This window comes from Myotis yumanensis, unplaced genomic scaffold, assembly GCF_028538775.1.
Source record: "Myotis yumanensis isolate MYYU_CA2020_CCGP unplaced genomic scaffold, mMyoYum1.0.hap1 SCAF_7, whole genome shotgun sequence".
Taxonomy (NCBI): Eukaryota; Metazoa; Chordata; class Mammalia; order Chiroptera; family Vespertilionidae; genus Myotis; species Myotis yumanensis.
This window is the reverse complement of record NW_027223758.1, coordinates 48412671-48484759: the sequence shown is the minus strand read 5'-3', so window position 1 is coordinate 48484759 and position 72089 is coordinate 48412671.

Below are 72089 nucleotides of genomic sequence, written 5' to 3'. Positions count from 1 at the left end.
TTCCGGTTGCTTGGCATCTATGACATCCTTTGGCTTATGGAAGTGTACCTCCAATCTTCACATGGCATTCTCCCTGTTGTGTCTATGTGCAAATTTCCCTCTTTCCTAAGGATACCAGTCATATTGGATTAGGACCCCTCTGAACTCCAGAATGACCTCATCCTAACCTAATTAGTCACATATGCAACTACCCTATTTACCAATAAGGACACATTCTAAAATACTTGGATTGAACTTCAACATATGAATTTGGAGGACACAATTCAATGCATAACAATCTTTAACACATCCACCTTTATTTGAAGCCAGCTTATGCTTGGACTTATCTGTGGTTCTCAAATTTGACAATTGTGAGAAACAGAAAGTCTGCTGCAACAAAATTTTATTGTCAGTTTAACCAAGGGAAGAATTAATAGGAAGTAGTTTAGGATGAGAAGCAATTACTGTGTCAGATCAAAAGTTGGAAGCTGTAGACTTTTTAAGTATGCCTTTCATCGATGGAATAACAGGAAAATAATAAAGTCTCTCTTTGCCAAGGAGGCTGACTATGAAGGATCTTGAATTTTAGATTTTTAAAATACTTTTTTAGAATTTTGTTTTTAGTAAGAACATTTTTACTTTAAAAGTTATTCTTTGTACACCATCATTTAGAAGTCACACTGTCTCTCTTGTTCAACACAGACCTCGTGCTAGAGATATATGAGGTACATGCTATTCTTCTGGGTTCAAAGGGTATTCACAGCTTTTCGATGTTGGTATAATACTGTGAGCAGCACAACAAAAAATGGCATTGATTTAATTTAAAAGGAAAGCATAAGAGATTCATTTAAGAATACTTCTATTATGTACTCTTCAGAATTCTAAGAAAATGGAAAGAATGTTGTATGAGAAGGAAATTCTATTCTTGAGTAAAAATTATGCCAAAAGTATTTTGAATTTTACCATATATCTCTTGCTTTCTAATGCATGTATTATTTACTAGAAAGAAAAGAGATGCCTTTTATATAAAAGTTTTCTACCTCCTTGCATACCAGATTTTTTAAATATAATTTCATAAAATTATATTGGCATAATTTCATTTTTTCTTTTCTGTTGTAGTGTTGATCAGCAAAAAACAAATGAGAACAATAAAACTGCAAAAAACATATTTTGGATAGCTAAAATGAAACCAAATTCATGTTTACATAATTAATGCAAACAAGATTTATTGAGCTCTTACATGCACAAGTCATTGTGTTGGAGTCTGTGACCATGCCATGAATCGTGGGTTACAGTTGAGAAGGGTGTCTGAAAAATTCATAAGCAAGAAATTATACCGCATGGCTGCATTTCAAAGGACAAGGAGAATATTAAAAATTTCCATGCATTTAGAAATACCAATAATTATTTCATCTAAGGAGATCAGAAAAAATCCTTATGGCCATTGTCCATGTTGGATGTATAGATTAGGTACAATTTTAATAAGTGATGGAGAGAAAACATTTTGAAGGATTAAACCGCATTAACCAAAGTCTAGGAACCCAAGCTAAAAGTGAGAAGAGAATAAATAGCAAGGAGTATAATTTTCACTGAAGGTCAGAAAAAGGGTGTTGGGAGCAGAAGCTAGAAGGCTAGGAAGGCCAGGCCAGTTTGTTTAAGTGATATCTATTGGAAAACAGTATGACCAAATATTTGTAATAGTGGGGTGATAGATTACCAGCAGTTGTAAAATGATTGTGTTTGCACTGCACAGGGCACATTTTATTGGAGGGATGATCGACAAAGAGAGACTTAATATTCTTACCAGCCCTGAGAGAGGACATAAGACCCTTATTGATGGAAGCAAAAAAAACAAAAAGAGGGACAGTGGGTCCTTCTTTTGTATATATGGTCTTTAGCTTGATCATTAAATTACTTATTTATTTATTCAATTACAGTGTATAGACTTTGCTAGATAGCATATCATATGTGTTAGTGGGACCAGTATTACTGAGCTCTGGAACTCAAAGAATTCATGAAAATTTATTATCCAGAACATTTCTAACTTGTTTATGTTCCTGGCTTGGAGAGCAGGAGAATGTGCCTCACAAGCCTCTGACTACAAGGAGCATAATTGGTCCAGGGCCTCAGCTGCTGTGCTTCCATCTGTGCTCACATTTGTGACATGGGTGTGCTTCCTATGAGCTGCCTCCCGCCGTGACTGCACGCTGCAGGTATACAGAAGGCAGATCTGTGGCTCGTGGGCCTGGGCGTCCTCTGAGGATCAGCCTGGGCTTAAGGATTCCCCAACAGTTTTGGTGAAGCTTCCTTAGACCCAGAGGAGCTTATAGTACCCCACCAACCTCTCTCTCTCTCTCTCTCTCTCTCTCTCTCTCTCGTTTAGACTTGGCTCATAATCTGGCAGGTCTCCCTGCCTTACCCAGTGTCCTCCTGTATTTCATCACATAAAGACATTTTCCTTGATGAAATCTTTTTAAATCCTGTATTGGCATCTACTGTTCAGTAAACCCAGACTGCTCTGCGTAATCTAGAAAAACATGTAAGACAGGGTTTGGGACTGATTCTCACACTCCCTAGTAGACAGATAGGATGATGTCCTGCTGGCCAGGTGGGGCACACGGATTTCTGGCACAAGTTGGCTGATCAGTTATTAATATCTCTGGAGGTGTCCTTGGAAAATGTGGTGGTATAAGGGATGCTATGGCAGGTACAATGGTGCAAATATTTGAAAAATGTGGGGGACATTGCTTACAAAGAGCTTGGGCTTGGCTGGTTACTGCTAAATTGTAATGACACCATGCAGAATGATGAGAGACTGAGAGCTGTTGATAAGTGCTTAATGGTTAAGTGTGATGGTCAGAGAGCCCTGTGAGAGCACACAAAGAGGCCCTGGTTGCCAGTATTAGACAGGGGACACAGTTAAATGGAAAGCTAACAGTCTAATTATGAAAACTATGTAGCACCAGAGACTTTTGAATAAGAAGGTAAAGTTATTCAAAAGGTCACGGCTCTGGCAGATAATCTGGAAATCTGAAAACTGGGGCGAGAACATCCAGATGGATACCCCTGAGGATGTTGAGTTTATAGCCTCGACTGCTGAACTTCCCCTCCCCAGGGAGGGTAGCACTTCAACTGTGCTGGTGGGAGAGGCCACGGATGGATGATGGGTAGAAGTCAGGAATGCAGCTGAACATCAATAGTGCACAGGTCACCCCTCCCCCTGAATTATCTGACCCAGGAAACCAGTGGCTCTGGAGTTCAGAAACGCTGCTGCAGGCTGGTTAGTCACCTGGGCTGTTTACAATCCCCTGTACTCCCAGGAGTGAGGGAGCATTTCCCACATGGTGTTGTCTCTACTTCTCACTGTCTGTATTCCACGCTGAGCTTCCTGAGGGCAAGAGGTCTTTTCTCTAGACTGGCTGGAAGCAGATAATCACAAAGACTTAGGGCTTGTTAGAGCTACAATAGAAGGGGCTTGTGACCAGAGTTATTGAGTGAATAGGGCTCTGTTTTCTTGCACTGATCAGAACCATGAACCACTCATCCTCTGAAGATTGTGAGCAAGAACTAACTCGTCATGTGTAAGCACCTTGAGTCTATGCTAATGAGCCCAAGGATGTGAGGGCTGAATTTCTGTGATTGTAATTTTTTTCCTCTTGACTTTGTTTTCCTCTTTATTGCTATCTGATGGCTTCTTGCCTGCTTCTTTCTGCTAATTTCTTCACTCTTTCTCTCTCATGTTTCTGGTATTTTTGTCTTAGATGTGATTTTCTTGACAAGCTCATCTCCCAGTCTCTACTATGTTGTTGACCAGGTGATGAACAAGGCAAAAATGCAAGAGGGCTGAAATGTTTCCATAGGCAAAAATAGGTATTTTATTTATTATTTACTATTGGAATCATGTTGGGAAAAATTTGAAAATTTTAGATTTTTATATACCTTTACTATCCCAGGTTTCTTCTTTCATATTTTATTTTATTTTATTTTTTAAATATATTTTATTGATTTTTTACAGAGAGGAAGGGAGAGAGATAGAGAGTTAGAAACATCGATGAGAGAGAAACATCGACCAGCTTCCTCCTGCACATCTCCTACTGGGGATGTTCCCACAACCCAGGTACATACATGCCCTTGACCGGAATCGAACCTGGGACCTTTCAGTCCGCAGGTTGACGCTCTATCCACTGAGCCAAACTGGTTTCGGCTTCTTTCATATTTTAATGGGTTAAAGAGATTCCATGGGGGAAAGAAAAGGTTTTGAGTTTAGACAAATAATTATTTGACTTTACATCTCAATAATTTCTTTCTTAGTGGGAAGCATACTAGATTTATATCCCACAGCTAGGTGATAGATCTAAAAGAAAAACCCTTCTCTAACAAATTTGTGGTGTTAATATTAACTTCATTCTATTAATTTCAAGTAGTTTTACTACATGAAATATACCACCAAATAGACAAGAAATTTAAGGAAACCATGTTTTAGAAAAGTAAACCTTATTACCAAATGGCATAACATGAAATTAAATGACAGCCATAGCATGCATTCTTCTGTCACTGTGATATTTGATATTGATTATGTATTTGTACTTATATATTAATTTATTGCTGTATTCTGTTTTTGTGAAGATGTTTTTAGATTACCCAGTTTCATGCAGACAGGTGGTGTGTAGTACCGTGTCACAGAGAGCTCATTCTGCCATATGTGGGAAATTACGCTTTGTGTCTGCTCAGAATGAGATCCAGTCATCACTTGGGAAACCTGGATTTAAATCTCCACTCTCACATGTTCCATTATTTAACACTCTGTTTCTTAACGACTTCACAGCACAGAATCTGTGCTGTTAAATGGATTGAAACTCCAGACATAATATTTAGTTCAGATGCAAATACTCATTTGAAATGGGTTGAAGTCTAGACATGTGAAGTGTTATGAAATTCTTTACTGAACCATCCATCTTGAGATTATACTCTGAGAAGGTATCCAAGGTGACAAAGTAACTAATTTGTCCCCTCTCCTCATTTGAATGTGTGTGGATGTGTGTTTGGCAGCATAATTGTGACTGTAATCTGGCTGGGAAACCTGAGTGGGTCCTCTCTCCCCTTGGTCTTTTTCCAAGACAACTTATATCTTTCAGGTTACAAATCATTTTACTTCCTCAGGGATGACTTCACTGTTTCACCCTGTCAAGACAAATTTGCTACTACATGGCCTCCATTATAGCATATTGTCATATTTATAAATTTTGTTTATTTAGTTATATGGTTAGTGTCAGGCTCATCTACTAGACTCTTTCCACTTAATGAGTGGCTCATGTATATATAGCAATATTGGAGTCACCTGGGATCTTGTTATAAAAGAAGAATATTGGGTTCAGTCATAGATATACTAAATCAATCTGCATTTTAACACTACCCCAGTGATTCATACTCGCATTAAAAGTTGAGGAGCACTGCCCTATACTATAAACTTCATGAGGCCATCATCTGTCATACCCCAGTACTGAACACTAGGCTTGGAATGCGTTTATTGAATAAATTTGTGAACTGAATTAATATGTATTGAATGTAACAGAAGCATAAGCTTGTGAACTCATTGAAAAATACAATATAGTTCAGCTAAACATGCGCCTTTTTAATTTTTTCCAGTTGTTCATTTGGCAAATATTTAATTAATGCCCATCACAGGCCAGCGAAGGTAATTTTAATAGGTGCTTGCAGTATACTCATTCATGATCATTTAGCTCTTCCTAGCAGATAAGTATTAACATATACCAAAGGTTTAAGAAATGAATGTCAGAGAACTATTTAAACTTGGCCATTCAACTTAATTTACTAACCTAAAGACTATTGTAAGGTATTTTTAGTAATGAAACACTAAAACTGATTTTGTAGAATAATGGTGTTAACTGATAGCATGGGTTATGGACCACCCTTCTGAACTGTGAGGTCATGGCCCTGAGAGCCGTGATGAATGGATTTGTTCTGATGTCCATATGGTGCCCATAGCTACTCTTTGAAATGGGGTAAGGCATGAGTTACAGAAAAGAAAGATAGGTAAACTAATTGGGAAAAATCCTCTAAATTGATTCTTCAACTTTGCTTATAAATCATTAAAGAACTTACTAAAATTGTCTGTCATCCATCTATTCTAGGGAACAATGCTAGATCTGTAACATCTTTCAAATAAGTAGGTCTTTTAAATTCTGAATTTTTAATAGGTCTCAAAGGTCACAGATTAGGAAAGAAAAGACCGAGTCACAATGTGTGTGATGAGGATTAATACAAGTCTCTTGGTTTATTGCAGCAAAACAATATAATGACATCGGTATGCAGAATAACCTATAAACTCAAATTCAATGGGTCTAGTTATCTTTTTGCTCTCATTAAACTGAAGTACAGCAAAGGTTTTTAAACTTAGGTTATAAACTTTATAATTAGATTTTTTCTTCATAGAAAAGATGTACACAAAACTGTGTGTACAACCATTTATTATTATAGAAATGTAGGTTTTTCTCAATGGATCTAATTAGAGTTCTGGACTTCTATCCTATTGATAAGATATAGATTCTGAGATCACAAGGGGTCTGAATACAGCTGATAAAGTTTCAAAAAATTCAACAGTTTGATATTATTTGAACAGTCAGTTTTTTAATTAGCTAAAAAGAAAAATTACTAAAATGACTTGAAAGAAAGTACATATTATTACATTTTCATGTGGTCAAGTGTTTAATTTCTTATTAAGTTTTAATAATAAAATCTTGATATTTTTTCTATGGAGGTAAATAAATGAAGAAAGAAATATTTGCATAAGATATATATTGGTAAACACTGACCATTTTAACAGCATTAACTTTTCTGAAGAAAACATTATCAGACAATGTAACTTAAACTAAAGATAAATTTTAAATATTAACTATATGCCAGTTTTTTTAAAATATATTTTATTGATTTTTTACAGAGAGGAAGGGAGAGAGATAGAGAGTTAGAAACATCGATGAGAGAGAACCATCGATCAGCTGCCTCCTGCACATCTCCTAGGGGGGGATGTGCCCACAACCCAGGTACATGCCCTTGACCGGAATCGAACCTGGGACCTTTCAGTCCGCAGGCCGACGCTCTATCCACTGAGCCAAACCGGTTTCAGCTATATGCCAGTTTTTAACTTACATGTCTTAAAAAGAAAGAAGACCTTTAGAGATTGATTGGATAATATTTTTTATATTTTTTACTCTAGGTGGGACATTTTCCATTGCCTTTATTCCAATTAAAGCTCTGTTTTTATTCCTTTGTTCATGCTCTTTCTCAGCAATCTTGAGAAAGAACAAAGTTGGAGGGATCATAATACCAGACATCAAGCTATATTACAAAGTCACTGTTCTCAAAACTGCCTGGTACTGGCAAAAGAACAGACATATAGACCAATGAAATAGAACAGAGAACCCATAAATTGACCCAAGCCATTATGCTCAATTAATATTTGACAAAGGAGACAAGAGTATACAATGGAGTCAAGACAATCTCTTCAATAAACGGTGTTGGGAAAATTGGACGAATACATGCAAAAAAAATGAAACTAGACCACCAACTTACACCATACACAAAAATAAACTCAAAATAGATAAAGGCCTTAAGACGGGAAACCATAAAAATCTTAGAAGAAGCCATAGGCAGCAAAATAGTAGACATTTGTCATAGCAATATCTTTACCGATACAGTTCCTAGGGAAATGGAAACTAAGGAGAAAATAAACAAATGGGACTACATCAAAATAAAAAGCTTCTGCACAGCGATATAAACCATCAACAAAAGAACAAGAAAGCCCACCGCATGGGAAAACATATTTGCCAATGCTATTTCAGATAAGGGTTTAATCTCCAAAATTTATAGGGAACTCATACAACTTAACAAAAGAAAGATAAACAACCCAATCAAAAAATGGGCATCAGACCTAAATAGACAACTTTCAAAAGAGAACATACAGAAGGCCAAGAGACATATGAAAACATGCTCAAAGTCACTAATCATCTGAGAGATGCAAATCAAAACGACAATGAGGTACCATCTCACACCTGTCAGAATGGCTATCATCAACAAATCAACAAACGACAAGTGCTGGTGAGGATGCGGAGAAAAAGGAACACTCATGCACTGCTGGTGGGAATGCAGACTGGTGCAGCCACTGTGGAAAACAGTATGGAGTTTCCTCAAAAAATAAAAAATGGATCTCCCATTTGACCCAGTGATCCTAATTCTAGGAATATATCCCAAGAAAACAGAAACACCAATCAGAAAGGATATATTATCCCCTATGTTCATAGCAGCACAATTTACAATAGTTAAGATTTGGAAACAGCCTAAGTGCCCATCAGTAGATGAGTGAATTAGAAAACTTTGGTACATCTACATGATGGAATACTATGCTGCAAAAAAGAAGGAACTCTTACCATTTGCAACAGCATGGATGGAACTGGAGAGCATTATGCTAAGTGAAATAAACCAGTCAGAGAAAGATAAATATCACATGATCTCACTCATTTGTGGAATATAATGAACAACAAAAACTGATGAACAAAAACAGAACCAGAGTCATAGAAGCATAGAATAGACTGTCCAACCTATGAAGGAAGGTGGAGGGTGAGCGGGTAAGCAGTCAACCAAAGGACTTGTATGCATGCATATGAGCATAACCAATGGACACAGATTGGGGAGGCTGGGGGTTGAGGGCATGTGCTGGAGTTTGGGGGCGGCTGGGGAGAGGTCAATGGGGAAAAAAGGAGACTTATGTAATACATTAAAAAATAAAGAACTTAAGTAAAAAAAAATAAAGTGGCATACAATATAATGCACTTGTATATTTATATAATATGTCCTTTATACACATAATACTGAGAAATAATGTTTACTTATGGCTCATCATTGTTTCTATTGATTGAAGGGAGTTAGGGTCATGATTAAGGTTGTGGTCTCTACTGATTGGTCAGCACTAGGGTAGGCAGTAGTTAATCATTGCATCTGACCCTGTCTGATGTCTGCCATGGCGTCACTCTGACTGGTTTTGGAAGGGATGGTTGGTGGAGTGGTTCATTTTCTGGGTCTGGAGTTGAAACACAACTGAGGCCTAGATATTATCTCTAGTTTGACTGAATCTCTGTCTCTGGAGTCCACAAACTCGAGGCTTTGTTTCTAAGAATATTTGATGCTGACCAGAACTTCGTTGTCCTGAGGGCTTAATGATTAAAGGAGTAGTTGTGCAAGGAGGCAGGGGAAGGAAGTGGGTGAGTCAGGGTGCTGAATGGGGCCAGTTTGAATCAAAAGGAAAGGAGAAAAGGTAACATTGAAGAAATGAAATTTCTCCACATTCACACGCATTACCTTTAATGATAGTGGAGAATGCTTATTGAACCTGCTAATCTTACAGTTGTCTTCTTCAACTCTGGAAGGGTAACTTGTAATCACCAACTAATCTCCATGAGAATATCCTGGACCCTGTCAACATACAGTGAACCAGTTCTAAAATATATATTTCCAACACAACTGTATTTCCTTTTTGAGACAAGCTGCATTACTTTCAAGAATAGCATTAAAAAATGTTATCATCACCTCACTCATTTTTTTCTATAATCTATTGTATCCTAAAAATCTCTCTCTCTCTTTATTCCTGTCACTCTCTTCCTATGTGTGTGTGTGTGTGTGTGTGTGTGTGTGTGTGTGTGTACACATTAATCTACCCTATTAACAAACAGAAGAGAACTTAGCTGCTTGAAGATTGTAGGCCCATGGGAATCTTACCAGATGAAAATGAAGCTCAACCTCTCTTCAGCCATTTAAAGGAAATAGTTAGCAGATTAAACTAATCCAATTATTTTTATTGGCCAGAATTGGCAGAGTGGGGAAAAATTTTATAAAAGAATAAAACCCTAGCTGTGAGAAGCAAAATTACTTTCATCTTTAGTATGCTTTTACTCCATTTCATCACACATAATGCATATTACAAAATCCCGCATTATTTTGGGGTTGCATTGAGAAATTGGCAGACTAAAAAACACAACCACTAGAATTTTTAATATCTTGACCCAAATCACAGAACTGTTGTTAAACTCCATTTCATTTTTACTTTCCTGTCACCAGCCTCCCCCTTTCTGATACCATATTTAAGTATTAACTTCTTGCACCATATCCTATATAATAAAAGCCTAATATGCTAAGTGTCTGGTCATCTGGTCAGCCGTTCAACCAATCAAAGTGTAATATGTTAATGATATGCTAAGGCTGCTCAACTGCTCTCTATGATGTGCACTGACCACCAGGGGGCAGATAATAGACCGGTTGACCAATCGCTATGATGTGCACTGACCACCAGGGGGCAGATGCTCAATGCAGGAGCTGCCCCCTGGTGGTCAATGCACTCCCACAAGGGGAGCTCCACTCAGTCACAAGCTGGCTGACAGCTGGCGAGCGCACAGGAGCCTCTCCTGCCTCCGTGGCAGCACTAAGGATGTCCGACTGGTGGACATCCCCGGAGGGCTCCCGGACTACAAAAGGGCATAGGCCAGGCTGAGGCGCCCACCCCCAGTGCACGAAATTTCGTGCACCAGGCCTCTAGTATGCATGTAAAATATCGAGTTTGAAAAGTAAAATTATTAGATAAATAGATTGGGGAGACTGCCTTAAGCAGATTATGAAGCTACAGAACTTTTATGTTATTCCTCTTCCATCCATTGTTCAGGTTTTTCTCATTCATTTATGCAGTTGGTGGCACTTTTGTTCTCTACAAGTTACTTGCTGCCACGAGGAGAGGAGAAATTTTAATATATGTAGGACCATTGGTAAGCTCTCTTGGGTATTATTTTTATCCCATTAGGAAAAAAACATGGGCAGACCAAAATAATATTAGTTGTTATTTCTTTCTCCTGTGCTCGATCTCTTATTTTCTCTCTCACATCCTCACTATATATCCATCTCTTAAAAAACTCTTGTGTACTGATTAGGCAGTAGGCATCCCCTTAGACAGTGGAGGCAGAGTTCTTCACATGGTTCCTGCTGATGTAGGGGATACAGTTTACCAGGCTACTCCTTCTACCACACCCACCACACACACACACACACACACACACACACACACACACACCCCAGGGCTCTTGTTCCAGCATCTAGAATGGTTCAGCAATCTGGAGAAGAGACTGTGTGTAACTTAAATAAGAGTCCAGAGATGAAGCATAATTTTGAAAGGCATTTGGGGGTCAGAGGAGCCTATCTTAAGAAACTAAGATCTCCTCATCTCAGGACCCCATGTTTTTATTAACAGAAATTGTCCTGAGGCAAGGTGGAGATATACACTTCAAAGGGTAGGGTTTCGTATACACAGTCCATTGTCAGAATGGAAGAATTTGCCTATGGCTGTTCAGGTGTTTGGCCAGTAGGAGGCAATAACATGTAGATTAAGATGCCCTGAGCTGTCTGGCAATGCATCCTTTTCAGGTTTTGGGAAATGCCCTTCAACCACTCCAGATGATTCTGCCCTTGCTGACATGCTGGAATTGACTTCCGGCACACACACACACACATACACACACACACACACACAAACACACACACCTGGATTTGTAGCATCTCAGGTAATACCCAAATTACCTTTAGTAAGTGATGTCCTATCAATTTTTCACAAACATTGGTCTATGAACCAGCATCACCCAATCTTCCTAGATAAAAGTACATTTTGGAGACCCACCTAGATTTACTAATTATGGGTCTCTGAAAATGAAGCCAGAAAACTTTTATTTTTAATAAGTTTTCAAGAAATTATGATGCAGAGACAGAGCCAGATATGGTCAACTCTCCTTCTTTTTTTTTTTTTTTTGTTTGTTAATTCTCACCCGAGGGTATTTTTGCATTGATTTTTAGGGAGAGTGGAAAGGAGGGGGAAAGGCAGAGAGAGAGAAACATCAATGTGAGAGAGACACATTGATTGGTTGCCTCTTACACATCCCCCAACTGGGGCTGGGAATCCAGCCTGCAACTGAGGTACTTCCTCTTGACCAGAATCGAATCTAGGCCCTTCAGTAGGCCAATGCTCAGGGCTGGTCAATTCTTTTTATACTGTGAAACTCACTTGACCTATTTCTATAGAGTAAACCTGTCAAAAGAAATCATTTATAACTGCTAATGGTTCAGTGTTGCTCTAAGGAGAATTTGCATTTAAAAAAGAGATACTGAAGGACAAATGTCTTATACTAATGGAATAAACATTCAATTTAGGAACAGTAGGGTTCTAATAAAGAACTATTTTGGGGAAGCCAGCATTGCTGGCATGCCTCAAAATCCACCATGGGATGGGGACAGCTTCCTACTTCTAAAGGAGAATTATCTACTAAAGAAGAAAAGTAAACTTTTAGGTAAGTACTAATCCATCAACTTTATTGTGAAAGTTGTGGTGTATAATGGAAGGGGGAAATATTTGAACAAGTCCATTAAAATGAAGTGGTTGAGTCACTGTTTGCAGAAAGACAATAAAATGAGGTTGATGACTCATGTGCTGTCTCCCTTTTCTGGCGAGGCAGCTGCTCTCCATTAATGACCAACAGTGAGGAGTGATCTGCCGGCCCTTTCCTGGCACAGGGGAGCACACCACCTGTTCGCTTTAGAACTATAGCTTCTGCAAAAAAATTGTTAGGATTGCTGAACCGGAATAGAAATAACGTGTAGCTTTTATGCAAAAACATCAAGAAATTCAAAAGCTTTTGTTTGTTCTCCCTGGTTAGTGTTTGAAACTGCTTGAGAGAAACAGTGCTGTCACTGGGAGATGAAAATCTTTGACACAATGCAAATTGTTAGCTCGAGTGTTCCATATTAATAAAATGATTTCAGATTCATTGGAAGCTAAACGTCCCTGGAGCTATGCTGACAAACACCTGTGGGAAAAGCTATGCATTTTGTGAGTGTGAATCTGATGTAGCCTTTTCAGTCCTAGAGCAGTAACAGAATTTGATAAAGACAGATAAGAAAATGGTGCAAAATTTTTGAGGTTTGCATTTTCACTAGATATCATGGTTTATGCCATACAAAAGCATTGACTCTCACTATTTTTGTTTTCTCCTGCTCACTCCAACTAAGGTTCTTATATTTTCTGGGAGTAAATGTCTCATTATTTCATTTACAGAGTTCTGTTCCTTTAACTGCTTATGAATATCCTCCCAGCTAAAACTTACCGCACACCATTACCTATCTTAGTTAATCACAGACACCATTTCTTTAAGCCGTTGGTTAGCCTGCTGTCTATTCTCTGATGAGATCTCAAAGCAGAGTAATTCAAGGGCATTTCTAGCATTTCTAAATATTAATATTTGGAGGTTTAACTCTCCAGGATCAACTTGAGTTTTTGAGTTAAAAATTATTAAAACTTGAAAAATGGCTATTTTTTTTCCCCATGCACTTTTTAGTTTTCTAAATGATGAAAAAAATGACTTTATTATTCTCTGAGGTAGTAAAATTTAGTAAAAGGAGTATCCATTGTACAAATCTCAATGTACTCAAAATGTTACTTTGTAATAAAGTACTAAAAATCACTCCGGACTGGAAGTCTGTGAAGGTTTTACTCTACTTGTAAGTTAACAAGTTAGTCTGCCATTCCATGGATCCTGGAAAAAGACATGAGACTCTTGGGTCAGAGATAAAGAATTTTATTAGTCACAGCACAGTAAGAAGTATGGGCATCTGCATGTTTGCACCAGTTCTCCTTATGCCCAAATCCCATAGGGGTACTGCAGATGTGCTCACATGGGTGAGTGTCTATATTGTACATCTCTTTGTCTGTCTGTCTCCCTATCCATTTATTTATTTACCTATCTTATCATTTACCTACATTTAAAGACACACTTTATCAGATAAGAAATCTCTAGAGGAAATAGGAGAATGGGAGGTTGTGGTGCCTTTCTCACCTCAAACCTAGTGAGAGGTATTTAGTGGGAACAATGAGAACTTACTGTGTGTCCCCTGGTGTCTAGATTGGTACTGACTTATGTAGCCTAGAATTTGTTTGGGCAAAGGATCTATGTTTTACATGAACCAGATATAGGCCACATGCAAAAGAGTACTTACGGGAAATTGTATTGGGTTTTGTTGAGTAAAGTCAGACGAAGAGGTAAGGCTAAACTGACTAAGAGAAAATGAAGTATCCTCAGATTTTTAGGGGCTGATGACTATTAGTTGACCAGCTGGAATATGAATGCAACGTGTTGTATTAAGGACATTGAAGATTAGCGAGCCTTGGTAATGAGAAAAGGTCTTCTAATAATTCAGGGAGGAATTCCTTGGGACTGAACAGATTTAATTTCAGAATGGAGACTATATTTGTTGCTTTGAGTGACTGTAAGATTTTTTAAGACTGATCGAGAATTATATGGCATGAATAAGTTTTCACACAGGAGCAAAGAAAAAATTAGTCCCAATGTGCAAATTTAAAGGGTCAAAATAAGGGTATTTTCTGATTATATTCCTTAGAGTCATATTTCTATAACATTCTGGTTATATAATGGGATAAATAAGGTAATTAGGAATGAATATGTTATATAGGTATTGGTGATATGGAAGAGAAAATTTCTTATATTCTCATTCTTCCTTATATATATATACTTTTTCTTCACAGACTCTGATTTATCGGAGCTCTTCATGTTATTTGTAGAGTAATCAGTATTATATTAGTTTTTACATCAGTAATTTTTAAACACTCGTTATAAATAAATAACCAAATATACTGTGTTTTTCTTTTCTTTTTCCTTGGTAAACACTGAATTATTCCTACTTCTAGCTACTTATCACCAGTAAGTGAATTTTATCTCCTTTCCTGTGGCTCAATGACAATCTATTTTCTCTGTTCTGAGTTATTTGAGTTCCATGTCTGTGCCCTCAATTCAGCTCCTATAAAGCGCTATGTTCTGCATCATTAAGTGGGTTTTTATAGCCCCACTTCCTTGGCAGAAAGAGTAAGTTGAAGTTTGAGCTTGACCAGCACTTAATTGACAGTTGTGGTCACCTTGGAAATTCCTGTGTGACTCCATTAAATGTTCCTTAAACTGTGGTATGGTGAAGTTTCAATGTGTAACCATTTTTCTCCTCCACATGGGTTGTGTCCATCAGGATCACTTATTAATTCTCATATCAGGTTCGGATGTCATCAGAACCTGTGCAGGTCTAGCTGTCCCCACCCAAAAATGACATATCATTAAATAACATATACCTAATAAAGCAGTAATGTGGCCACACTTCCCAGAATAAATACTCTGTTTTCTACATTGACTCCATATACAGTGCTATTGGAAACAAAAAAGGGTTATTTGTTTTTAAAATATAAAGGGGTTTTGAAATCGGTAGGTTGTAATTTGTCAAGGCAAGTTAATTGTGGCGCATGCTTTAAAAAAAACCTTCCACCTAAGACTTGATTTATGAAATAGGTGTATTAGGGAATCATTGTTCATATTAAATAATTTTATTATATAATTACCTGGAGCTTTTTAAGTTTAATTTAATTTTACACAAGGTTTGTCTAGTAGGAGTTCAGGCAGCTAAACAGAAGCTAAAATTGTAATGAAATGTGAACGGTTGTCCCTGGAGCAGAGCCCTGCGATCTGTGCAGGAATTCAGTGGATCCCGCCTTACCTGATGCTGTGCTGAGCTGGCTGCTGGTCTCCATGCTGGGCTGTTCACATAGACTTTATTTTCTGAACCCGAGTATGAATCAATCATTTACAACTTGTTTGACCTTGCTTACTTCTAATCATGTTCAGGGGAGTTCTGAAGGCAGCCGTTGAGAAATTAAATTGGGAAAATGATGTATTCTCCAAAGTCCAAGGTGTAATTAGATTGATTTCATTAGTCATGGTGTACTTCTTCATTACTTACTGTTTCTAGACTTTATATTTATGAAATGTTCCATTTAATCCAACCAGATATCCCCTTCAAACTGCAGAATTGTATTTACAGCACATCAGAGTGTCTTATAATATTTTGCTATTTTATATAATGTGATCTTTTTATGATTTGAAAGTAGACTGACATTTCCAAATAAACATGATTATAAAAATTCTGTAGAAATTCAATGTCTGTTTGCTTATTTATTTCTTTATTTCTTTAGCATGTCATCTAAATCCATTTGCTCATTCAGTATATGTAACTTGGAAAATCACTATGGCATCAGAATAGGAAATCTTTAATCCTATATATAATTACTATGCTTTCTGCACTGAAGAATGCCTTACTTTTGCCAGTCAGAGAATTAGAGTGTTGACAAATATATAGGGGTGCCCTGGCCTGTGTGGCTCAGTTGGTTGGCGTGTCATCCTGTACAACAAGCGGTGGCATGTTCAATTCCTGGTCAGGGCACATGGCCAGGTTGCGGGCTTGATCCTAGGTTGGGGAACACAAGCTAAGCTAGCCTGATGCTGCATGGACTGTGCAAATATGGAGCAGAAACTCTGGGCTTTAATCCTAGCCTTCTGAAGACACACCTGGACTTCTTCCTTCTCTGATGGACAATACTTCATCCTCCCATGTGAGTGTCAGAAAATTCATTTTCTTGTAACATCGCAAGAAGTCCACTTACACCACAACAGGTGGGGGCATGGAGAGCACCCCACCAATAACACTTTCACATAGATAAATTATTGGCCTCATCTAGATAATCCTGCCGATGATTGAATAGCAACAGGAACAACAAAACCAAAATGACTAGAAATGCAGCCAATCAAACCACAATTATCAATAATATCTTTCCATACACATTTTTAAATATCAGATATAAAGTCCAAAGGTAGCTAAATGTGAGCCTTCCTGTAAGTAATGTCACTAAAAATGAAGGCTGCAAATAGAATTAAATGTTAATATATGCAGGTTGATGCATATCATTGTCAAGAGCATTCTCTTCTTTATGTACCGAGACAGCATTTGTGTGACAAAGTCTTGTCAACTGAGGAACTTAGAGTAGCAATTACCTTTTATAAAGACTCATAATACACCGTGGAGTCAAATCATATACTTTTTTGGTAAAAGAAAGCGATTGGGAGACTTTGAAGTTTTAAGTTTTGCTTCTTATAGGAGTACATTTAAAGTGCAAAACATTTGAAGATTCTGGGGCTATAAGTATGACTCAATGGGAGGAGACAGACAAGTAATGCTCAGACTACTGTGTGGTAAGTGACAAAACAGGTATGTTAGGGAGTACAGTTTCACTTGCTGTTGGGGCATAGATGGCCAAGCTGAATTCTAAGGAAAAGGAATAGGAAGAAGTGTAGAGGCCTTGAGATGTGAAAACAGGGAAGGGGTGTTCACAGAACAGCAGGTCTTTGGGAGAAAAGGGGGAGTTTCTGAGAAAATAACCAGAGGCCATCAGTCAGAAAAAAAAGGTGCTACTGGTAATCTTCATTTCTTTTTTTGTGTGTTACACCTTTTAAATTTCTTAGTTTCTGAGAGAGGTCGAGCACTCCCTAGGACCTGCAGCCTTAGCATTAATCAGACCTACTTCCAACTCTATTCCTGCAGTAGTTCACCAGCAGAGTTACTTAGTCATTGTTTTGTTTTTCTAGATTTTAACTCCTGACATGTAATGGCAGGTGCTAAAATTCACCGTGAAACATGAGTGATGTGGAAAAAGGTGCAAAAGGCATTAGCAGCCTGAGTAGAGAGGCTATTTGGAGTCTGAAGCACTTTATTTTTTGAATTTTTGCAGATGTGTGTGAGGATTTTTGAGCTCCAGGTGAGAGTGAAAATCATCCTGAAAAAAATATGGTGCTTCTTTTCAAAGGATGACTCATCAAGATTCATGAAGGCAGTTTTTCTTTTAGGGTGATGACAGCTTAAAATTAAAGCTATTATTTTTCTACTGATGCATATCTGGCCTATTAATTATGCATTCAATATGTCATATACAAAATGAGTTAAGGGATAAAGATTAACGGATCAAGAAAATCATAGTTGTTAATAAAAATATCTTCTTAAATTGTTTCATAATTTTATGCTGATTTTAATGTAATGTTTTCATTAAATACATTTTAACCCAGGAAAAGTTATGCAGATCTAAATTAAGTAAACATTGATGCATTGTCTTATAGCCCAAAATACACACTCAAAATATGTTCTGGAATAAATTGAGCAAATTTCTGGAGTTGAAATTTCCTTCTACCAGATCAGTTGGACATTCATCAAGACTCGACCCTACTTCATTAGGTGCCCCACACTCAGCATCTGCCACTAATTTGCTTCGGAATATTTGGCAGCATCAGTCTGACCACCTGCCTTGTTGTTATCATCTAGAACTGTGCTCTTTCAATATGGTGGCCATTAACCACATGTGGCTACTGAGGACTTGAACTGTGGTTAGTCCAAATTGATATTTAAGTGTAAAATACACACCAGAGTTCAAAGCCTTAGTGAAAAATAGAAATGTAAAAAAAATCCCATTAATAATTGTTTACACTGATTACATTATAAATGATAATGTTTTGGCTTATACAATACTTGGATATATATATAATATTGGATATGTATAACATTTTGGCTATATTATGAAAATTAATCTTACCTATTTTTATTATTTTTTTTACTAGTTTAAATACAGCTACTAGAGAGCTTGAAATTCCTATGTGGCTCACATTTTGGCTCACATTTGTGGCTTATGTTAGATTTCTTTGGGACAGCACTAATTTGGAATGTTTTGGGGGGGCTGGCATTGTCACATGTATGCATTGATTTTCCCCTGATTCTTAAGGCAACATTAATAAAATTATTTTATCACCTCTGTTTCCCAGGAGCTCACACAGTCTTCATGAATTTATTTCTCTTTTAGGCAAGTTAATTCTTCTAAGAAAGATGTTTAAGAACGTTTTTGTTATAAGCTTCAGAAAATTTTCTGTTAATATATTTCTTTTACCCTCCCATTAAAATATTTGATTATAAACTTTTATATTTAAAATTATTTTTCTTTAACAGTTTCAAACTATTTTTCATTGCTTTTCTGATACTTTGATTTCCCATTGAAATGTCTGATTTGAGAGCTAGTGTGTGTGTGTGTGTGTGTGTGTGTGTGTGTTGGGGATTGTGATGGTTAATTTTACATGTCAACTTGCTGGGCCAGGATGCCCACATATGTGTTTAAACATTATTCCAGATGTTTCTGTGAAAGTTAATCTTTGGATGAGATTAATGTTAACATTTAAATGGGTGGATTTAGAGTAAAACAGATAGATAGCTCTCAATAATGTTAAAGACCTAAATAGAACAAAAGACCGACCTCCCCCAAGCAAGAGGACATTCTGCAGTGGAGGGCCTTTGTATTTGAGCTGTCACATTAGCTGTGTCCTGGGTTTCCAGTCAGCCAGCCCATCCTACAGACTTGGGGCTTGCCAGTTTCCATGACCATGTGAGGTCATTCTTTAAAATAAATGTCTTCCTTTACACACACATCCTATTGGCTCTGTTCCTCTGAAGAACTTGAACACTGCAGGGGCCTGCTCTTTCTTTCTTTTTTTAAATATATTTTATTGATTTTTCACAGAGAGGAAGGGAGAGGGATAGAGAGTTAGAAACATCAATGAGAGAGAAACATCCATCACCTGCCTCCTGCACACTCCTTACTGGGGATGTGCCCGCAACCAAGGTACATGCCCTTGACTGGAATCGAACCTGGGACCCTTCAGTCTGCACTCCGACGCTCTATCCACTGAGCCAAACCGGTTAGGGCTGCTCTTTATGAAGTACTTTAAAATCTTTTCTTGAACTGATGGCCTTACAATTCTTAAAACTTTTTCTAGGCTTTTCCTTTAAAAAATATTTTTATTGATTTCAGAGAGGAAGGAAGAGGGAGAGAATGAATCATTGATTGGCTGCCTCCTGCACAACCCACACTGGGGATCGAGACCACAACCCAGATGCCCCATGGGCAATCGAACCATAGGTCGACCCTGAACCACTGAGCCTCACCAGCTGGGCTCTTCTTTGGAATCACACTATGTGTCACACAGCCACCCTTTTCTAGTCTCCTTTATTAAGAATAATTATTGGTCAACATTTCTACAATTATTTCCTTCACTTATTTTTCTCTCTAGAACAGATGTGATACTTCATTTTTTCATCACATTTCTGATTTTTCTTTTGTTTTCTCTATTACTTTTCCTTGACCTTACCTTCCAGTTCACTGATTCTTTCTTTGGCTGTTTCCATTCTTCTATTTATCTTATCTCCTATATTCCACATTCAGTCTATTATAATTTTCATACATAATATTTCTACTTAGTCTTTTACCACTACTTATACTTGTTTCATTTACTTATATCCTCCCTTGTTTCTTTGTAATGATAATTTTATTTATTTATTTATTTATTTTTTTAAATATATTTTATTGATTTTTTACAGAGAAGAAGGGAGAGAGAGATAGAGAGTTAGAAACATCAATGAGAGAGAAACATCGACCAGCTGCCTCCTGCACATCTCCTACTAGGGATGTGCCCGCAACCCAGGTACATGCCCTTGACCGGAATCGAACTTGGGACCTTTCAGTCCGCAGGCCGACGCTCTATCCACTGAGCCAAACCGGTTTCGGCTGTAATGATAATTTTAAAATCCTGTTTTATATAGGAATGTTCTATTCCTATTTATTCTGCCTTGTCTGGTACATCTATACAAGTTGTTCGATTTTTTTTGTTTCCTATAGATATGTTGTGCCCTTTACATGGCTTATGTTTCTATCTCTCTTAGTGTTATCAGCTATCTTAATTGATAACATCCTGTGGGCAGTTCTCAAGCCCAGACACTTGTTTGTACACCTGCTTCTGAATTTAGATGAGTGTGTATGGTGGGGAGGGTCATCTCAGGCATTAAAATCTAGTTTCCGACCACTGTCAGTTTGCAGCCTCCTCTCCACGAGGCTGCCTGTAGTCATGGAGCATCCTAACAGTTCAGTGACAGGATAACCAACAGCTAAACAATTTGGAATTTGTTATTTTTGCCATTTTTGATACCTCTTAAAAAATTCCCTATTTCTGTCTTCTGATTTGTCTTCATAAAAATTTTCTCCTTTAATATCTCAAGAGGCCATAGCATCAAGATCTTTTGAAGTACAAAAATTTAAAATTGGAAATGGACACTAAATGAAAGCTGAATCATCTCAGGGGAATACTTGAAAATTGGTATTAATATGCTCCCACAAATCCCTCAATGGTACTTACTGGAAAAAATACTTGTATTCCATCTCTGAATCCAGTAAATTAAAGCATTTTACTGTTAGCTCTGCCCTTGGTGTGAGAGCCAAGTTCCTTGTTTGTTCTCTTCTGGTGCTTTGTTCTCTATTCCCCAATGTGATTTTGTTACTGCAAATCTTTCTTGAACTGTCAAATGAAATGGATTGGGCCAAGGTCCCTGATTCAGACAATTTCTCTGCCTGAACTTGCAACTTCAGCTTAAGTTGTTCCAGTTGGCTCTTTCATGCCTTTGGAGACTCCACTCAAGGTGATTAATTTGTATCCTTTTATCTGTTAGGAGAGAGGAGCATTGTCAGTGGTCAGGAATTTTCACACTGACCCTGAAATCCCTTTGACTTTACTTGTGCTCTTGCATTTCCTCACATGTATATTTTCAGTGTGATTTTATTATAAACCTCACTAAGGCTAGTTATGTGCAGATAATGTATTCCAGAAGTTGCAGCCAAACATCTCTCTAATATCCTCAATACTAGTGGCCTAGGAGGAGCTATAAATTTTACTAAAAAGAGAGACTAGGGGAACTTGGCTAGTAGCCAGTCGGGGAATGCTGGTCAGAAATATCGCCTGTAAAACAAATATTTTGGTAAAAGTTGGAAACAAGACACAATTTAAAACCTGTACTAGACTTCAAGACACTGCTGTCTATGCTGTGTATTGACCACTGCTTCCTTCGCTGTAATATTTTTGCCATTATCTAAATGTGTTGTTAGGTTTAAAGTTTTTTCTAAGGTGTATTATTTCTGGGGACCTGACTTTACAAAGATTATCATTTTTGTTTGTGTGATTTCTATAGAAACACTTTGCAAAATCTTTTTCCATAAACAAGCTGAGAATTTTAAACAAAGAAAAATCCCTGAACCAGCAATTCTTTGTCACAACTGGTTGAACTTACATATTTTGCTCCCTAATGGGAGTGCCACTCAAGTCATTATTGGAAAGATATTGTCCTATTTTACATATATTTTCACATGCATGTGTATTTGATTTTATGTCATATAGCAGATTAGATACAGAAATGTATAAGGATGTAGAAGAGGAATCTCAATTAATCATATTGGTTACATGGAAAAATTCAAAACTTAAGAGAAAAAGATGGTAAGTGAAGACATATAATACCCACCAATAAGCATCCATCTCAATGCATACACACTTCTCTTAACACACACACACACACACACACACACACACACACAGTACACACATAACACCTCTTCTTAACATACATACTATTCTAAATCCCAACATCCATGCAGATAGTACCTGTAATCCTTACACACAAACACACAGCCTTATTTTGGACAACCTTAAAAATACTTTCAGTCTTGCATGATCCAGCCCATATTTATCAACCTGATTCTCAATCCTCAACTGATGTCAAGTCCATTTGCTCATCACACTGGCTTTGTTTCCATTGCCTTAAAATGCTCTTTTCCACACCAGGATGTTCACACGTGCTGCTCCATTTGAGCATGCTTCTTTCCTTCTCTTTAGTCTGATTATACTTCAGGCCTAAATTCTCTTTATACTCCCTGGCCTAGATTTATGCCTCAACAAAAACCTTTACCACGAATATATTTTCCTTTACCATGAATATCACGGTTGTATTTTATACTTACTGGAGTGATGTTGTTAAATATCTGCTTCCCCCTAGATTAAAGTTCCGTGTCTGTTATCTTTAACACTGTATTAAATATGTCTAGCACATAGCAAGCACTTACGTAAATATTAGGTGAATGAAAGGGAGTTGTAAAAATTTGATGGAAAAGAATTCCTAAATAAAATGCACTCAGACTCTATAAGCAGAAGCAACTCATTTTCCCCCACTACACTTTTTAAATTTTGTTGGTTCTTTCTCACCTCCTTGATAACATCTCGGGCATACCCCATAGCTTAATTCTTCAAAATCATGTAATGAAAAGTTCCCAAACTAATAAAAACTATGGTCCAGACTAAGTATAGATCCAGGCTCAATTCCACTTAAAAAATTAAGGTTCTTCTCTTCTTTAAGCCTGGGTCAATGTCAGCTTTGGAAACCTACAATTGGAAAAGGGTTCAAGGACAGTTTACCTTCTTTCTCTTAATTCACATTGTCCTCTGCTTTCTTCTTGTTTTTTTTCTTCCGAACCCTCTAGGTCAGGCCATAGGTATAGGGGACTTGGAAAAGAGGCACCATATGTAGTTGATTCATTTATAGCCAGGCATTGTTGCCCTCAGATGGAATGGTGATTGCTTCTTATCTGAAGATGTTTAAAAGCCATAAGAAGTTTAAATAGAAGAACAGGTAAACCATGCAGGAATACAAATAAATGATCTACATAGGGTGGCGCAAGAGTAGGCTTATAGTTGTTTGTATGGAAAATAATACATTAATTAATAAATAAAAATGCAAGAATAAAATCTGAGTTTTGTGTACTCACAACTGTAGACCAACTTTTGCCCCACTCTGTATTTAGGGATAAGGCACTAGGGTCATTTGGCTGTAGGAAAGGATCCAGGGCATGAGTACAGGGATACACCTAGACGAGAAGGGACACTTTTTCATTGGACACTGCAGGAAAGGCTATAATTTTGACGACAGATAATTATAGCTTTGTAGATAAGTGGGGAGTAGGGGGCAATGAAGTAATTTTCACTCTTGACAACTTCATTTTATTCTCCTGGAATTCGGAGGCAATATCATCAGTTGATGGAATGTGTGGGTTATGGGTTGTTAGAGCAAAATTTCTTAGAAAAATTGATCTTGAGCACATGTCAAAGTATATTAACTTGTTAATGAAGGAACTCACAAGAAGATAATAGAGTGTGTCAGGTCAAAGCAATATTGGGGAGAAAGATTTTATATGTCATAACGGAGAAAATGTTTAAATAAGTAGGTAGGGTGCTAAGGGCAGATGCTGGTTTATTTCACGTGATTATAAATTTGATACAGCTGGAAAATTACCTTACTTTATCAGTTGACATGAACTAAACTTGGGAGCTCAGCAATTAGAGCCAAGTTCCCAGTGTTACCAGGCATGAGTCATTATGCAAAAATAACAAGTTATATATATCTGAGAAGCAGACAGTATGCAATTGACCTGTGACTGCAAATCAGACATACCAAGATAGACGTTTCTCTCCCCTTTCAAGGATATATTTAGCATAGGGTATCAAAGACAGACAGGGGAGGCAGCTACTACCAAATGTCTCTCCCATGCACTCAAATATACTAATGCCACAATTTGCTTATTTTCAGGTTTACATTTTTTTTCTATTCTGGTCCCTTCTTTGGGGCTAGCGAACATAGATGTTTATTGACAATGAACGTAAAAGTCCTCATTAAAATTTTGTGCTAAAGGACTTTAAAGAAATTTTCTGTGCAATAATCACTTTTGAAATTTTTGAACCTAATGGCAAATTAAAGCATTATTATCTAATGTAATAGGATTATAATACAATTACTAGCAACATTTTAAAAATTGATATTATTCCTTTAATTTATAATATTTGAAATAAATTTCCAGTTAAAATCCAAAGATTTAATATGAGGCTAAAAGAAAGGAGAAGAATACAGAAGAAGACCTTTATAGGCAATGGGATGTTAGGGAAAAATCACACGAATGTCATCTCTGAGTTTCATCTTTACTTTTCCATTGAGTTTGGAGGATAATTTTGCTGAGTATACAATACTAGGTTGTAATTTTAATGTATTAAATATTTCTCCCTATCCTGTATGCTTTTAAACAATTCCTTTGCATTAATTCTTATCTTTAATTTACTATAGATAAGATGTTTTTTCCTCTGACTTCTTTCAAGGTTTTCCTTATCTTTTTGCAGTCCAGCAGTTTGAGTATGATAAACGTAGGGTATGTGAGTGGAGTGCATGGTGATGTTATTTTGTCTTTGTTGTTGTTTTCTACTTCCTGGATATGAAATTTGGTGACTTTCTTTTTTTTTAAAAAAAGCTTTTGGCCATTATTGTTTTACATATTTCTTCTCTCTTCTCTGTTGATTCTTCTTCTGGTTTTCAAATTATGCACATGTTACATCTTTTGAAGTTGTCTCACTATTCTTGGATGTTCTGTTCTGTTTATTGACATATCTTCAAGCTCACTGATTCTTTCCTCGGCCAATGAGCCAAATGAAGATATCTTTTGTTTCTGTCACAGTGTGTCGGTTTCTGACATTAAACAATTGTTTTCTTAGAGTTCCAGCTTACGTTCACCATCTAGTCTTATATGTTCTCCACTTTTTTCCATGACAGCCTTTATCATAGTAATCATGATTATTTTAAAGTCCCTGCCTGATAGTTTTAAAATTTGTATCACATCTGTATCTGGTTCTAATAATAGCCTTGTCTCTCCAGACCAGCCGTGGGCAAACTACGGCCCGCGGGCCAGATCCGGCCCCTTTGAAATGAATAAAACTAAAAAAAAAAAGACCGTACCCTTTTATGTAATGATGTTTACTTTGAATTTATATTAGTTCACACAAACACTCCATCCATGCTTTTGTTCCGGCCCTCCGGTCCAGTTTAAGAACCCATTGTGGCCCTGGAGTCAAAAAGGTTGCCCACCCCTGCTCCAGACTGTATTTTTTCTTGCCTTTAGACATGATTTGTAACATTATTTGTTGTTGTTGAAAGCCAAACATACTGGATCAGATAGTGGGCAGTGAAATGTTTTATTGTGCAGATTTATGGTGATCTAGCTAAGATTAAGGCTGTGTTAAGTGTTTATAGTATTAGAGATTCCAGACACTTCAGATGCCACTAGTGCCTTTGTTTTTGTCTCTCCTCTTTACTTAGGACTTTGGTAAGTCTTCCCCCTGAGAGTCTGTGTGCTGCAGCTCCTTCAGCCGTAATCCATTGCGTTTATACCAAAGCTCTGCTGATATGGTGAGGGATGGGGAAAAGGGGAGTGTTCAACAATCTTCCAGTTAAATATAAGTTGTAATGAGCCTGTCTCTTTGGAATGATATTCCACAAATGTTTTTCCAGTGATGCAGTTTTTATTCCCCCCTCCCCTGGCTGCAGCATTCTCTATCTATTTTCTTAAAGCCCTAGCCTTGGTTGACTATGTGGGTGTTTTTTTAAATATATTTTTCTTGGTTTCAGAGGGGAATAGAGAGAGAGAGAGAGAGAGAGAGAAAGAACACCCCTGACTGGTTGTGTTTCCTGACTGGGAATCAAACTATGACCTCCTGGTTCATAGATCAATGCTCAACCACCAGCCAGGCTGACTGTTTTTTACCTCTTTAGTTGAAGACAGCAAGTCAGGTAGGAGATATGCCTTTCTTCCAGCTGGGCTAAAACCGGGGCATTTTATTTTCTCTGTAGAGTGTCTTTCTATGGAGAAGGCTCTTGGGGTGGATTTCACAAATGTCACTTCTCCCCTCCTCATGGCAGAGACAGAAATGAGATCTTTTTGGATCTTTATTGTGAGGATCTATTGGGGTGCTTGACAGTAAATCTCACAAAAGGGTGCGGGCCCCACTCACACTATGGCTCCTAAGAACTTTTCTCTCATAAGCTAGTCCATACTGGACACGGGGAAATTTATCAGTCACCACACATAGTTTCTATAGGTTATGGTGCCAGCTGCTTCTTGCCGGGAAGCTGATCTCAGCTGTGGTTCTCTGGGTGAGCCTATGTTCATGCACTTGGGGAGATTTTTTGCCCTACAACCTCAGTGCTCCGCTGGGTCCAAGAGGAGTCATTGATTTTCTGTCCCTCCAGCTTTTCCTTGTGAGTGTGAGAGCCTCGACAGAGCTGAAGTCCGGGTCCTTCATTTTTCATTATTCTTTGTCCATAAATGAAATGTGTTCTCCTATTTCTTCCTGGGGTTCTCAGTCTGTTTTTGTTGTTTTTTTTTGTGTGTGTGTGGTTTTTTTTGTTTTTTTGTTTTTTTCCCCAGTAGAACACTGGGACCATAAAGGCCATTTCAGTTTCATGGGGTGACAGACTTCCAAGCTACATTTGATCATTTCTTCTTTTTTTTTCAAAATAATGTTCTTAAAATCTTAGTAACCTGCTTCAGTATTTCAATAGTAGCTTTCTATGAATAGTCACATTTCAGACATACTTCTTAGATTTGCTATATTCCCTCATGTTACTAGTTAGGGTTCCCCAGGGAAACAGAACCAATAAGATATGTGTGGAATTGGCTCATGAAATCCTGTGGGCTGAGAAGTCTGGAATCTGTAGAGTAGGTAAGCAGGCTGGAAATTCTGGGAAGAGGTGATGTTGAGGCTTGTGTCTAAAACCTATAGCCTGGAAACTTGGGCATGATTTCTATGCGAAGCCTTTACCTGGAATTATGTCTTCTTTGGCAAATCTGTCTTTGGTTTTAAGGGCCTTCAACTCATGAGGTGAGGTCCATCCACATAATGGAAGTTAATCTGTTTTACTCAAAGTCTACTGGTTTAAATATTGACCACGTGTAAAAAATACCTTCACAGCAACATCAAGACTGGTGTTTGACCAAACAGCTGGCCACCAAAGCCTAACCAACTAAAATTAACCATCAGGCTTTGCTTTCTTACTTCTATGGTTCTCTCAACTTATTGTCACTGCCTTGGCATTGTGGAGGTGGCATTCCCTTATTCTTTTATCTTCAGTCCATTTTGTCCAACTAACCAGATTTACTGGGCACCACTTACATCTAGTAAACATTTTTACCAATGTGGGTGAAAGTAATACTGATTAAATGCAGTTGGGTTTTAATACACCTTGTCATTCAATTTTAGTTTTTGCTATTTGGAGATGAGAAGTAGTGACCTCTTCCAAATACTTCAAGTCCATACATTTGTAAGCCTTTCTTATTCTCTTATCATTTTTGCTCACACATTGGCCAATTCATTTCTAAGTTAATATTTTTCTCATACCATTTTGCTAAATATGGCCAATGGCATTCACCCTATACTAATCTATGTTCCCCAGGGACACAAAATTATTTTATACATGATGTGGTTTTGACAGATGTTTTCCCCTGTTATATACATAGATGCTTATTGCTTTATTGCCTCCAGTAACAGTATCTTCATTGCCTGTGCCACATATACTATGCATTAATTTGTTGTTGTGTTGTAGTATCAATACCCACTTCTTCTTTTTTATTTTAAAATATATTTTATTGATTTTTCACAGAGAGGAAAGGAGAGGGATAGAGAGCCAGAAACATCAATGAGAGAGAAACATCGATCAGCTGCCTCCTGCACACTTCCCACTGGGGATGTGCCCACAACCAAGGTACATGCCCTTGGCCGGAATCGAACCCGGGACCTTTCAGTCCGCAGGCTGACGCTCTATCCACTGAGCCAAACCGATCAGGGCAATACCCACTTCTTGTACCAGCCAGGATATGTTAGGTTTGGCCACATGATACATGTGATACAATTGGGTATTTACTACCTATCTAGAAAATGCTTATCCAAATGTCAGAGGAGAAGGCCTTTACTAACAATTATATGCTCTGTCTCAAAAGTGACATCCATAATTTCTGTTATTCACTCACTGGACAGAACTACTTCACAGGTCTCTCCCAAGCACAGTGGTCCACACCCACAAGGCAGAAAGTCATGTATGTTTGGGGAATAGCAGCGATGAACACATAAGTCCTATCATCCCTATTAATACTCGTGTACTGTTGTAAATTCCTAAGGGACATTTAATTGCAAAGGATGGCCCAGCTGGTGTGGCTCAGTGGTTGAGCATTTTCCTATGAACCAAGAGGTCATGGTTCCATTCCCGTCCAGGGCACATGCCTGGGTTTGGGGCTTGATCTCTAGTAGGGGACCTGCAGGAGGCCACCAATAAAGGACTCTCATCATTAATGTTTCTCTCTCTCTCTCTCTCTTTCTCTCATTCTCCCTTCCTCTCTGAAACCAATAAAAATATTTTTAAATAAATAAATTGCAAAGGATGATTTTAATATTTTAACATAATTATTTAGTAAATGTTATGGACTGAATTGTGCCAACCCACTTCCCCCTGAAAAATTCATAGGTTGAAGCCCTAATGCCAATGTGACTGTATTTGGAGGTGGGGCCTTTAAGGAGGTGATTGGGGTTAAATTAGGTCATAAAAGCAGAACCCTAATTCAATAGCATTAGTGTCCTTATAAGAAGAAGAGAGACCAGAGTTTGAGCACACAGAGAAAAACCACGTGAGGAGATGGAGAGAAGGTGGACATCAGTAAGCCAGAGGCCACAGAAGAAACCAAACCTGTTCCTATTGGCACTTTGACGTTGGACTTCCAGCCTCCAGAAATGTGAGAAGATAAATATCTGTTGCTTAAGCCACCCAGGCTGTGGCATTTTGTTATACACCTAAGCTGACTATTATAGTAAACACAGTACTTTTAATAAATAATTTGGTAAATATATTTATAATTAGCATGTGTGTGTGTGTGTGCTTTCCAGAGGCATGCTATTTTATACCTTTTTTTTTAGGGAAACCTGTAATTGAGTTTGAAATGTGCAACCTCATTTGCATTGTGTAATTGAATTGCCCAAAGGACTGCAGCAAAACTTATCTGTATGTTTGTGAGTAAGGGGATCATGAAATCAATCTAATGTAATGTACCTTTCAATAATTATAGAAATGTTCTGTTTTCAAAATTTCACTTTTATATAGAGACTTAGCTTGTATAATTATATACATTGAGCTGAGATTAGAGAAGTAATTGTTTTGACATATGCTTATTAAATTCATATGTACTTGAAAATACATTAGCTTAGGGATTCCATTATTAAATCTATGAATTTATATTTCCACAGATTTTCAAAGTTTAGAGTAGAGAAAATATTTTTTTATAAATTCACATTTGGTTTAAAAAAATTAATGTATCCTATCATGTAAAAGGATATTTTCAACACAGTATAGTGGATGTGAAGTATTTTTTTTGTGTCAGCATTTTGTTTAAAGTTTTTTTCTTATTGCAAATATTTTTAAAGTCAGTATCATGAGATGAAACTATAATTACTGTATTTTCCATAGAAATTATACTTCCAAAATATCTTTTTATATCTGCTCTACAGTAAGTCATGGGTGCACATAGGTTATACATTTGAAACATTCATTAAATGCATTACTTACAAGCCTTACCCTTAAGCTATAAATTCATTTTCAGTTGCCAGGAACTTGGACTATTTAAATGAATCCTCATTTAATGCTTTCCTTTGTACTCTTCTTATCTACAACTAATTCAGAGTAATAACAATAATAGCTGTTAATTCTATTAATTCCAATAAGACAGCTAACGTTTATTGAGCATTTTCTATAAACTAGACCTTGTGCTAAGTACCTTACATTGTTTCATTTAATCTTATCCCAACCCATATAATTTAGGTGTAATTGCCAACATCTTATTACATGAGAGGAAATGGAAGCTAGCAGAATGAATGTGAATTTTCTATTAAGCGGAGTGTGTATTGGAACTAAAACAGCCCATTTATGATTTCTATTCTTAAGAATTATGTACTTGAACCCCAATTTGGTACACACAATGTTGAGTTGGCTTCAATGTTCATTACCAGACTCTACCTGTGGAGAATCTGATCAAGGTCTTGACTCACAAGCTACCATCTTTGGAATTACAGTGTAACAACTGCTATAACATGGTATATCCCTCCCCAAAATGGTAAACTCTCAGTTTCAACCAATTGAAGTTTGAAAATCCCTTACACTTATGCTGTGGTAGACTGAATAAGGGCCCCCAAAGGTGTCTGCATTCCCAGAAATCTTAGCTTACTGGGCTATCACTTTGTCTGTGTGATTTAATTAAGGCTCATGAAATGATATATATGGGGTTTCCCAGGTAAGCCCTACATGCACTCACACTGTCCTTATAATGGGGTGGCAGAGAGAGATTTCAGAGAGGAGAGGAGAAGCCAAGTGACCAGGGATACAGAGATGGATACAGTGATGAGGTCCCCAACCAAGGAATGCCAGGGCAGGAATTGAAAGAGGCAAGATGTGTTTATGCTCTAGGGTCTTTGGGGGACTACGGACTTTAGACACTTTGCCATCAGCTCAGTGATACTGATTTTAGACCCTGGCCTCCTGAACTGTGAGAAAATACATTTATGTTGTTTTAAGCCACCAAATATGTGGTAATTTGTTACAGCAGCCCTGGACTCTACAGCAGAATGGCTTCGTAAATTTGCTTGTTGTTCTTGAAATCACTCAATATTTAACGTGTTGAAGTTCACTTTCAGAATCTGTGAAGAAAAGGTCTGCTTATTGAAGAGGTTTTGCTAGATTCTGGGTTCCAGCTCCCTGCATGTGGATGAGTGGCCAGATTTAGCAAAACAAAATAGAATAAAAAAGAATAGGAATGCAGTGGAATGAAATGGAATAGACTATAGGCTTCTCAGTTAAATTTGAATTTTAGAAAAGCAACCAAGACTCTTTAGTATACATAAAGGTGCTCTTGTCTTATGTAAGAACTGATGTGCAGAGTGCAGGCTCCTGTTACTGAGTTCACAGCCAGCCAAAACCTACCCGGAATAAACATCTTAGAAGATGCAGCACTCACAGTCTGATGAAACAAGCAAACAAAAGATTCAGAGAGCAGAGATGCAGGTGGGGCACTGACCCAGGTCAGAAGGACACTGAGACAGAGGCGTTCTGTTCCCCTCACTTGCAGAAATCAGACAGCCTCTGATAGTAACAAAACTTTCGGGTGGCCCCACATAGCACATTTAGAAAATCCAAAGCAAATGAGACTCCCCATTATTCTCAGCCTCCAGAGTACTCATTAATGAGAAGCAGTTACATCCTTTGGACCCAAAGCACAGCACAGCAAAACCCTGGCCAAGGAGCATCAGTGGTTGTGCTGGCCTCACTCTGGGCCAAGGAGGAGAGTGTGTCCAGTGGGTGTGCCTCACTTTTGGCAAATTTCACACAGAAGTGATTACTCAATATTCAGCAAATGAGCATTGTTATTTAACCCCATCCATCGCTAAAGAAAGTGACTTTTTATCCTATGTGGTGAGAATGCCACAGACCAAATATGTCTGAAATTTACTTATGGAGCCAGCATGTGATAGCTAAATGTACCACAAATTGGAAACTTCAGTGAAATGCATGAATATTCAAAATGCGCTAATACTTACTTACTTACTTTATTTATTTATTTATTTTTAAAAAATATATTTCATTGATTTTTTTACAGAGAGGAAGGGAGAGAGATAGAGAGTTAGAAACATCCATGAGAGAGAAACATCGATCAGCCTCCTCCCACACACCCCCCACTGGGGATGCGCCCGCAACCCAGGCACATGCCCTTGACCGGAATCGAACCTGGGACCCTTCAGTCCCCAGGCCGACGCTCTATCCACTGAGCCAAACCGGTTTCGGCTACTTACTTGATTTATGTGTGTGTGTCACTTACAGAACATGTCTTATTTTTAATTTCAGTAAAATATTTAAAAATGTTTGATTCTTCATATTAACTTAATTTACGGGTACCACCAATTAAAAAGTTAAGGTAGCCCTGGCCCGTTGCTCAGTGGTTAGAGTGTCAGCCCACTCACCCAAGGGCCTCGGGTTTGATTCCAGGGTTGTGGGTTCATTCCCAGCTCCTGGTGGGGGCAAATGCGGGAGGCAACCAGTCCATGTGTTTCACAGCAACAGTTTCTCTCTCTCTCTCTCTCTCTCTCTCTCTCTCTCTCTCTCTCTCTCTCCCTCCCTCTCTCTTTTTCCCTCCCTCCCTTCCTCTCGCTCTCTGAAGCACAGTGGAAAAAATATCCTCAGGTGAGGATTAACAAAAACAAAAGTTGTTGAGCTAGTCTATGCACTGAGTGGGAGAATATCTGGATCTATTCAGTCCTTTTTAAAAACTGGAGCTTCGTACCAACTGCCTGTGATCAGAGGTAAATAAGGACAGTGGAGCCCAAGAGGATGAAGAGATAAAAGATGTTTCTAAAGGATACTCAAATGCTGCATTTAGCTATCTTTTCTCTCTCAGCGCTGTTGTTTACTTTTACTGGGTTTTCATTGGATACAGGGTGATGTTCCCCGGGAGAAAGTTCATTTTTTATTTTTGAAAGGGACTTCTTTTTGGAGAGTTGTGCCCAAATAAAGCTGGCAAGAGTGATACTCTGGATCTGCATATTTGGAATAAGTTTCCTGATACACGAGCAGAAAGTCAATTAAAAAAAAAAGTGGAAATGAGCTACTTGTACTCAGGGACCATACTCAAGTTTGAGAACATTTTTGGCATCTTTACAATAACATGATACACTAAACTTATTGAAATTCAAGAAAATATTAACTAATGAAATATTATAGAGAAGTAAAAGGAACTTAAAGTGAAAATACCAACCTGAATTTATAATCATTTAACAAAGTTTTACGTACGCTTTTTTATCTTGTAGCATGATTTACATACAGTAAAATGTACAAATCTTATGGGAATAGCTCAGGGTATGCAATTGTGTAAGCCCTTCTAGATACTACAATTTTTTTTAAAAAAGCTTCATTTCTGGAATTCTACTGCACTATCCCATGTACTCATTGAAATTATACAGATGTATTCTCTGTTGCTATTCTCTGCTTGAAGGAATGAGGGATCCTTGGAAGGTTAGCTAATTTCATATCTTAGGTGAGAAGAAAACCAACATGAAATAAAATAAGCCTTTCTCTTGGAGTAGGAAGAAGTGTGTGCTGTCAGAGGCGTTCTGAGATGACGAAAGGATAAAAAGGTCTGCCTAAGAGGGCTGTCAGCATCCAGCTGGGAGCAAGTCAAGGATCAGTAAGAAAATATTTACAGGTCTTTGGAGCCAAGTGAGGCTGGAAGTCCTCAGGTTTTGCTTAAAATAATGTTTGCTAATCCAAAGCTATAATTCTAAAATGAATGAATGAAGCTGCCAGTTTCTCCTAAAAAGGGAGGAATGTTAGAAGACCACAGAATCGATTTGTGTAGCTGATGCTGTACCTTTCCCCTCGTGTAGTTCAAGCAGCTGTTGTAGTAATACAGATGGATCTGCGTTTGTTCCAATCTCTTATTCAAATGTGAAGTATGTCAGAAACAAGAAATGAAGGCTAGATCCACTAAGCTCATGCTGCCATGGGGGTTACTGAGTATGGTTCCTATAAGGAATGGGGACTGTAATGCTTAGTCCTGTTTAGGATTGTCACCTCCCTGGACATCCGAGAGGACTGTCATTGCCTCCGCCTGCTGCATCTGCCCTGGGTTTGCTGGAACTGGCCCTCACTCATTAACCAATGATGAGAGCATTAGATAAACTGCCAGGGGAAGGCAGTGTGGCGTTCCAAACAGTTATTTAAAGGAAGCACTTTGGTCTCAGCATCTTAAGTGGCAGAAGAGCATGGAAATCCTGCCTTGAGAAGCCGTTAGGCCTTTCCCATTCCCTGCATGGTTCACCCAGCCCTGCAGAGCCCGCAGCAGATGGCTGCCTTGCTGGAAACTAGAATCCAGGGGATCTTTGTCATCTGATGCCATCTTCATTTGTCTATACTTCCATGAATGGAATTGCCATCTTTACCTCTGCTTATCCACCTTTCAAGCAATCACATTGCATTGCTTCAAGCGCTTAGAAAGCGATGCTATCTTGCGGGCAGGTGTCTCCTGAGGAGAGACCTTTCTCATAGATGACTTTCAATCTGAGAAGAGAGAAGGGGCCAAAACCTACTAGGCGGTTTCAACCATTTAAGAAGATGCATTATTCTTACAGAATACAATAACTAAATTGATTAACTTTGAAGTTGTTTTGAAATTTTTTTTTTCTGTGAGAGACACAATTCAGTTAATAATAAGTTAGACATAAGTATGCATGCCCCATAATCCCCATGAAGATGTAAAATAATGCATGGAGATCTGTGTTAATATAATAACTGGTAAAGTTAGAAATGACAGGAGCACTCATATATATTTATGCACATCAGACATACATCCATCTTTTTAATACAGCCCAGGAGATAAGCACGGCTGCAGTTCATCAATTCTAAGACACACTTTGATGCTCGCACTTTAATCTGAAATGCTGTCTGATGTACTTCAGAGTCATGATGTCGCATGATTTTTGTTATCTCTGCTGTGGATATCATTACCTGTGCGTTCGTGCTGTCACTGTAAACACTTCTGTTCAGTGTCAGAAGTTTGAAGGGAAACCTCAGAAACAATAGTGGAGCACTCTTTTAAGACCTAGGTACCAAAGGTGATGGTATTAGAAAGAAACAAGATGTGATTTAGAAATTTTAAATAATTCTTCTGGAACAGGAATCAAAAGTAGATTGGCTGTCTGTAACATCTAAGCCAGGGTGAGAATCAAGCACCGATGTCTTTCGGTTCTTTCATGTGCCATGTGAAGAAATCCCGACTCCCCAGTCTTTAGGATGACACGGAGAATGTGTGGAACAAAGCAAATGTACATGAATTCTAAATCAAAAAGTGATTCCAAATAGTCAGATGCTGAAAGTGATGAAGTTGACTAATTTATCTATTTTGCATTTCTTCATTTTATCCATGCATAAAAGTCATGTGAAAAGTTGATGTTTGATCAGGTCTAAAAAGCTAGTCGGATAAATATAAAATTATTCTAAATGATAAATTATTTTTTAACCGGCAGCATCTTTGACTTTTTGCTGGCACAGAATATAATGAATAGTCTGTCATAATTATTGTCCTTATTTTAGAGATGCAGAAGGTTTCAACCTGGGGTAGTCTCATTTTCAGCCATCATTATTTTTTTTTTTATAAAATATAATGAAAAGCAAACCTTTTTACCATGACTCTAACCTTTTGGATACAGCTTTAATTATATATTTAAGAGGGTATTACATTCCATTTTTCCTGAGATAGTTACTAAAGGCTTCATATATATGTAAACATTTTTGGTTTAATAATATAAAAACCCTTAGAAAAACCTTTTTAAAAATTGTGCTTGTTCTACAAGATTTTATAAACACTAAGTTTTAGCCCAGTGTCAACTTAGTATGCTAGTGAAACATAACCAAGTTAATTAACATTCTATTAGCCACTTCAGAAAGGTAGCAAAGAAATATGCTATTCTTAGGCCAATATGTAGTTTCCTTTTAGAAACAATGGTATCAGAATCCTTCACTAAATGTGAAAACTGACTCAGCATAAAAGTATCTGCTATCAATTGCATTGCTTGCTTGCTACCCAGGCAACCTTTTTAGCCAGGTCCCAGGAAATTAATGAACAGATTTGATTCTGCTTAGCTTGGAGAACTGATAAAAATCTCACTCCAAGGTAATGTGAAGGAAGATATAACCTTTCACTTTCCATTCTTTTAAGAATAATTAAAAAACTTAATTAAAAAAATCCCTATACCAGTCATTGCTCCTTCCTTTTCACTCCAAACTATAATGATGCTGATTAATCAGATAAACCCAGATATCTGCACCCTAGGCTATAATAATTTTTTCTCTGTATTCTGATTTTGTGAAAGGTTATTTTTTATTTTTTTTTTAATGGTAAAGTGATTTTTCTACTTCTATTTTAACTTGCATAGCCATTTCTATATTTTGTTAAAATGGTCAGACTGTCCTTTCTTTCCTCCATAGAGGATAAAGATCACATAGAACTGTATATCCTGGCACCCTATGTACATAACAAAACAAGAATAACTAATTTCCCAGAGCAAAAATATAATTATGTTATTTTAAAATTGCTTTTCTTGCTAAAGATATACGTTTGAGGACCAATTAATTTGACCAAGAAGCAAAGTGTCAAAAAAATTTGAAAAAATTATAAATATTTAACTGATTTTTATAAAATGAATGTGGGAAGCATCAAGACATAAACCGTGTATAATCTGTGTCATGGGGCATATAAAAGGTGTAAATGGAGATAAAACTGGAAAAACAGTATTCTAGAAACTTCTCAATAGAATTTAAAAACCTAATTGTATGCTTTCTTAGTAAGCAACTACACTTTGCAATCTAAAAGACTCAATTAAAAATCCGTTTTCCAGAAATGAATGGGACCCCATCAGCCGTTTCGTTCTTTATTTTGACACAGTGGCTTTTGCAGCACCAGTGAGTTACTATGACAACATTCAACATCTGCTTTTAAGACAATTTCCAAACTGAATGTCAGAGGTTGCTCTGATTTATTCATGTCAGTGCTTAAAATGTTACAGAAAGTCACCAGAATATGAAAGGTATATTGGTGTATTACGTCAAAGCTAGTACTCTAAGTAAACGGTATGTAATCCATTGACATAGTGCCCCACAGTAATAAGTGGCCCAGCAGCCCTATTTCATTATGCTGATATTGCTTAGATTATTGATAGATGTTTTGCAGCAATTTACCCATCCTGGAGGCTGTCAAATGTTAAGGTGACTCATATTCTTTATTCTAAATGTAAGCATTAAATGGGAAACACTTGATAATGCCATTTTAAAAGTTCATTTAAGAGTTCTGCATATATTATTCATTTATTAACTTATTCATTCCTTCATTTCTCTTCACATACACACATAGAATATCAAATATGCTTGAGGCATGATACCAACTAAAGATGATTATGACAAACTTACCTTTAAGGAATTTATAATGTACTAGAGGCCCAGTGCATGAAATTTGTGCATGGAGAGGGGGGAGGTCCTTCAGCCCAGCCTGCACCCTCTCCAATCCGGGACCCCTCAGGGGATGTCCGACTGCCGGTGATCGGGCCTAAACCGGTAGTCGGACATCCTACTCACAATCCGGAACTGCTGACTCCTAACTGCTCACCTGCCTGCCTGCCTGATCCCCCTACTGGCCCCCCTGCCAGCCTGATCACTCCTAACTGCCTCTGCCTGCCGGCCTGGTCACCACCAACTTCCCCCCCTACACTGGTCTGGTCACCCTAACTGCCCCCCTGCCAGCATGGTTGCCACTAATTGCCCCCTGCCAGCCTGGTCACTCCTTACTTCCCCCCTCTGGTGGCCTGGTCGCCCCCAACTGCCCCACCCTGCTGGCTTGGTCATCCCTCACTAAACCCCTGCCGGCCTGGTCGCCCCATGCAGCCTGCTGCTCAGACGTTTGGTCATCCTTCTGTAACCCCCCTACTGGCCTGGTCACCCCACACAGCCTGCTGCTCAGTTGTTTGGTCGCCCCTCACTGTCCCCCCTGCCGGCCTGGTTGCCCCACACAGCCTGTTGCTTAGTCGTTTGGTCATCCCTCACTAACCCCCTGCCAGCCTTGTTGCCCCACTCAGCCTGTTCGGTCGTCCGTTCAGTTGCAATGGCCCCTGGCTCTTTATATGTAGAGATTATTGGGAGAGAAATGTAAACACAGAAAAAAAGTCTAATGAAAAGAAAGATCTCTAGGAGAAAGTGGAGAGGGATTAGTTTAAATTACAACCTAAAGAATAAGGGAGATGTTGACAGAGAAGTAGAAAAAGAGCCTCCCACGCAGTATACAAAGAAAGTAAGTGGGAAATGCCCAATGGACAGTAAGTTGGAGTTGGGTTCAGTGATAGACAAGGCTGCACAGTAACATTCTAATCATCATCAAAGCCACAGACAGATTAGAAAAATGTATCTTCTGTGGATGAAGAATGTTCCCAAAATATTGTAAATTTGGAAAGAATAAAAGAGATCCAAGAAATGTTTTTATGTTGCAGTATTAATATGGCAAAATACACATACATACACATCATACACTGAGGCTATGCAAGCATTTTGCACTTAAACATTTTTGCAGTTGTTATCATGTTATACCTAATTTGTGTCTAGACACTGTATTTGTTTTCCATGTGCTGGGACTCACTGCTGTTTAACAATTTATTTTAACTTTATGAGCATGATTTTACCACCTTGATTTCTACTAGATGTGGGTAGGTAATGTCTACCTTAAAGTCTTTCTACTCTTGAAGCTTTGAAAATATTTGATTCTAGTTATCCTAATAATCACTATTCATTGATGGTCAAGCCAGACACATTGTCAGAATCATTGACTGACTGGGTTTGCTATTGATGATCTCTGAGACTATTGTGAAGCTATTTTGCTTTACTAAACAAGGACCTTAAAAAGTGTGAGACCAATTTGTCCCATGTTCTATTTTACGAGTGAAATTAAAGTTAAAAATTCAGTGTCTCATATTTGTCTCTAAATCTTATCCTGAGAAATTATAACATAATGTGACATTAGTAGAGCAGTTATTTAAAACATCCATTTTTTAATTTTTCTGTTATCCTATTTTTTTATGTTTTATTTTATTTTTATTTTTTAATCTTTATTTTTCAGTTGTTCCTCTTTTTCCTCCCATAGCTCCCCTCCACCTGGTTCCCACCCCACCTTCTGCCCTTACCCCCCCTAACTGTCCTCATCCATAGGTGTACGATTTTTGACCAGTCTCTTCCCACACCCCCCACACCCCTTTCATCTGAGAATTGTCAGTCCACTCCCTTTCTATGCCCCTGATTATATTATATTCACCAGTTTATTCTGTTCACCAGATTTTTTATTCTCTTGATTTTTAGATTCACTTGTTGATAGATATGTATTTGTTGTTCATAATTTTTTTATCTTTACCTTTTTCTTCTTCTTCCTCTTCTTAAAGAATACATTTTAGCATTTCATATAATACTGGTTTGGTGGTGATGAACTCCTTTAGCTTTTTCTTATCTGTGAAGCTCTTTATCTGACCTTCAATTTTGAATGATAGCTTTGCTGGGTAAAGTAATCTTGCTTGTAGGTTCTTGGCATTCATCACTTTGAATATTTCTTGCCACTCCCTTCTGGCCTGCATAGTTTCTGTTGAGAAATCAGCTGACAATCGTATGGATACTCCCTTGTAGGTAACTAACTGTTTTTCTCTTGCTGCTTTTAAGATTCTCTCTTTGTCTTTTGCTCTTGGCATTTTAATTATGATGTGTCTTGATGTGGTCCTCTTTGGATTCCTTTTGTTTGGGGTTCTATGCGCTTCCTGGACTTGTAAGTCTATTTCTTTCACCAGGTAGGGGAAGTTTTCTGTCATTATTTCTTCAAATAGGTTTTCAATATCTTGCTGTCTCTCTTCTTCTGGCACCCCCATAATTCAGATGTTGGTTCGCTTGAAGCTGTCCCAGACGCTCCTTACACTATCTTCATATTTTTTGATTCTTTTTGTTTTTCCGATTGGGTATTTTTTACTTCTTCATACTTCAAATCTTTGACTTGATTCTTGCAATCCTCTAGTCTGCTGTTGGATCTCTGTATAATATTCTTTATTTCATTCAGTGTATGCTTAATTTCTATTTGGTCCTTTTTCATATCCTCAAGGGTCTCACTAGACTTATTGAGGGTCTCACTAAATTTATCAGCGGTTTCTAGAAAATTCTTGAAAAACGTTATAACCGTGGTTTTGAACTCTATATCCAGTTCTTTGCTTTCTTCCATTTCTGTCATTTGTGACCTGTTTCTTTGTCTCCACATTTTGGCTGCTTCCCTGTGTTGATAGAGTGGCTTTCTGTGCTAGGTGTCCTATAGGGCCCAGTGGCTCAGCCTCCCCAATTACCCGATGTAGACACTCTTGGTGCACCCCTTTGTGGGCTGTGTGCACAATCTTGTTGTAGTTAAGCCTTGATTGTTGTTGGTATCACTGGGAGGAATTGACCTCCAGGCCAATTGGCTGTGGGAATCAGCTGTGTCTATGGTGGGAGAACTTCTGTGCTGGAGAAACCCTTATGGGGCAAGACTTGCTTCAGTGGGGCTTTGGTGCTCACTGAGTCTGCCCCCTGAGTGTGTCTCTTATGGATCTGAGGAGTTGTATTCTGGATGGTCCCACTCTGACCACTGGGTACACTGGCTCTTGGATCTCTAAGGTGGTGCTAATTTAGCCTCTGCCTGAGGCTACCCAGCAGGAACTATGGAGAGATCTGCAGATTCCTCTTCTTTGTTTGGGATTTGGAGGTGCCCAGATGAAGCCCAGCTGTGAAGCAATGCAAGCTGTTGTGGGGCCTTGGGCCTTCTTTTGGATGTTCTGGGTCTCTCTGACCCAGCTGCAGTTTGTTAGGTAATTGTAGATTGCAAAGGGCCAGGTCATTCATATGCAAAAGCCTCTGCCACAGCTTGGGTGGGGTGGGTTCTCAGGGAACCAACAGGGTGGAGCAAACAGCTATGGCTAATCCTCAGTCCTGCCCTAAGAGGTCTTCGGTCTCAGTGTCCCACAGTAATCGCTGCAAGTACCTCTGAGAGAAAGCCGCCCTCGAGTTGTGCCTGATGCCAGACAGTCCAGTTTCTCCCCGTATGAGTCTGGGTCCGCAGAGACTCATCTGGAACTGGAGTCCAGGGCCATCAGGAGCTGGTGTCTCCCTCCCGATTGAAAAAGACAACCGCGTCCTCAGTTGCTAGCATTTCCGCATGTGTCTCCGTACCTCTGCACTTAACTTCCGCATCATCTCTTCTAGTTGAGTCTCAGTGTGCTTTTATCTTTCCTTCTAGTTGTAGACTTTCCACTCAGCCAGCCTTCCTGTGATTCTGGTTGATGTCCGTTTTGTCTTTTAGTTGTATTTTTGAAGTGGTTGTGCGAAGCAGCAATTTCAGGTGTTTACGTATGCCGCCATCTTGGTTTCTCTCTGTTATCCTCTTTTGCACAGCATTTTCAATTGCGAAATAGAATTTAGGTGTGGTTTTTTTAATTTTATAACAATTCACAGTAAGAAATACATTTCATCCCTCACAAACCAGTACACACACACACACACACTGTGACAAATGTCTCATGAAACAGTATTGTGATTTTCCTGATATTTTATACTAGAGGCCCAATGCACTAAGATTTGTGCAAGAATGGCTCTTCATTCCCCTGGCTACCGGCACCACCTTCGCTCCAGCTGCTGCTACCTTTCTGCCTTCGTTCTGGCCCAGAGCTGCCTTTCCACCTTCCCACGCTGCCCAGAGACCCAGAGTGCCTGGGGCAGTGTGGAATGCCTGCGTCGTCACCATGGCGATGACACAAGCATCGTGACCTGCCCCCAGCCGCTCAGTGCCTGTGTATGCAAATTAACTTGCCAGCTTTGTTGGGTTAATTTGCATACTCACTCCTGATTGACTAGTGGGCACCACGAAGGTATGGTCAATTTGCATTTTTTCTCCTTTATTAGTGTAGATTTTAATTTGCTTCATTTTGTTTTATTTTATTATGGGGAAAATGTTCTAGTTGAGGTCCATTAAATTTATTTCAGTAGTCACTAGTGGGTTGAAACCTACAGTTTGGAAAATTTTAAGGGTATCTTATTTTCTTCCCTTTCTCTCAATTAAAAAAAGTTAAGACTATTTTTTAATAAGTCATTTTTCTGCTTTAAGTATTCTCTCTCTAATCCTATCTAATAATAGACAAACATGCTAATTGACCATATCTTCACTACACCTCCCATTGGCTAATCAGTGTGATATGCAAATTAACCACCAACAAAGATGGAGGCTAATTTGCATACTGCAGGCAGGGCAGGACAGCACCATCCCGCCTGTCCTGCCGCCATCCAGGCCTGCTATCTGCGACCTTGGGTGGCAGGCATCTGGGTATGCGAACCGACCCGGGGCGGCCAGGCGGGGCAGCAGCAATCTGCTGGCCTGCCCAGGAGTCCCGTGTGCCACCCGGGGTGGCGCCTCAACCCCCAATCGGCCCTGCCCTGAGTGTAACCCAGGGGTGGCACCCCAACCCCCTGATCAGCGCTGCCCTGAGTATGACAGGGGGCAGTGCCCCAACCACCGGATCGGCCCTGCCCTGAGCATGACCGGGGGCAGCGCCACAACCCCCCATCAGGCCCTGCCCTGTTCATGACCGGGGGCGGCGCCCCAACCCCCCCCCCCCCCGATTGGCCCTGCCCTGTGCGCAACCCGGGGAGGTGGGGCAGGCACCTAGGTATCGGGCCTGCCATCTGCCACCCGGGGAGCGGGCCTAAGGCAGGAGGTGGTTATCTCTCGAGGGGTCCAAGACTGTGAGAGGGCACAATTGGGGCTGAGGGACACCCCCGCCCCTGCCAGTGCACAAATTTTTGTGCACCGGACTCTAGTATATATATGTATGTATATATATGTATATATATATATGTATATATGTATATATGTATATATGTATGTATATACATATATCTATATATCTATATCTTTATATCTATATCTGTATCTGTATATCTATATCTATATCTATATCTATATCTGTATCTGTATATCTATATCTATATCTATATCTATATCTATATCTATCTATCTATGAGAGAGAGAACCCTAGCTGGTTTGGCTCAGTAGATAGAGCTTCAGCCTGTGAACTCAAGGGTCCCAGGTTAAATTCCGGTTAGGGGTACATGCCTGGGTTGCTAGCTTGATCCCCAGTAGGGGGCATGTAGGAGGCAGCCAATCAATGATTCTCTCACCATTGATGTTTCTCTCTCTCTCTCTCTCTCTCTCTCTCTACCTCTCCCTTCCTCTGAAATCAATAAAAAAATATAACCTATATAATAAAAACCTAATATGCAAATTGTCCCCTTGACTGGGAGTTTGACCAGGAGTTCGAATGGGAGTTCGACCAGGGGGTGGGCCTGGCCAGCCAACTGCCTGCGACCTCCCCTCTAGCTGGCCCTGCCCCAGTCAGGCGGCCAGGGAAAGGGAGGCCTCAGCCAGTAGCTGGCAGCTGATAGGGCCCCCTACTGGTGCTGGAATTTCATGCACCAGTATCTACACTAATAAAAGAGAAACATGCAAATTGGTATCACTCCACTACACCCACAAGCCATGCCCACCAGCCAATCAGGAGCAAGTATTCAAATTAACCCAACAAAGATGGCGACGGCCACAGAGCTGGAGCGAGCAGGAGGCTTGGGTTGCCCCCGGGGATGGAGGAAGCCAAGTTTCCTGCCCACCCTAGCCAGCCCTAGCCTCTGCCCAAGGCTACAAAGTTTCAATTATAGAAGATAAATAAATCCCAGATACCTGCTTCCCTCTGCTCAAGGAGGTGCTGAAAAAAAAAAAGAAAAAAAGGAGGAGCTGGGAGCTTGGGTCGCCGGGGGCTGTGGCCAGCCTGCAAATAGCCATCAGCTCTTCACCCAGGCTGGCCAGACACCCCAGCAGGGACCCCCCACCCTGAAGAGGGTGTGACCAGCTTGAAAACAGCCCTTAGCCCCTCACTGAGGCTGGCCACACCCCCCAAGTGGGGAACCTCACCCCATGGGGGTATGGCTGGCCTGCAGACCACCACAGGCCCCCGCCCAGGCTGCCCCATGTCCCAAGGGAACCCCCACCCTGATCCGGGACACCCTTCAGGGCAAACCAGCTGGCCCCCACCCATGCACCAGGCCTCTATCTATACTAATAAAAGGGTAATATGCTAATTAGACTGGGAGACCTTCCAGGAGACCTTCCGGACATTCTTCTGGACAAAGCCATGGTGGCAGGGCTGAGGTAGAGATGGTTAGAGGCCAAGAGGGGTGGGCAGTTGTGGGTGATCAGGCTGATGGGGGCTGGGGACATTGGGGGTAAGCAGACCAGCAGGGGGACCAGTTGGGGACAAGCAAGCCGTCAGTGGAGGTAAGTTGGAGGTGATTAGGACAGCGGGGAGGGGGGCAGTTTGGAGTGAGCAGGCCAGCAGGTGGCAGTTGGGGGTGAGCAGGCCAGTGGGGAGGGAAGGTGGGATCAAGCAGGCCAGCAGCGAGGGCAGTTGGGGGTGAGCAGGCTGGCAGGGGAGGCAGTTGGGGGTGAGCACACTGGCATGGGGTCATTTGGGGGCAAGCAGGCTGGCGGCGGAGGGCAGTTGGGGGCGAGCAGGCCGGCAGGCAGAGTGGTTAGGGGCAATCAGGCAGGCAGGCAGGCAGATGAGCAGTTAGGAATCAGCAGTCCCGGATTTCGAGAGGGATGTCCAACTGCCAGTTTAGGCCCGATCCCTGTAAATCTGCAATAGGACATCCTTCGAGGGGTTCCAGATTGGAGAGGGTGCAGACCAGGCTGAGGAACACGCCCTCCCCCGTGCACAAATTTCGTGCACCATGCCAATAGAATATATGAGAGAGAGAGAGAGAGAGAGAGAGAGAATTCAATTGACTTGACTTTTTTTCTCTTTGATTAAAATGAAAACAATGTTAGCTTGACTGGAGGTACAATATATGTTTACAAAAAATAGCAATGAAAGAATTATATGTTAAAACCAAATTGTAATATTTTTGTTTTTGTCAGTGGTACAGTGGGGCCTTGACTTACGAGTGTCCCGACTAACGAGTTTTTTGAGATACCAGCTGTCTCTCGGCCAATTTTTTGCATTGAGTTGATAGAGTAATTTGAGTTAACGAGCTCCTTAATGAGCTCCTTAACGAGCTTGGTCTCAGAACGAATTAAACTTGTAAGTCAAGGCCCTACTGTTCAATGAATCATTTAAATTATTTTGATACTAAGACTTATTTGTAGAATTGAGGAATATGACATAGAAGTATAACATGGCTGCCTAGCTTCTGTGGGAAATTGATTCAGTTAGCTCAATCAAAATGCCTAGAGAAAGCTTTGTTGTGTATTTTAATATTAATGAAAAGTACTTATGTGGACAAAACAAGTCACGTTTGCCTGTAGAAAAAAAATAAATCTTGAAAACTTCTAGTCATCACATCTAGACTCTCATCATTTTATACTTTTTAAATCTTTTTGGTCTTGATATTGATTTGGGTACTTAAAACTTTTGAAACCTAAAAAATGATAAAAATAGAATTTTAAGTGACTATAAATAAACAATATTTCTGCTAGAGAGGAAACAATTTTGGTGTGAATTATCACATACTCCTATATTCCTTAAAAAATCTGAAATAAAAATAATATGTATTTCATAATGGTAGCTTATGTCAGGCAACATGCTATGCATTTACACAAATTATCTTATTAATCCTCACAAAAATCTTTAAGGAAGATATTATTTATTCACACTGAAGTTGATATCCTATCTAATAAAGATGGAATGTGCAAGTTAACCGTCACTCCAAACAAAGATGGAGGCGCCCACAGCCAATAAGGAGGGAATATGCAAATTGACTGACAAAGTTGGTGGCAGCTGGGCCGGGATGCTTGCGTCATGGCCATGGCAATGATGCAGGCGTTCCACCCCGCTCTGGCCACTCTGAGCCTCTGGGTAGTGCATGCGCACAGGCATGGAGCAGGCGGGGCTGGGCAGGATGCCTGCTGTGAAGGGGAGTGCAAGGGATGGAGGGAGCTACAGGAGGGCGGCAGGGCCAGAGAGAAGGCAGAAGGTGGCTCCAGCCGGAATGAAGGTGGAAGGCGGCAGCCAGAGCGAAGGCTCGGGTCCCAGGTGCTGGAGGGAAGCCGGTGCAAACCTATTCTTGTACGAATCTTCATGCATCGGGCCTCTAGTATAATTATATAGATTCAGATAATTATTGTGGTAGCAATGTAACAGTCTTTGGAATGAAAAAAATGTATTCACTGCAATGTGACTTTTTTTTAACTTCAATGTTATTCATTTTATCAAAACATACACAAAACCCTGTTTTCCTTACTCAAATCGAGACCTCACAAAATGACCTTATCAAAGGAGCATAAAATGATAGACTCAAAAAAATAAAGAAAAAGACAAGTCAGGTTAGCAACAGCTTCATGATGCTTGGTGATGCACAAGGGAAACTGAGAAATTAACAAACATCTATCATGCAAATGTATGCAAATATGTGCATCTTCATGAAACTCAACAGGGACATATAAACTGATGTTTATATTCCTGACACTTCCTTGGAGAAAATAACATGATTCAAAAGTATTTCTCCAGTATTATTCATTTGATTCAGTCATTATCTCTGGTTTTCAGTTATTTAATTCTAGAAGCCCAGTGCACCAATTTGTGCACAGGTGGGGTCCCTTGGCCTGGCCAGCGATTGGGGCCATTCAGGGCTCTCTTGCCCAGTCCCGATTGGGGCTGATCGGGGCGGCACGGCTGGGGGAAGATATGGCGGGAAGTTAGCAGGCCTCAGGAGGTTGGCTGTGGGAGTGCACTGACCACAAAGGGGCAGCTCCTGCATTGAGCATCTGCCCCCTGGTGGTCAGTGTACATCATAGCAACCGGTTGACTAGTTGTGCAGTCGTTTGGTTGTTTAGGCTTTTATATATAGATAAATTACACAGAAATATGTTACTAGAAGGAGTGATGTTTAAAAAGGAAGAAAATGGGGGTAGGATGGTGATGGATTTGTATAAATAATTAAACTAAGCAATACATTTATAACTAGTTATTTCCTTTTTTTTTTTTATGCCACACTCACTTCTAAATTGTCTTTTTTGCTTTCACTTTTTCCAGGGGGCTATATTCAGAAGTTTTTCATGGAATACAGAATTCACAGACATAAAAGATGAATTTTATTCCACCAAGAGCTTCCATCTGTTGAGCCAGAAATGATGATAACTTCTGCTTTTACTTAATAGTCACAACAATCTCATGATATATATTATGTCAATGTTTTATAGATTTTAGAAAATGAGATTCAGAGAGTTAGAGTCACTGGCCCCTCAAGGGAACATCATTTTGAGGTCAGGACTATGCACAGTTCTCATAATTCCAAAGCCCATAATTCAAGCCATGGCATACTTTTTTGTTATCTTGATTTCAAAGAGCATTTTATCAATCCAGAACAGTGTTTCATCAGACCATAATAAACTCTCTTCTAGTGACATGGGATATTTGTACTAGAACACGTGGTGTTCTCCTGGGCAGGATGGTTCCCGGGCTCTGTGTCCCTCAGAGTTGAAAAATGAATCCACGGACGGGAGATGGTATAGCAAAGGTGGAAATTTATTGAAGAACAAGTACAGACTCCCATGTGGGGAAGGGAAAAAAATCTCCCAGCACAGACTCCCACGTGGGGAGGGGGAAAGAGTCCCACCCAGTCCCTTCTTCCACAGTTTATAAAGGCTGCAGTTTCTTGTGCATCGTATCCCTTCTGATTGGCCACTATCCCCCTTTGATTTGGTCACTATAGTAACTTCTGAGTTCAAAGGTCAAAACCTCACAAGGGACCTGTGGGGATCTCCTCCCTCATTGTTCTCCTATTCCCTCTGGGCTTTCTTCCTCCTTTATTTTGTAAATATAGACCTTTTATTACTCCCAGTGTCCTTATCTTATGGAAATGTAACTGTTGCTGCTCCCTTGTCTTATGGAAATGTAACTTCTCCCACTGTAGCCCAATGTTTTTTCCATGGACCTCTTTAATTTTTTAAAATTTCCTAAACCTGCCTAAATCCCCCTAAAATTCCTATTTCACTAGCCAGGACAGATATTCCTATTCTGTGTTTCAGAAATTTCTGGCCCAGCATTGCATGACAAGAATAAACTGTTGTGGACCAACATTCGCAAGAGTAAGACCACCAACTCCAATTAGGTCTTAAGCAGCAAGTGAGGATGTATTGAAACTGGCCAGTGACTGCCGTAGGCGTTCTCTCCTACGACAGCATTGAACCTGGTTCTAGGCCAGCCTTTTATACACAGAAACTACAAAACGGTTGGCTAAACACATACAAAGGGATACAGACACAAAGTTACCAGGGCTACATTAATCAATACTGCCCCGTTACTAAGGTATTATTAATCAACTTTGCCCTGTTGCTCTAGCTACTAATATAAACTTGCCCCGTACCTTAGACTACCCTCGACCACAGTTGGTTCTATTTCCCCAGTACAAGGGGGGCTTAACTGTAACAGTGTCTTTCTAGGCTTTGGATAAATGATCATACAAAAGACACTGTTATAACTAGCTGTTATTTTCTTTATTGTACCTATTATACTTCTAAATTTCCTTTCTGTATTCTGCTTTGGATTGAATATGTCCATGGAAATTGGAAAACTATTTGTACTATAACTACAGTTATTTATTAAGTTTATGTGTTAAAGGCAAGAAGGAATAGCAAAGTAAAACATAAGTGTTGATGTTAGGAGAAGCTAGAAAAGAAAATATAGCCAGTGATTTTCAATCAGCATGCTGCAAGAACCTTTATAACATGCAATACCTCACTATTTAGACAGGGGCACTAACCTCTTTTCCCTTATATTGTCAATTAAAAATAAAAAAAGATAACAGCTACTACAACAATAGTTGTCCAATGTGAATGAACCAGAATTAGACCTATTCTTTTAGTCAGATAGGCAAAAATATCCTATCTAATAAAGAGGGAATATGCTAATTGACCCTCATGCTGTCGCAAAGATGGCAATGCCTACAACCAATAAGGAGAGAATATGCTAATTACTGCCCCACCCTCAAATATGGCGGCACCCACAGCCAATAAGGAGGGAATATGCTAATTGCTGCCACACCCTCAAATAGGGCGGCACCCACAGCCAATAAGGAGGGAATATGCTAATTGACTGCCATGCCTTCAAAGATGGTGGCACTCAGAGCCACAAGATGGCGGGCAGGGGAGGGCAGTTGTGGGTGATCAGGCCATCAGGGGAGGGCATTTAGGGGTGACTGGGCCAGCAGGGGAGAGCAATTGGGTTTGACCAGGCTGGCAAGGGAGGGCAGTTGAGGGTGACTGGGCTGGCAGGGGAGGGCTGTTGGGGGAAACCGGGCCAGCAGGGGAGGGCAGTTGGGGTCAATTCGTCTGGCAGGGGAGCAGTTAGGCGTCAATCAGGCTGGCAGGGGCATGGTTAGGGATGATCAGGCTGGCAGGCAGAAGTGGTTAGGGGCAATCAGGCAGTCAGGTATGCAAGTGGTTGGGAGCCAGCAGTCCTGGATTGTAAGAGGGATGTTGGACATCCCCTCAGGGGTCCCAGATTGGAGAGGGTGCAGGCTGGGCTGAGGGACAACCCCCTTCAGTGCACAAATTTCATGCACCGGGCCTCTAGTGTGTGTGTGTGTGTGTGTGTGTGTGTATATATATATATATATATATATATATATATATATATATTTTAGTGTGCCATATAATTTTAATAATTAATGTATGTGCCATGAGATGAAAAAGATTAAAAATCGCTATTCTAACATATACATACTAGAATGTCTTATAAACTGCAAAAATATATAATATGTCTTCATTCCCTTCACATATACCTTCTATCTCTGCCTAACCCTCCATCTAACACCATACATTTTTCTTAGTAAATGGTGCCTTCCTTCAATCATTTACCTAGAATTGCTTAAAGCAGAAAATAGACATTATCTTTTATTTCTCTCTCTCTTTTTCCTTCTACCTATTGGAATTAACACCAAAACTCTTCTATGTAGCCTGTAGATATGACCTATAAACTATATCTTAAGTCCATTATTCCATCATTCTGCCAATAATTTTGAGAATCATGTACCAGGCACTGGATTATTCACTCAGGTATATGACTGTGAACAAGACAATCACAATTCCCCTCTCATGAACTACGCATTACAGTGAAGTAAATAAGCTAATACAGTAATTCTGTAATATTATACCTTACAAGAAATAGTATGCCATGGCCAAGAATAAGAATGGATCTATTTAAATATGGTGGTCAGGAAAAGACTCTTAGGAATTGAAAACTGAATGATGAGATCAATTCGGCCATAAAAAATAGCCTGAGAAAGGGCATGCCTGGCATTTGTATTGCAAACCACATTGTTTGCTTATTGTCAACTTTAGTTTCCTCCCAATGACCCATAGGTTCTTGCACGAATTGCCTCTGCCAAGAAAATATACAATAAGTGCGCTGGATATTATCAGCAATACTGTAATATAGCTGTGAATAAAGCAGAGTTTAGTCATTACAGTCCTTACATTCTTTTGGAAAGAGTTAGAAATAAACTAAGAAGTCAAGAAAAATGCCAGGCAATGGCAAGTGCTACAAAGACTCAATGGAATTACGGGAAGGTCAAGGGAGGCCTTCAGGGAAATGACATTTAAAAATGAAATTTGAATGAAAGACAGGGTCAGCCATTCAAAAGGAAATGCCCAAGTAAAGGTGTTGAAGACCAGCAAAAGCTTAGCGTATTTATAACACAGAATGAGGCAATTTGGCTGTTGTGTAGAGGATGATAGGGGAGGGTACAAAATGAGATAGTACAGATAGCAGCTAATCATAATGGAGGGTATGAATTTTATTTTAACAATAAGCGTATCAATAATATACTGTATATAAAACATCATAAGATTTTTATATATTGTATATGTAATGGAATTCATTTGGATCATTTTCAGTTTCATATCATGCGTATTAATCTTTTTTTTTAAGAAACATTGTTTTACATGCAACTCTAATTGATTAGTTTAACAAGGAAACTTGCTTGTCATAATAGAATTTTTAAAAATCTTTATGCTATTCGTTATTTAGTAAGCACATGGCTTTTATAATTGGGCTGTATTTTGGATTTTGCCACAAAAAATTATTCGTTTTTCTTTATTCCTCTTACAGAAAAAATGCAGCTATTGTGAGGCAATGTTACATTTTGCAATTTCATCTAGAATTGGATTTGTTACCTCATTAAATAGTGCTACTATGGTAACAGGAAAAAGTATATCAAATGAGTTATTACACACCTGGATCTTCAGAAAAGCAGATGTTGACTCAATTAGGAGAAATGGAAATGTTAAACAGCACCAAATGAATACACCACAGGTATATTGCTGTTTATTTTCTATGTAATGAATTCATATTCAAACAAATGAAAGTAAGCCACACCACAAATATTGTATAAATTAAGAAAAAAGTTAATTTGGTTTATATAAACATACATATTTTAAAAACCAGATTTTGCTTTTCCTAATGTTAAATATCTTTGAATGTATAATGCACACAAAGAGAAACAATTAAATACAGTAACAGTGTTATTATGAGGTTAAACTTTGACTCACTTATTTTTCATTTCCCAGAATTTATCAATGTATGAAAACAACCTGTTCTCTGAGTTGTATGAGTTCTAAAATGGAATAAAATGGGATAAACAAACACAGCAGAGCATCACGTTCCTTAAATATATGTGCACAGATAAATGGAAGTGTCTTCAGTTTTCCAATCAATCTCTCAATTCTCAATATTAAAAATATATATTGGAGTTGAAATTAAAATAGCCCTTTATTATTGAAGGCTCTTAAATCAACAAAGATACATCTCATTTGTCAGGTATAAATTAAAACCAGTGCAGCTACTGTAATGACAGGAATCATTGTGCTCACATATTCTAGGCCGTTGGATTTAGTAAAAAACAGAAAGAAAAAAATTTATGATTGGATTATTGTCCGGAACCTTGGGCAGCTACTTTGTTTGTAAGCAAACAATTCTAAATAGTGTCTAGAGAAGACTTAAAAACAAATGACAAGGGCTGGCAAGGATGTGAAAAAAAGGGAACCCTAGAGCAATGCAGGTGGAAATGCAGACTGGTGCATGCACTTTGGAAAACAGTATAGAGTTTCCTCAACAAAAAAAATTGAAAATGAAACTGCCATTTGACCCACTGATCCCACTCTATGGAATATATCCTAAGAATCCTGAAACACCATTCAGAAAGAACATATGCGTGCACCCCTAGGTTCATGGCATTATTTACAATAGCTAAGATCTGGAAATAGCCCAAGTGCCTATCAGTAGATGAGTAGATAAATTTGTCTTATATTTACACAATGGAATTTTATGTAGCTGTAAAAAAAGATGGTATCTTACCCTTTGAGACAGCATGGAAGGACCTGGAAAGCATTAAGCTAAGTGAAAATAAGCCATTCAGAGAAAGACACGTATCACATCATTGCACTTATATGTGAAATCTGATAAACAAAATAAACTGATGAACAAAATAGATCCAGAGATATGGAAGCCTGCAACAGACTGAGGACTCTCAGAAGACACAGGAGGGGACGGGAAGAGATTAACCAAAAAAGTTATGTGCTTGTATGCATAACCCTTGGATACCTATAATAGTGCAGGGGTGTCAGGTGAAGTTTGGAGGGTGGGGGGAGTATCACTGCAATAGTTTCAGGGACATCTGTAATACTTTCAACAATGAAGATTTTTTTTAAAAAATAAATAGGAGTATTGAGGTAATTGTTATATGGATGGTCTTATCCTAGTCATCTATTTCTAAGGTTTTTAAAATCTTTACCCAATATAGCTAAGGCTCTGTACAGATCTCAAAATCTATTTATGTAACAAAGTTATCCTATATTTTAAATAAAAATTTAGGAGGAATTGGCTGTTATTTGATATTTAAAATTAATGCAAAGGCAAAACCAAGATGTTGCTAAATTTTGAACCATAATTTGATGGTTCTATGAAAAGAGACAGGGATTTTCAGAGTAGAACTCCTATTATAGATTATTAAGTTTGAGACAGTTATTGAATTCCCAATGAAAAGCTAAGAGGGAATATTACCTAAGTGAGAAGACATAATAGTTTGCAACTAATTTGGCATCAATGCAGATTGAAATACTGGGACTAAATGAATTCTCTAGATATAGAAACAAAAAGAGGAAGATGCCTTTAGAGATACTCATTGTTAAACAAATTTCAACAACAGTTTGATGTTTATCTTTGTACCTCTGTTAAAATATTTTACTTTAAGTTAAACTTTTATTTGGTAATTGTGCATAAAAGATATTTGATCAAATATGACTTTTGTTTTTTAAGTAAATTAGAATTTTTAATTGACAGCAGGGCATAGCAACATGTAGAGCAATTTATAATTTTAATTGTTCCAGGATAATAAGAAAAATAGAGGCATAAACTTGGAAGTTAATAAACTGAATTTAAAAAGGAGTTTGGCTCAGTGAATAAAGTGTTGGCCTATGGACTGAAGGGGCCTAGGTTCGATTTCAGCAAGGGCCCATGCTTGGATTGTGGCCTCAATTCCCAGTAAGGGGCATGCAGGAAGCAACAGATCAATGATTCTTTCTCACCATTGATGTTTCTATCTCTCTCCCTCTCCCTTCCTTTCTGAAATAAATAAAAATATATTTTTAAAAACCTCAAAAAGCTGTAAAATATAAAATAAAATAAAAAAGGAGTTGGGAGGCTAGAAGAGAGAACTCTAAATAAAGCATGTGTCACTCAACCCACAATACTGACCCCAACAGGAAGCTATAGTACGTTGCATCTCTGACAGGAAGTAAATAGTTTACTGCCTCAGCCTGTGAAGAAATGACACTATATTTCAAATTTTGTTTCCTCCAACGGATTCATCATTTACAAGAGCCCCTCCCAAGTCCATGAAAGAGTAGACCAGACCACTCCTTTGTTTCTCTGGTCATAGGTAGACTGTATATCCTAAGTTGCAATCCTTCATTGTTCCCAAATGAACCCCTTTTGCTGGAGAAATATCTGGCTGTAATTTGTTTAAGGTCAACAAGCTCAAAATGTAGACTATAGATTTCTACTAAATAAGGGAAAAAGCTGTCCTAGCTTGCTTTATAAATGAGAATTTTTCATTAACTCAAATATTCAATGCTGAAGACAAAATAGAAATGAAAACACAATTTACATTCATGTCAATTCCAAAATGATTTGGATTAGTTATAACAGAATTTATTGATTTTCTTCAACTAAATAATTTCTGTGTCTAAATATTTGTCCTAAGTTCTGCAATAATAAAAATTAAACGTAGACATTCATTTCTGGTTCTAAATCCTAGCAACTAAAGGATAAAAATTATGAGTAATGAAATAATACTAAATTTCAAGTGGCTAAGATAGCTATACAGAGTTATCACATAATACCTAGTTACAATTGAATTTTGAGAATTGCTCACTTAGAGTTATTCTGATTAAATATGAGGTCCAATTATTCTAGCAAAATCAACTTTGACATTAATTAATTCCATTCTGATAATAAAATGTGAATGCTCTATATTTGTTACTGATTTCAATATTTATAAATATTAAATATGATACAAGTCTTGACATAATATATTTTTTCTGTAAAACCCACTTTCACCTATCACATGAAATTAGCACTGTTAATTTGAGCATTTTTTTATTTTTAAGTTTTGTTTGTAGCTGATTTGCAAATTTATTTTTTTGTAATATGAGCTAAAGGAGTGAGTAATTTCTATCAAATTTATATTTGTCCTCATTTACCTTTGCCTTTTATTAGTAATATTAGAATATAAACCACCATTAAGATTCATCAGGTATCATTTCCTATTAATAATTGACACTTTTGTTAAATGGCCACTTTTTCCTAAACTAGAGGAAAATGGTATAATTTGAAGCCTGCCTTCAAATCCCAGCTCTATCACATACTGGCCATGTGACATTTGGTAACCACACAGAGGCCTGTGCTTACATTTCTCATGTGGGGAATGGTGGGTAATAATAGTAAGGTCCCTGAATAGTACTAGCATTATGGGAATTAAATGAGCAATATTTGTAAAACCCTTAGACCAGTGGCTGACACACTGCACAGGCCCAATACATATTTGAAAAATAAAAGTCTTATTAGTGAAACAGGAGAAACAAACTCCCAGATGGAACATCTAGAGGGGCCATGCAAGAGAGAAAAATGCAGTGTAACAGAGTTTATTCTTATAAGAATATTTATAAATAGAAGCTTTCTTTAGAAACACTGGAGAGCTATCAGGCCTTAGAGGAGATGCTGGGTGAGAAAACAGAGAAGGTTTAAACAATATTTAGCTCTTCCCTAAGGTCAGCCCAGTTCTTTTTTGGCATATTAGGTTTATCTAGCATAGAAGGGTCAGTTTGTGTTGCTGCAGTTCTGTGCAGTTCTTGTCATCTGGTTCTCCCAAGGCACTTCATCAGACACTGTCGCCTCTATTGTCTTCCAAATCATCAGGTGGGTATTTCTAATAATAGGTGCTACAGCAAGGCTGCCAGGGTTTCTCATTTGAAATCTTAGAACATCCTAATATTTGATCTAGAATGTATGGGGGACATATCACACCCACAAGCATGGGAAATAAGTCATAGAGAAGGGGATGCCCAAACTCCATTTTTTTCTGGCCTCTATGTGTTCTCTATAGGATTTATGTGACTGCTACCTTAAGCCAAGTCTAGAAAGCATCTGACCTTTTCCCCTAAAGATACATCCATAGTGTGTGGGCACAGAAAGGGAAATAAGAGAATTTTCCCTTTGTAAGTCCATAGGTAGAATTGAAGATTTGGTCTCTATTGATTAAATAATAGAAGTAAATGGTAGAAAAGATTGACATCTTTGGTTTGTCTTAGCAAAATACCTTTATTAAAATTTCACAATTGTCCTGTTGAAGTAGGTAGAAGAAAAAAGCTGTACTTTCTACTCAACCATACTTTTAGGAAACCTGCAGTAGAGGCAAATTTCTGTATTAATAGTGAGAGAAAAGGTGCTAATCAGTAAATATTAACTGCCAATGTCAGCAGTAGTACAGTCAACTGAAAAACTCTAAAACTAGAAAATTTCAAACAATATAAAGAATGTATAACATCTTCTGACTTTATTGTTATTGACTCTTTTCATCAATATTTTCTATCCCTGACCCTGTAACATACTAGTATCTTGAGCATAATCTATAATAATAAAAGCATAATATGCAAATTGACTGAACTATGGAACAGCAGGATGACTGTCCGGACAACCTTCCAGATGACCACGCTGACACGCACTGGTGCCAGGCCAGCCAAGGTGGGTGCGATGCAATTGGTTGGGGGAGGCCCCACCATCGCCACCCTCTGTGGGCAATTGATGGGGGGGCTCCGTGATTGATTACCCAAAAGAGGGAGGCCTAGACCAGCCAAGCGATCGCACCCCATGCATGTCGCCCACAGAGGGAGGTGACCAGTGGTGGGGGAGAGTGGGGCAGCACTGCACAGATGGCAAGCAGTGGCAGCGGCGGGGGTGGGGCCAGCTGCCAGCAGCCAGGGGGAAGGGAAGCCCTGACAGGCCCTGATCACTGGCAGGTTTAGGAACCCTACCTGAGGAGTCCTGGATTGCAAGAGGGCACAGGCTGGGCTGAGGGACACCCCCCCCCCCCCCCGCCATGCACAAATTTTGTGCACTGGGCCTCTATTATCTATAATAAAACAGTCTATGTACTTTACTATAGTAGATAAGAATAATTTTATAAAAAGTGCAATAGATTATTAATTACTTATATTTATAAACTTGATATATTAGTAAAAAGAAAAAAAAAACAAAAAAATAGGATCCATGTAGCAGAGAGTAGGACTCTAGTCCAGAACCCCCAAGTATTTGCCCTTTATTTTAATAAAAGAGCCCTGGCATTGTTAAAGATATCAAGTGGGGTATAGCAATTCTTTTATCTTCCCTCTTCTGAGAGATGACTTTTTAATCTCATCCAAATGAAAGCATTCACTTAATTACAGATTTGCTGTGTTTAATATCCTTAATGTGAATGGATAGCTTTTCTTTAATTCAAATGGAAGTTTCAATTTTGTTATCTGCATTATATTTGTAATTACATTGAAATTACTGTTTGTTTATAATTCAGTCATAATACACGATGCAAGATAAGAGGAAATAACTAGCTGCGTTACAAAGCATTAATTTGCATGGACAAAGTTGACACTTTGCAGATGTAATTTGCAAGTCAAATTTATGCTTTCTCCCTCTTGGATCCTTTTTATTTACAGGAAGTCTTAGTTGAATTAATAAACAGTAGCTGAAATATTTCACTTTAATTAGTAGGAGGTGACATTTGTAGAAGAATGTTTAACCAAGAGTTGTGAGATTCTGTCAGACAGGGGATTAATACTCAAACAAAGATCTCAATAAATATGTGGTTTTTCAAACCAAATTCACTAAACACACAGGGATCACGCTTTAGGTAACACTCTTGCATTTAACATGAGATAGTATAGCCATGCTCTTTGAACCATGATAAATTGCTCAGCAGGTGTCTTTGAGGACACAAGACACCAAGATATTATTCTTACTCTGAAACTGTCAAGCCCTATTATTTCTGAACAAGCTAGACAGCTTTGGAAGCAAAACAAAAGGACTGTTGGTTGGAATTCTGACATTCTACAGGTATGTCTTTTTTTTTTTTTCAGTACTAACACAAAATCAGCATCAAGGTCATTTTTTTTAAAGAATGTATATTGGGGATAAATGGAAAAGCATAGATCTCAAGTATGAAAAATGACTAAGGAAGTACACCTTCATACTTTTGATCTTGGTTTCTATTTTTTGTATCAAATTCCAAAGTTTGTAGTGACTAGTCACTTTGTACATTAAAAAAAGTGTTCTTGCCGAAACCGGTTTGGCTCAGTGGATAGAGCGTCGGCCTGCAGACTGAAAGGTCCCAGGTTCGATTCCGGTCAAGGGCATGTACCTGGGTTGCGGGCACATCCCCAATAGGAGATGTGCAAGAGGCAGCTGATCGATGTTTCTCTTTCATCGATGTTTCTAGCTCTCTATCTCTCTCCCTTCCTCTCTGTAAAAAATCAATAAAATATATAAAAAAAAAAAGTGTTCTTATCTGCTCTTGCCCTATATATATTCTCTCCATGCTGAAACAAAGGCAAATCTACCTCATTCTCACATTTTTTATATCACTTGTGGGCAACTACTCTTGGAGCTATATTTTTACTCAGAGGTTTGAGAGGAAATGTGCTTTCTATCTTCAATGAGTTGTTGTTTTTTTATCTATTTGGGGTAGTAAGACCCATATTGGGTGTGAAGTGTTATAAAGATATTACAAATAGATGTTACAAGAGTTCACCAGTGGCAGTTATAAATTCCAGTTGGAGCAATCAAGGAAAGGTGATTTATTCATCAGCATTGGGATGAAGTACAGCTGTTCACATCAGCATGCATGTGACATTCATCCACTATGCACATTTGATTTCAGGTGACACCCAAATTAACAAAGAAAATGTCAAAAAAAATCATATAGCTCCAATTTAGAATCTAAGTAATTTACCGATCAGGCCAAGCTGTCCTTCTTTTAAATCTCACAAAACCCTGTACAGCTGTGCATTGTAGATAAAAATCATCTGCTATAACTTTTCACTGGTTTACTTCGCTCTGGGCAAGGTCCCACCACTACCAAGTCTTTATTAAAATTATAACCAGTAATTTTACAATTATGTTGACTCAATATCATATTTGAGGGGCTGTTTATTAGCAGTAAAACTTTACCACACTAGCCAGGACCATCCCTCAGTCTGCTTTTTTTGGGTTCAGGCAAGGTAGAAAACTGTGCTTTTTCAAAATTTCAACTTCTGAAGTGGATAGAAAGAGCTAACATGTAAAACTTACATGTAGGCAAGAGCTTATTAAAACTCAACATAAAAATAATATACTTTTAGTAGAAGCATCTTTTTAAAAAATATATATTTTTATTGATTTCAGAGAGGAAGCGAGGGGAGAGAGATAGAAACATCAATGATGAAAGAGAATCATTTATCGGCTGCCTTCTGCACGTCCCTCCTGGGAATTGAGCCTGTAACCCGGGCATGTGCCCTTGACTGGAATTGAACCTGGAACCCTTCAGTCCGCAGGCTGACACTCTATCCACTGAGCCAAACCAGCTAGGGCAGTATAAGCATCTTAATATGATGCAATAGTTTGGGTTCATTCGTTAGCAACTTTAAGGAAGTACATGAATACAGTAAAAAAAATTATTGACCATTAAAATCTATTAATTCATATTTGATAATTCCTTAAATTATTATTTTGGTTAATAATGGAGAAGATAGAATATTTGCAGAAATCATATTTTTATTTAAATTTAATTCAGATAATGTTGTATTTGTGGCTCAATATAAAAAGTGAAGCTTTCATTTGATGTACTTTTGCTTATAATAAATTATATATTTGGTTTCTCAATGCACATGTTTTTAATGTTTTGCTTTTTAAGTTATTTTTTGCCCTGTTGGATATAGGTAGACATAAAAAAAATACCTACTTTGCAGATAGACATTTTTAATGTTATGAAAGGAAATAAAAATGCTCAAGTTCACTTAATAAAGATCATGAAAGTGCCTGTCAAAATATTCCCGGATCAAGGAGACAGCAGCAATTTCAAAAGCGCAGTTCCAAAGATCCTTTAAATTCAAGGAGGGAATGGTTTCCCTTAGTCTCTGATAAAAGAGCTTTTATAGTCTGAATCCTCACAGAAACAAAATGAAGAACAAAAGATTATATATAGAGTTGCCTAAAACTTTGTAAGTTCGAGTTCTCTCTCAAACTTTCTTAGTTGCCTTAGAAGACTTATGGAGCCAGAAACCTAAGGAAGCGAATGCTATGTTGTGTAGATTTATATTCTGCTGCATGTATTTATTCTGACTTAAATAATTTCCAAACCTATAAGCTTTTTTAATGACTGATGTACATTTGTTCTACAGCTTTAAACAAATAAACCCCTCTTTTTATGAGCTTCCTCACCACAGGGAGTGGTCTGACTTTTCATCAGCATTTCCCCCCCCACCCCCCCCCTTTTTTTTTAACATGCATTGACCCGGAGCACCAACAAACAATAGATTCAAGGGATGACTACCTAGAACCAATAGTGGCTTTAAAATATTTATTTGACATCATTTCACGTCTTTTATTCTCTTGATGCCACCCAGAAATCATCCTGCTGTGTAATGACAGGAATCGATTTCATGTGCTGTGCCAGCGAGGATGTGTTTAGTTACGAGTAAGGAAAAAGAGAGTAACACTTGCTTAGACAATGAGAACATTCACTAGCTCTCATACCAGGAAGTTTGCTAGTAAGGTGGACTCCAGATGCAGGAAATATTGGAGACGAGAGGCTGTCTGCTTAGAGGTTTTGGAGGAAGAGCACCTTGTTCTTTAGAAAAACGAGATTTCCTGGATATTGCCATGGCTCTCCATGAAGAGCCTAGGTACAGTGATGGCGAACCTTTTGAGCTCGGCATGGCAGCATTTTGAAAAATCCTAACTTAACTCTGGTGCCGTGTCACATATAGAAATTTTTTGATCTTTGCAACCATAGTAAAACAAAGATTTATATTTTTGATATTTATTTTATATATTTAAATGCCATTTAACAAAGAAAAATCAACCAAAAAAATGAGTTCGCGTGTCATAGGTTCGCCATCATTGGCTTAGGATGATGGCAGCTGTCTTGAGGGTATGGAAGAACCTGAGAGTAAAGGAGAAACACGGCATGAGAGTGGAGGTGGTTAGAGAAGCAGACTCCTGGTGACATCAGCGCCGTCCGTAAGCCCATCGTTTCCACACGGCTGTGGTGATCTAAGTGGCTTTGCTTCTTCACACAGCAGTCCAGAAGCTGGTGAAGGGGGCCTCTTCTCTAATGTTTCTTTATATTTTTAGCAGTTCTGTGACTCTATACTTACTATTCACTTAATCACGAAGTGTTTATTGAGTGCCCAGATTGTCACGAACCCCTTAGATGTGGTTGATCCTGCCCTCACTTTGCTTAAATTGGAAAATAAAACCAGCCACAGGCTCCACTGTTCCCTGAAATTGCCCACATATATACTACACTTTTAGTTACTCAGCTGACTTAACTTCATCTCCCTGATGTTGCCTGTCCAGCCCTGTTCCTGGTTCTAGGAAAAACTATTTTCACGCCAAGGACCATGTTCAAAAACCGATTTCATATTTCCAGCATTAGGATATATCTAATTAACTTTGTACTTTAAAAAGTCAGTATTATTAAGTTTTTTTGTGTTATAAATGTAATGATGCCTAAAGCTATAGCATCCTGTAGTTAATTTAAAGATTATTCAATATTTTGCTGGAATATTAAACCATGTGTGCTCATCCATATACTTGTCCTAAGATGGACTGACCCTTTTTTTGTTACAGGAAAATTTCCTGTCATAAAGGATTGCCTTAACTTCTGCCTGAAGGGAAAGAACCAAGTTTTTTTCAAGGAAGATGTCGGGGATAATTCGAAATAATATCCATTGTGAAGCATTACTTTGCTTTATTTTTAAATCCAAGGATGGGTTTAAATTGATAGCAAGAGATGTTAACACCGAGCAGAAATTTGCAGGGGTGGCAGGTGGGAGGGGCTGATCTAAGGAACCACTCTACCTCAAAGAGTCAAGGTGAATTAGAAAGTTTCCAAAGAAGATGCAGAGAGAATTTGAGAGAATGGCATTTGGATGTGGCTTCTTGTTTACCTACCTTTATTTGTACGTGATTGTATTTATGCCTTTTTAAATCACAGCCCAGAACTTTTGTGGCCTCTCCCCCTTTTGGTAGCCATTATCCAGGCTGAGGTCTTGCTGGGATGGCCTAATAGGAGGCAGCATGAAATGGGGTTTGGCTTGGTGATCGGCAGGCTTCGGTGTTCCCTCTTTGGGAATGTGGTCGTAATTGATCTGGTTAGCCAATAACTCTGATGCCACAAGATTACAACATTATTCAATGTCATATTGAGTTCCCTTTCACTTCTCTGGGTGAGGTAAGGGGAGATCAAGTGCGTTGTAAGGTTTTCATTTGTTCAGATGGAAATTGGATCCATGGAATGTAGCCTTGACTGAGAAAAGAGCTGGAGATGGCATTGATTAGAAAGCTTGGGAGAACTTGCAGTCTGGCTTTCTGAAGGAACAGATAAGAGATGAAGGCTTGGGCCTCTCTCTTTAGAGTCAATAGATGGAAGTGGATAAAAAGACAAAATGACTGCTGGTAAATTTGTACTTGGACGTGGCTTCCTGGAGTGTGCTCAGAGCTTAGATTGAGCTTTTTAACTTGTTATTCAGTATGTAATGGATTCTACCGTCCTTTGTTCTGTCATCTTCACATAATGAATTCCAGTGACCTGAGGAGATCAATCATATACCATTTGCTTGAATTCAACTTGAATACCTGTAATTCATTAAATACGTTAAATATTAACCTGGAAATTTTAAGTTTAGTGTGTTAATGTGTTTTATCATTTATGTAAAACATAAAGTATAGCTTGTGTTAGGAATTTTTGTTTTCAAAAATTTCATTTCTGGCAGCATTTTTATTTCAGATATTTTCTGATGTCTGCCATCATTAAATAAACTATCTTGCCATAATTTAGTAATGAGTTAATGTATAGGTATGCTTACATTTATTGATATAGATAATTTCTTTCATGACACCAAATTAGCATGGCTAGCAAAGTTCAGAGTAAACACTCCCAGTATACGATGACATAAGAAATAAGAAATCAATCTTCTCTTTCCATTTAAAGAAACTTCAGGTTCATTTTTAAAGAAAATGGGAAATATCTGTAATATTGTCAACGATAAAGAAGAGCAGATTTTTACCAAACTGTTGATATTGGTCAGGTATTCATTTTCCATTAAACATATTTCACCTGAGACTTTATAGATATTTTTAACCATCTGGAATTTCTACAAGCTGTACTAAGGATGTTAAATTATACCAGTAACTCTATTAGCTAAGTATATACACAGTTCTGAGAAACTGTAATTTTCAAAATTAAAATTTTAATTCAAAGGTTGGTTGCCACAGGGTGGGGGTTGGGAGAAATGGGAAGATATTGGCCAAAGGGTACAAACGTCTAGTTATAAAATGAGTATATTCTGGGAGTCTATTATACTGCATGGTGACTACAGTTAATAACACTGTATTACATACTTGAATGTTGCTAAAAGAGTAGATCTTAAATGTTTACCACACACAAAAAAAGGTAATTAGGTAAAGGGATGGATGTGTTAACTAACCTTATTATGTTAATTATTTCTCAATAAATATGTGTATCAAATCACCATATAATACACCTTAAATTTACAGTTATATATCAATTATATCTCAGTAAAATAAAATTAAAACAAATAAATAAAACTTTAATTGAAGGAAGAAAAAAAAAACAAAAAAAAAACAAAAAAGAAAATGCTATTTCTATTCATCCTATAGGATCACACTCATGATCTCTATCCTATCTAATAATAGACAAATATGGTAATTGACTGTACCATCGCTATGCCTCCCATTAGCTAATCAGCACAATATGCAAATTAACCACCAACAAAGATGGAGGCTAATTTGCTTACTGCAGGCAGGGTGGGACAGCGTGAACCGCCAGCGCACCGCCATTCAGGGCAGGCAGGCCACCCCGGGACCCCATCGGCGGGTCCCCGGTGGCAAGGCAGGCCTGCCCCAGAAGCTGCAGAAGCCACCTGATATGTTAGTAACTCTGTCAGTAAGCACTCTGAAAGTCAGTGGCATAAATGCACCAATTAAAAGACAGATTATGAGGGTGAATCAAAAACAAACCCACTTTAAATATAAAGACACATATAGATTAAAAGTAAATGAATTAAGCTGCAGACTGTTTTGCTCAGTGGATAGAGCATTAGCCCGTGGACTGAAGGGTCCCAGGTTCGATTCCAGTCAAGGGCATGTACCTCAGTTGCTGGCTTGATCCCCAGTCCCTATCAAAGCATGTGCAGGAGGCAAACAATCAATGTGTCTCTCCCTTTCCCTTCACACTCTCTAAAATTTAATGGAAAAATATCCTTGGGTGAAGATTAACAAAAACAAAGTAAATGGATTAAGTAACATTAAAGAGATTATAAGAAAAATATATTCCAAATTTTGTTAGTTGTATAATGGTTATGTTTAAATTATTAACACCTAAGAAATTGGGTGAAGGGTACATATAATATGCTGTAGTATTTTATAGGTTTTTTACATGTATGAGATTATTAAAAATTAAAATATTAAAACAATAAAATTAATAAAATATTAATTGAAATGTGTATGCATTAGATGAAAAATCTCCTAATTGCTTCTAGCATAATTTATTAAATTGTGCTAAAATTTACAAGGGTTCAATTAAAAAATATCTTAACTCTTAATGATATAATACAAAATATATAATAGTGCAGTTATAAGCACTTATCTGAAAATAAAAATTTAAAGACGTGAATTTAAAGAAGGGATTAGCCAAAGAAAATATATGCACAACCCATGGACACAGACAACAGTATGGTGATGGCCAGAGAGAAGTGGGGGGCAAGATCTGGGTAGAGGGGGCAAAAGGGGGAAAATAGGGACATCTTATATAATAATAATAAAAGGCTAATATGCACATTGACTGAACGGCAGAATGACCGGTTGCTATGATGTGCACTGGCCACCAGGGGGCAGACACTCAATGCAGGAGCTGCCCCCTGGTGATCAGTGCACTTCCATATGGGGAGTGCCACTCAGCCAGAAGCTGGCTCATGGCTGGCCAGCGCAGTGGTGGTGGCAGGAGCCTCTCCCACCTCCGTGGCAGCGCTAAGAATGTCCAACTAACAGTTTAGACCCGATCCCTTGGGGGCCTAAGCCTTTAGTCGGACATCCCCCGAGGGCTCCCTGGCTGCCAGAAGGATGTCTGACTGCAAGCTTAAGCCTGACCCCCGGGGAGTGGGCCTAAGTTGACAGGTGGACATCCCCCAAGGGGTCCTGGACTGTGAATGGGCGCAGGCTGGGCTGAGGCCCCCCCTAAGTGCACAAATTTTTGTGCACCGGGCCTCTAGTAATTAAATAAAAAAGATTCTTCAGGTAAAGCAGATGTGACAAATATCTTCAGATTTTTGGTTTTTAAAAATATTTTAACCACACTTGTAAAATTTTAGTCAGATTAGGCCATTAACTAACTAGGTAAGTAAAGACTTTTTAAAAATATGAGATAGATGTTTATATTCCAGACACACTTTTAATCCTACCAGACCTGAGTCCCTGAACCTAACTGTCCCCTATACCTGGGCTCCTGAGCATTAAAGAGAAAAAACCAACATGATATAGAAAAATGTTAGTTACATGCAAACAAGTGGTTAGAATAAGATGGAACTTGAAGACATTGTAGAAAATAGGTCTACCTTTCATCTACCTTTCATCTAGCGTCAATATTCCACCTTTGTGTGGAAATTAGCTAAAAATCGGTACAGCGGTCTGGCAGGGTTAAATATGTCTCATATTTTTAAAAAATGTATATACATGATAAGGTCAGATGGATGTCTCTGAAGTAATCTATTAGGTTCAACATATAACTGTGGACTTTCCTATCTTATTTGTTTTTGAACAGATTTGTGATGTATTTTTATGTGTTCCAATGGTACTACTGTAATACATATTTTGAAATTCCTTTTTTTAATAACAAAGATTGAGCCACTAATACCGCCACAGTCACACATAGCTGATTTGTAACTACTAATTATCATGAACTATTTATATTGTTGGACAGAGTAACCCAGAAAGAAGAAAGTTTTTCCTTTATAACAACTGAACCAACAGTGGGGGAAGGAAGGTTCTGACCTATGTTTCATGAGTAGAATTATGTTATCAGTCAACTTTGTTAACTAAGTCGATGATGGACAAGATGAGTTTGTAAAGTTCACATACTTTGATCAGCAAAGTGTCTTACATTATCTGCCTGAGGACCAAAATTATGGCATTATAATTTCTCTCATTAAAAAGCAAAAACAGAATGCTAAAACTGTATAGTGAAATAAGAATTATTTCACAGCTGCCTTCCATGAATAAGAAACTAAGCTATATTTGCTCCATTACACATGTATTAAAGTGAAATGAAAATTAGACATTGATGTTCATTCCTATGCTTAAAACATTTAGTGATCTGTGTGTAATATTTTCCATGTGAACGCACCAGTAACTCATTAATTGCTCATCTTCAAATCAGACTTTCATGTATTTAGTAACGGCAAGATTTACAATTTGTGGTGATCTTTACAGTGGGTCTGTATTTTAAATAAAATCAATTATTTTTATAATTAATGTGCTTGGATAGTTATTTTCCTCATGCAGTGATAAAACACTGATCTTTTGATAAATAATCAATAACTAATAATACTGGTGGTACACTTGTGAAAAGAAGGTTACAAAATGAGTTCTGAATTTGAACTAACTCTCCAATAAAGTAACAGTTTTTAAAAACTGCAATGAGAGCTTAGTCCACTGAATCAGGTTGTAGTGGCAGAAATGATACAAGGTGTGCAAGTGTGTTGTTGTTTTTGTTTGTTTGTTTTTAATATTTCCAATCAGCAACACAGGCCCATATTCTCCTCTTATCTTGATATATGGCTATACCTGATATAAAAATATGCTCAGAAATCTGTCACTACGAAATGAGCTAATGCAAAGACAGTTCATCTCTATGAAATGTTTTTGTCTTCTGCATCTGAAATGATATTCCGTGTCCTTAATGCCTCCTGCATTGACAAATGCTAGGAAAAAAGTTATATGACTGTTATTTTCAAAAATTTGTCATAGATTTTGGCATAACGTAGATCTTCTAAGTTATAAATGTGACTAATATTTTTACTAGTAAGAAAGCATTTTCAAAATTGTATATGAATATTTTCTAGAGTCTGTGTTTTCCATATGGCTATGCTTTAACTGCTAAAATAGAAAATTAGGATTTTTCCCCCTCCTGTTTGTATTATGAACTTTCCTGTCAGCTTGTTAGTACTCAAGAGTGAAAGTGGAAATATGGTGAAAATAAGTCATCTGAGATCTCAATTAAACAGGCCTATATTTCGCATTATTTAACACAAACTCTGTGCCAAGACACTGCGCTAAGAACTGTAGGGGTGAATGGTCCTTGTTAAGGTGTTTGTGACTCTTGTACCAGGAGGGCTCATACAACACACCTCTGTAGTACCTGACAAGTGAGTTAGGTTTTGGAATCAGCATTTAAGTTGAAAAGCACATATGGGCAGAATCACCCCTGAAAATCACTAAGAAAAATGTCCAAGGGGAGAAATCTAACCCCCAGACAATGCTACACCATTGCAATAAACAGCTGTTTCTCTGGTTGAATCGGGCTCAGAATGGGGAGCTTCTGCCATGATCTGCATGGCATAAACCAGAGAGTTCAGGGAAAGGTAAAATCTCGCTCTCCCTCTCATTGTCCAGTTGGGCCTATACTCACGGGTTGACCCATTCAAATACTTGTATATCTCCCCGTTTCTCTGGTTTTCATTTTTATTTTGATCGATTGGTTTGTTTGCATCTGTATCTGGTTTTCTGTTTTGCTCACATTTATGTGCTTCTCTCTTCCCAGGTGCCAGTGACACTGAAAACAAATGGTTCTTCGCAAGATGGCTGAGATGAGTACATTATTTCGGCTTCAAATGAACCACAGATGGCCTCCAGGTAGGTGGGAAGTGGGAGAAACTAGCCTGGCAGGATGGTGTTGAGATGAGTTTCTTAGATGTGCCTTGGATTGTGAGTGGTCCAGATGGAGAGGGACCCAGCATTTCAGGTGAAAGGGATTGGCCAAAGGCACAGGATAGGAAAGAGTAGGACCTATGAGTGAGCATAAACTTAGAAAGACTTGTGGGGAACACATTAAGGGTGCATTTTAATGTCAGGATAAATACCACACTTAAACTCCATGGAAACTTAAAAAACCCCAAACATTTTTTAAAGACTATGTCCTGATATAACCAGAGCTCTGCTTTGAAAATAATAATCCCAAAGCCATTTATGGATTGTAGAGGTATAGAAATGATGATAATACAAAGGTGATAAGAAAGGAGAAAAAATCATCACAGATAACTTTGAATTTTTCTGAGCTTATCTTACACAGAGAATGGTTGTGCTGTGTACAGAATTATGAAAGTTAGGAGCCTCTCTATCCCCCAAATCAGAAAAATTGTCACTATTTTTGATTATAGTGTTTTCTCTCTTTGGTTTTATTTTTCCATTTAATTCCTAATCTATCTCAAGCTCTTTTGATTGTGACATAAGATCTTATTTGATTTTGTATTTCTTCTAGGCAGTTTCCCCATTAATATTATTGAAATGTTATCTTTTTTTTCTATTGGTTGGATTCATGTGGTCTTATTACACATTATACATTGACCATGATATATATTATAAAATTAGTGTTTATTATTATAATATTATCTAATATACATGATACTTAATACCATAGTCTATGCATCTATGTATCTATCATCTATCTACCATCTATCTAATTTATTTCTGAACATGAATGTTATCTTTTTTTGCAGTTTGTCTTATTTTAAATAAAACATTTGATCTTTAAATTTTTACTCCATTAAAAATCTTTCAGGCTACATTATAAAATGGTATTTGTATTATTTTTGTCATCATCTTCCCCATATTAAATTCAAATATCTTCTAAGAATGTAGCAATGCCTGTGAAGACAGTAAGGGGGACTAAGAAGCCCAGAGAAGCCCATATATTTAAGGAAAAGTTGGTCCTGCACAGGTGCCCAAAGTATTGTCCATACAATTATGTTTATGGGTATAAATAGAAAGAAAACTGTGAAAGTGTTGCTGATTTGGGGAAACTATCCTGAGCCACTCCCCATGGTATAATGTTTGTGAAGGACTATACAAGTCCTTATCTGGGGGTGGAGAGATGCCATCAGTTTGGAACAGCATTTTATGTTATGCTGGAAGAGCAGAAGGTACAGATCTTCAAAGATCTGAAAAAAAAAAAAAAAAAAAAAAACACACCACAAAACAAACAAACAAAAAAACAAAGGAAGTTGGGAAATAATTCTGTAATGAACCCGAGTTCCATATCAATCAGGAGTTATATAAGGTTGAATGAACTGGCATTTTAAATGATTGACATTTTGCAAACATGCCGGAAGCCAGTCCATCCTTGCTAATTGACACAGTCGCTGCAGGGAAGAAACATCTGCACAGCATATGTTTCAAGGGGCCTGGCGTATATGGCATACTGTTCTTAATATGTTTGCTCCCCTTCTTAGTGTTATGTGTTCTAACCAGGGCCACCTCACGGAGAAAGGTTGTTTCCCCAGGTGTTAGAGAATGTCTGGAGTTAGGGATTAACAGGACTAAGGAAGGGAATAAATCAATAAAACCCCTTAACTAAGTGCCAGGCAGGTAGTTAATCATCGTAACTACGAACAATCACGCTTAAACTACATAATTTTTACTTAGGATAATCTCCTTCAGTTACTTCCTTGTAGCTTAACAGAACAGTAGAGTAGTGACCTTGGAATGGAGATAACAAACTAGCCCTAACCTTTGGAATAGAATGGATAGGATTAAACTCAACAGAACTAGATGGAGATGGGATTTATGGCAAAGGTCAGATAAGAAACTATGGACATGAAACAAGGAACTGTAGAAGGTCAAGGGAGGACCCAAAACATACCATAATGTGACTATAGAGGCATGCTTATAGGATCAAATGGTATAAATAAAGATGTAGCAGGAGAATAGAGAAAGAACCTGGCTATGCTGATCATCTGAATGCTGTCTCTGTGTCAATCATTCTTCGCTGACTCCGTCCACACCTTTGGGAACCCCTGGACCGTTGGGGCCGGACCCCGGCACAAACACATTTGATGGGATATTGTATAGAAGTTTAAGTGCTTTGATGATATCTGAGGATTTTTATTGAGATTTAAGGTAAGCTTGGAATGTATTCTTTTTCTCTTTGAAATAACGGAATGTAGGCACCTACTATCCAAGAATCCACTAATATGTTTTTATGAATGTGTTATACTCGCATAATGAAGGATCCCATACTGTTACTACTATTACTATTACTATTACTATTATTATTAGTATTACTAGTATTACTAGTACTACTATTGAAAGGGCGAGGACTACGCCCTCCATCTTACCCTGTGTCCTCCATTTTGGGGCAGCCATGTGCTTGGCAAGGAGCTTCTTCCCGGAAGTCTAAGCCTCTGCTAGCCACATCCAGGAACAAGACACTGACTTGCGCCTGGCCAATCGGCAGGGCCCACAGTCCCCTCTCCTACCCTGACTCCACCCCCCTATAAAACTCCTCTTCACGCCGGGCTAGGCCTCTCTCTCTGCTTCCTGCCACTGCGTCGGCGAGGTGGGGGAGCCAAGCTACCTCGAATAAAGGACTCTCTGCTTTTGCATCGGACTTGGCTGGCTCCCTGATGGTCTAATGGGGATCTTGAAATCTGGGCATAACACTATTCCTGCTTGTCTGCTACTTCTCCTCCTGCTCCTATTCCTTTCTTACTACTTCTATTACTGATGAAACCACCATTATTACTGGAAGCAGGTAAAGCAGTCACCTCTGGAGACAATTACAAATTAATGATTGGTATAAAGATGAAATATATATCTATTAATATTAGGTATATTTGCACATATGATTTAAGAAATGCAGTTTATATTATTTCCTAAATGTATGCACAACTTATTTTTAAAATAATACTATTCTTCAAGAAAGTTAGTGCAGTACGCCCTCTCATTTCCCAGGATGTTGACACATTACAATGGGAACATAATATAAAGGCTTATCAATGTTAGCTTCCTAAAAGCTTTCATAAAAGAGAGTGGGTCATAATGAAAGATTCCTAGTAACTGAAAAATTAACTTTTGTGTCTATTTATATACTTTTTCTCCCTTTTTTTTAAGCAATGTCTTTTTAACTTTATTGAAAAGAGTATATGGTTGGGTGAGCAAGACAGAATGAATGTCATCCTTGCTGTGGAAGAAAGGGTGGCATTTGCATCAAGTGTTCACTTTCCTGCCAGGGTTCAGGCCTTGCTCTTGGGTTTAGGCCAAGGTGAAGTAAAGGCAGTAGATATCTGCATATTTGATTGTCCCACCTTATCCGTAGCCCAGCAATGTACAGATAATGAGGGAAAGAGGCAAAACTCAGGTGCTTGGGGGTCTTAGTTGGGCAGTGATAACCCTCTTTATTTCTTTACTCAATCCAGCAAGGGCAGCCAGCTTGATATTTTCTTCTTTAAAGTAGAAAATTTAAAAAAAGAGTACATTGTTTTTAATTTATACAGACTATGAAGAAAAAGATTTTTTTCATCTACTTTTCAAAATAAATGTATGCATGTGTGAATACATACAATGTACTTTACTGAGATGAATATAATCTACAATAATAAAAGTGTAATATGCTAATTAGAAGCTGGGGCTGCGAGGGAAGCCCAGGTCCTGGGTGCTGGAGGGAAGCCGGTGCCAGCAGCTGGGGGGAGGAAGGCCTACTCTTGCATGAATTTCGTGCATTGGGCCTCTAGTCAATGTATAAATGTGTGAATAAATATAATACACTTTACTGAGATGAAATAATCAATGTATAAA